The sequence below is a fragment of the Cupressus sempervirens genome, chromosome 9 (assembly GCF_028749045.1).
Source record: "Cupressus sempervirens isolate cs-2001-9-10 chromosome 9, ASM2874904v1, whole genome shotgun sequence".
NCBI lineage: Eukaryota > Viridiplantae > Streptophyta > Pinopsida > Cupressales > Cupressaceae > Cupressus > Cupressus sempervirens.
The window spans coordinates 97,638,761-97,710,849 of NC_143126.1; positions in this window are offsets into that span (position 1 = coordinate 97,638,761).

Sequence of the window (72,089 nt, forward strand, 5' to 3'; positions counted from 1 at the left end):
CGATACCCTTACCCATAGGGGTACTTAAATTTAATGCTTCTAAGCCTTTAAAGGCTTATTAGGATTAATTAAAAGTTAGTAGAATAGTAAGATCAAATTACAACCTTTAAAGAATTACAATATATGATTAGCACAAAATTAACAAGAAATTTAACTTCGTTTCTTCCATTGAGTTATCTTGGCTGATTTTCTTGCACACTCATTGCACACATCAGTAGGTCCAAAAATCATGTGCATAATGTGAATAACATGCTAAAGAAAATTATACATAATTTAAAGCATCCAATTCTTAATAAATAGTTGTTTATCTAATTCTACTCATATTTCTAGCCTTTCGACTTGCATAACCAAATGTGTTAGCTTGCATACATTTTCTTTCATCATTATACATATTTATAACAATTAAATGGAAGAATCAACTAACTGAAGTAAGCATCACACATCGCAAAATAGCATAACAATGCTCAGTGTATCCAATAATGTTCTGACATGTCAGCATGAGTATCAAGATAACAATGTATCATAGGTGCTAGGATGGGTCGGGGTGAGGCCTCACAGAGGGTCTCTTAAATAGACTTTCCTAGAATTCATCAACAGTTGAGATCGATTTCAATCAACAGTCAAGATTAAAGGAGAAGTTCAGTCATAAAAGAAGATTTCCAAATTAAAGAGAGTTAGAAGATTTAATTTGAGTAAAATAAGGAGTTAACTGATTCAATTTGAGTAGAAAAAGGAGTTAACTGATTTAACTCATTCTTGATCAATATTGAACTAGAAATTTCCCTTTTTGAACTGAAGAGAGATTTTGTTGAGATATTTAATTTAATAAAATGAGATATGCTCTCATACTTACTTTTTCTATTTAATTAAATAATCTTTAATTAATTAGAGACACATTTCTTATTTAATTAAATAATTTCATTTAATTAATTAGGAATGGCTTCTCATTTAATTAAATAACTTTGTTTAATTAATTAAAAGTAAGAACTCCATTTAAATAAATAATTTCGTTTAATTATTTCAAAATTCTTTTCGAAACTAGTCAACTCAAGTCAACCGTGGTTAAATCTGGTCAACTTTTGGTCAAACTTGATCTTTGCCTATGTGAATATGAGCAAATGTGAGTATGAATTTCAGCAACAATTCGATGCAAATTCTCATTCAACCTTTCAAAATGAAGAGATGAGGGTCTCTTAAATAGACTTTCTTTGAATTCATCAACGGTTGAGATCGATTTCAATCAACGGTCAGGATTAAAGGTGAAGTTTAATCATAAAGGAAGATTTTCAAATTAAAGGGAGTTAACAGATTTAATTTGAGTAAAATAAGGAGTTAATTGATTCAATTTGAGTAAAAAAGGAGTTAACTGATTTAACCCATTTTTGATCAATAGTGAACTAGAAATTTTCCTTTTTGAACTAAAGAGAGATTTTTTTGAGATATTTAATTTAATAAAATGAGATATACTCTCTTAATTACCTTTTCTATTTAATTAAATAATCTTTAATTAATTAGAGACACTTTTCTTATTTAATTAAATAACTTCATTTAATTAATTAGGAATGGCTTCTCATTTAATTAAATAACTTTGTTTAATTAATTAGAAGTAAGTACTCCATTTAATTACATAATTTTGTTTAATTATTTCAAAAAAAAATTTGAAACTAGTCAACTCAAGTCAACTGTGGTTAAATCTGGTCAACTTTTGGTCAAACATAATCTTTGTGTATATGAATATGAGCAAGTGTGAGTATGAATTCTAGCAACAATTCGATGCAAATTCTCATTCAACCTTTCAAAATGAAGACATGATGGTCTCTTAAATAGACTTTCCTAAAATTCATCAACGGTTGAGATCGATTTCAATCAACGGTTAGGATTAAAGGTGAAGTTCAGTCATAAAGGTAAATTTCCAAATTAAAGAGAGTTAGCAGACTTAATTTGAGTAAAATAAGGAGTTAACTGATTCAATTTGAGTAGAAAAAGGAATTAATTCATTTAACTCATTTTTTATCAATAGTGAACTAGAAATTTTTCTTTTTAAACTGAAGAGAGATTTTGTTGAGATATTTAATATAATAAAATGAGATATGCTCTCATAATTACTTTTTCTATTTAATTAAATAATCTTTAATTAATTAGAGTCATTTTTCTTATTTAATTAAATAACTTCATTTAATTAATTAGGAATGGCTTCTCATTTAATTAAATAACTTTGTTTAATTAATTAAAAGTAAATACTCCATTTAATTAAATAATTTTGTTTAATTATTTAAAAAAAAATTTCGAAACTAGTCAACTCAAGTCAACCGTGGTTAAATTTGGTCAACTTTCTGTCAAACTTGATCTTTGCGTATGTGAATATGAGCAAATGTGAGTATGAATTCCAGCAACAAGTTGATGCAAATTCTCATTCAACTTTTCAAAATGAAGAGATGAGGGGCTCTAAAATAGACTTTCCTAGAATTCATCAACGGTTGGGATCGATTTCAATCAATGGTCAGGATTAAAGGTGAAGTTCAGTCATAAAGGGAGATTTCCAAATTAAAAGGAGTTAACAAATTTAATTTGAGTAAAATAAGGAGTTAACTGATTCAATTTGAGTAGAAAAAGGAGTTAACTAATTTAACTCATTTTTTATCAATAGTGAACTGAAAATTTTCCTTTTTGAACTGAAGAGAGATTTGTTTGAGATATTTAATGTAATAAAATGAGATATGCTCTCGTAATTACTTTTTCTATTTAATTAAATAATCTTCAATTAATTAGAGACACTTTTCATATTTAATTGAATAACTTCATTTAATTAATTAAGAATGGCTTCTTATTTAATTAAATAACTTTGTTTAATTAATTAGAAGTAAGTACTCCATTTAATGAAATAATTTTGTTTAATTATTTCAAAATTCTTTTCGAAACTAGTCAACTCAAGTCGACCGTAGTTAAATCTAGTCAGCTTTTGGTCAAACTTGATCTTTGCATATGTGAATATGAGCAAATGTGAGTATGAATTCTAGCAACAATTCGATGCAAATTCTCCTTCAACCTTTCAAAATGAAGAGATGAGGGTCTCTTAAATAGACTTTCCTCTAATTCATCAACGGTTGAGATCGATTTCAATCAACGGTCAAGATTAAAGGTGAAGTTCAGTCATAAAGGGAGATTTCCAAATTAAAGAGAGTTAACAGATTTAATTTGAGTAAAATAAGGAGTTAACTGATTTAATTTGAGTAGGAAAAGGAGTTAACTGATTTAACTCATTTTTTATCAATAGTGAACTAAAAATTTCCCTTTTTGAACTGAAGAGAGATTTTGTTGAGATATTTAATTTAATAAAGTGAGATATGCACTCATAATTACTTTTTCTATTTAATTAAATAATCTTTAATTAATTAGAGACACTTTTCTTATTTAATTAAATAACTTCATTTAATTAATTAGGAATGGCTTCTCATTTAATTAAATAGCTTTGTTTAATTAATTAGAAGTAAGTACTCCATTTAATTAAATAATTTCATTTAATTATTTTAAATTTTTTTTCAAAACTAGTAAACTCAAGTCAACTGTGGTTAAATCTGGTCAACTTTTGGTCAAACTTGATCTTTGTGTATGTGAATATGAGCAAATGTGAGTATGAATTCCAGCAACAATTCGATGCAAATTCTCATTCAACCTTTCAAAATGAAGAGATGAAGTTCTCTTAAATAGACTTTCCTAGAATTCATCAACGGTTGAGATCGATTTGAATCAACAGTCAGGATTAAAGGTGAAGTTTAGTCATAAAGGGAGATTTTAAAATTAAAGGGAGTTAACAGATTTAATTTGAGTAAAATAAGGAGTTAACTGTGTAATGCCCCACCAAAGGATCCAAAGAATTTCACTAAGTTTGCTAAATAATTTTTTTTTTTTTTAAACATAAAAGAGAAATCATTCATAACATTCGCCGAAGCAATAGAACATCCAACTGAAAGTAAAACATAATATACATAACAGATTACATTCTTTAAAGATCCCTTAATGTTGAATTACATCTAAATCAACCATTCATCTAACATCACATGCTTATGAAATAACAATGATACATCCAATATTCATAAATTACATTTCAATTGCTCAATCATCCACTGTACATGACACATGGTATGAAAAGCCTAAAAGAACATACATCTATGTAAATAAAGAACATCATCATCCAATATTAATCCATGATGCAATAACATAAATGAAACCACATGTCATACATGATACAACATCACAAAAGATGTAAACATCCATCATAAAAGATAACCATATATCACAAACATAAATACTAAGTGCACGGTTCCTCCCAATCGTAAATAGCATCATTAGACCATCATAGATCCTAGCCATCTCTCTGTGCGTAACATTCCAAAGCACCAAAGAGATCATTGGTATTATCATAGTAGGAATGTCACTCTTAAAAACATCCTACTAACATGCAAAGTAAAGCATAGGATACCATCATCTAACATACGCAAATCATCAATATAAGAAACATACCAGTAAATACATCCATCATAGGGTATATCATCTATCATAATGATACAGATAAATACCAACCAAGAATACTCCAACCATGGTGTCTTAGACGAATCTCAAATGATAAGAGTAAAAAATACACTACCACCCGACTGTGTGGAACCTAAGTGGTCCACTCCCACCGTGCTGAGGAGATAATCTCAAGTCCCAAACAGGCTATCAAAATCACAAAGCATAAATCTCTATAAGTCTAGGAATCCTAAAAGTATACTAATTGAAAAGTTTCAATCACACAAAACCGACATCTAATTCTTAGAGACACATAATGACATGTAAGAAACCTATTTTGCAAGTGGGAAAGTGTCATCGCATTTATCACGTACAAGTTACCCTGGCAGTTAGCTAAACTCCACGGGTCCGTACTGATCTCATGCAGCCACTAGTATCCTCTCATACTGACAAGGCATACTATGGAATGCATGGTCGCAACCATGCGTTCTCACTACTCCCATCCTAGCCTGTACAAGCACTCAAGGTATGGGTGAGAACATCAAAAAAATTATCTTTTTAGGTTCATTTAATCCCCATTTAGTGTGTAAATGTTATCACTTATTAACAAAACTTACAATGAGTTACCCTGGCAGCCACTTAGGGCCCCGACCCCCATTGCAAGCCACTTCTTGACACTGCAAGTAGATTACCTACCCTTAGCTCATGAAATCATAAATCACCACAGTCTTGTACAAGCGACTATAAAGAAAATTCAAAAGATAATCCATAAAAAATAATCATCAAATATCCATGATAAAAGCATCAAATATCCATAATAAGAATCATCAAATCTCCAAGATAAGAATCATCAAATCTCCATGAGCATCTGAAAAAGCATCCATTGGTTCTCAACAAGCAACCAAGAATATCTCAAAATCATACTGATTGAAGACTCCAAAATGGTTGAGTCAAACATGTCACAACATGACATCATCAAAAAATAAGCCAACATTTCAGTCCCATCATGGCGACTAGAAAATAATCCAAGGATAACTGATCGATGACTCAAAAATGATTAGCTCAAGTGTCTCAGATACATATACATCTCAGCTTCACACATGAAGACTGATGGACAATAACAATCAGTAAATACAAACATTTCATAGAGCACATGATCACATTACCATGGTTGGGCTTCTAAAGATCGAGACCAAATGAAACCAACATGTCATCATATCTCATAACCCCCGAGCCTCTGGTAACAACTTAAGACTGGTCAGCACTAGTCAACCCAAAAACCCAAAACAAGAAGCATATAGAATACACAATGCAAACACATGTTTTGGTTTACTAAATTCACATAGTTGAATAATGTGTAAGGGTTTTCAGTTTTCTATTTGCAAGTATACTTTCAAGTGTCTTAAGTTTCATCATTTGACCTACAAGTCAACCCAATTGTTCTCCGATAGCATTATCCTTCCATTATTATGAATTATATTCTAAGAATAACTTAAGGATAAATATTCTCTAAACTGATCATCACTGACCTTTAATTAAATTGTCCTCTATATTAACCATGATCCATATCCTAATTGATTAACCTTTCAACTTTTCTAGGATCATTATTCATTATATTATAAGAGGACCAATTATCATTCTTCAAATAAGAGATCCTAACTTTATTAGAATGATCAATTAATATCGGTTCACAATTCTTGACCTTTTATCATCCTAATAATTCTCAATTATATATTACTAAGTCCTCACCATTAAAATATCTAAAGTCGTTATTCAAGTCATCATAATAAGACCTATCAATTTTGATATTAGTATTTCACTAAAAGAATTATATCAATTAAATCTCCATTACATAACTTAATTATTAATTAAATCTAATTAACTCTCATTAATTGATTTAATTAATAATTGCATAACCATAGCAACGTTCCAATTAATATCAGTTGACTAATAACTAACTAGAATTCTGTAAGTTAAAAGTCAACTATAATTCAATACTCAAATGATTATATTAATAATTCAATAATAATAACTTGTTAATATTAATAACAAGCTATATTGGAAATCTTATTAATAGATCACATTCATCATGATAATCGTTTCAAGTTAAAACTCTATCGCATATAATCATATTGTCAACTCAATGGACATTAATTGATTAAAATCAATTATAATTCAAATTTAAAAATTATTATCTTTTACAAATTTTAATTAATAAATAATCTCCACTAGATTACTCTAATCGAATTAATTGATAGCTATTTAAACCATTTATATTATTATTTATTAATAATTTGTTAAACCCAACAAACATTAATAAATAATAAACTCATCAAAACTATAAATAATCAATCTAGAGAACCTTTACATAAACTTCATTAGCTAACTCTTAATACCATTAAGGTATATCAATAATACATAATGTATTAATCATAACAATAATTCAAATCGTAGCTATGTTATAACAAGGAAAAAATGTAACAATGACCCATTGTCTAATATCATTAAAATTTGCGTCTCTTAATAATCATCATTAAACATCATTATAATTATCATCTCTTAACTATTTAATATACATTATAAAAATTCCACTATATAAACTATATTAAAATATCTTTTTAAAAAAAATTTCTCTCATTTAAAAATTCATTTACTTAGATTGACTAATAATTAATTACACTTCTTCTACTATTAACTAATCTTAATTAAATTAAATTTAATTAGATTAGATAATAAACCATATAAAACTAATGCATATTAATAAGATTCTAATAAGGAAAGATTGCAATAATATCTTTAATTCATTCTATGCTTTGATATATTATTTTTGTGAAGTTTAAGCATAAAGAACTCTTGATTATGGGAAATGGAAAAATATCTGTCTTTGAATAAAATAGTCTCAGTACGATGGCCATATCTCCCTAATGAACAGTTAGATTGATTTGAAATTGAAATATGTTGGAGAGGGCCAAGTTGCGCAAATTCTGAGAAGAGTGATCGAATAAATTCGATCATAATAAAAAGTTACGAATGACTAAGTTTGAGTCTATCCAAGGGGCAGCGACAGGGCAGTTTGTGATGAATTAAAAATTTCTTCTAAAAATATATGTTCTCTAAATTTAATAATTAAATAAAAGGGTTTGTTCATACGCATCTAAAAATATATTTTGATAGAAAGATTACATCTAACCATTCGAATTTTTACCATAAAATTTCTATTTTAATTCCAAATCTTGTCTTTCTAAATTAATATAAATTCAAACCCAAACCCGTTTAAGATCTAATTTCTTCCTCAATTGGATCTAGTGTTTTTTATTATTTTCTTTTCAACCAAATAAAAAATCTAGGTTCCAATTTAAATTGCAAATTCATTCATGGAATATAATTAGACACATATAACAAACACGATGAAAACAAGAAGAGAAATAGTGCAAAGAGAATATGCGAATATCACGAGTGCACTTGAACATTAATGCTAATTTTGCCATGCTTCAGAAGTCCATAGAAAATATCTTCCTTCTCCATCATTCACAATTCCTCCAAGATCCAAGCCAAGTGAAAACTTCCAAGTGATTAGAAGTGCTAGAAGGAGCATAGTAGCATGTAGAAACATATGAGCATATGAGCTTCTCCAATGCATGTAAGCTTTGAAGCTTTCAATTTAGCTTGTAGCTTGTAGCTTCCATTAAGCTTGTAGCTTGTAGCTTCTATTTAAGCTTGAAGCTTGTAACTTCCATTAAGCTTGTCCAAACACACTAGGAGAGCTTCTATTTAAAGGTCTCTAAGATGCATCTAGAGTGTTTCTAGAAACAACTAGAAGATAAGCATGACAACCAAGCATGGGTCTTCTCCAACCTTCTAGATGAGTCTTAAGGTTGTAGACACCATGTGCTCAAATAAAATGCTAACTCCTAAGTATAGACAACTAGTGCATTCTTAGAGTGCAAACTTCTGTGTTGTCTACGTGACAACTCTTGAGAATTTGTAAACTCCACAATATTAAAATAATGCACAATCATTAATATAATATTTACTTAACCCTTTCCAGTTTTATTTTTTTATTTATTAAATCTCATGCACTAACTTTAATAATTCCACTTTTCAATCTTAATATATTTATATTTTAATCATATGAAATCTAGAATCTTTTAATAATTTTAAATATATTTTCCACTTTTAAATTTTATCTCCCAAAACTTAATTGCTAAAATATTTATTAGCTTTAATAATAATATTATTTAGTCATTTATTTAAAAATGAACTCCAAATATATTATTATTAAAATAAATATTGTCACATTCCAAATTTAAACTTTAAACTTTTTATTTTCAAATTTAATTATTTTATTTAATTAATTTCTCAATTAATTAAATTAAATAAATATTAAAATGTCATATTAATTTTTTATTTAATTGAACCATTAATTAAATCTTTTAATTAGGCTTAATTAATAGAAAATACATCAAAGACTCATAAGGTAAAAATATGAAAATCCATCACAACTAAAATACATATAAAATCAAACCAAGGGTTTATATCACGAATTAGGTCATGCAACGTATTCGGAGCGTACTCAACTTAGATACTTGTCCTAATTTTTCAATTAGAAAAAATGGCTTAAAGGGTTGGGATTTGGACTAAAAAATTTATCTCTCCTCTCTTATCATTGAGATAATGTGATAGGGTACGTTCATCCTGAAAATTCAGAGAAGTTGATACTCGGTACCTACATCCTGCATAAAAACCATGCATGTACAAATGCAATATATACTAAACTAAATAGGCAATGGCAGGAACTGGTGCATCGTGTAGATCTCGACTAGCAGGTGACTACAACTCCCTTCCTTAACCACATCAGACATGCCAAACAAAAGCAAACACGCACACCATACACATGCAAGTATGGGGTAAGTATCCATAAAAAAACACATATGATAATAAATTATCTTACTAATCATCATTAATAACTGAAAGCAATGTAATAATCATCATCAATAATTGCGAACACTAAAAATAATCATCTTACATATATGAAATGTAGAATCTAAGTAATCTCATCACATAATAAACTGAATCTATAGCACAATATCTGATAATCTTAAAAGAATGCTGCTAACCAACAACATTAAACTAGCTCTAAAATAGTTCAACAATGTTAGCAAAATGCGAACTAGGGGCGGGCACTACAAACTGATTCTATTTGAGTAGAAAAAGGAGTTAACTGATTTAACTCATCTTTGGTCAATAGTGAACTAAAAATTTCCCTTTTTGAACTGAAGAGAAATTTTGCTGAGATATTTAATTTAATAAAATGAGATATGCTCTCATAATTACATTTTCTATTTAATTAAATAATCTTTAATTAATTAGAGACACTTTTCTTATTTAATTAAATAACATCATTTAATTAATTAGGAATGGCTTCTCATTTAATTAAACAACTTTGTTAATTAATTAGAAGTAAGTACTCCATTTAATTAAATAATTTTGTTTAATTATTTTAAAATTATTTTTGAAATTAGTCAACTCAAGTCAACCGTGGTTAAACTGGTCAACATTTGGCCAAACTTGATCTTTGCATATGTGCATATGAGCAAATGTGAGTATGAATTCCAACAACAATTCGATGCAAATTCTCATTCAACCTTTCAAAATGAAGAGATGAGGGTCTCTTAAATAGACTTTCTTAGAATTCATCAATGATTGAGATCGATTTCAATCAACGGTTAGGATTAAAGGTAAAGTTCTGTCAAAAAGGGAGATTTCTAAATTAAAGGGAGTTAACATATTTAATTTGAGTAAAATAAGGAGTTAACTGATTCAATTTGAGTAAAAGAAAGAGTTAACTGATTTAACTCATTTTTTATCAATAGTGAACTGAAAATTTTCCTTTTTGAACTGAAGAGAGATTTTGTTGAGATATTTTATTTAATAAAATGAGATATGCTCTCATAATTACTTTTTCTATTTAATTAAATAATCTTTAATTAATTAGAGACACATTTCTTATTTAATTAAATAACTTCATTTAATTAATTAGGAATGGCTTCTCATTTAATTAAATAACTTTGTTTAATTAATTAGAAGTAAGTACTCCATTTAATTAAATAATTTTGATTAATTATTTCAAAATTGTTTTCGAAACTAGTCAACTCAAGTCAACCGTGGTTAAATCTGGTCAACTTTTGGTAAAACTTGATTTTTGCATATGTGAATATGAGCAAATGTGAGTGTGAATTCCAGCAACAATTCGATGCAAATTTTTATTCAACCTTTCAAAATAAAGAGATTAGGGTCTCTTAAATAGACTTTCTTGGAATTCATCAACGGTTGAGATCGATTTCAATCAACGGTCTCGATTAAAGGTGAAGTTTAGTCATAAAGGGGGATTTACAAATTAAAGGGAGATAACATATTTAATTTGAGTAAAATAATGAGTTAACTGATTCAATTTGATTAGAAAAAGGAGTTAACTGATTTAACTCATTTTTGATGAATACTGAATTGGAAATTTCTCTTTTTGAACTAAAGAGAGATTTTGATGAGATATTTAATTTAATAAAATGAGATATCCTCTCATAATTACTTTTTCTATTTAATTAAATAATCTTTAATTAATTAGAGACACTTTTCTTATTTAATTATATAACTTCATTTTATTAATTAGGAATGGCTTCTCATTTAATTAAGTCTCTTTGCTTAATTAATTAGAAGTAAGTACTCCATTTAATTAAATAATTTTATTTAATTACTTCAAAATTCTTTTCGAAACTAGTCAACTAAAGTCAACCGTAGTTAAATCTCGTCAACTTTTGGTCAAACTCGATCTTTGCGTATGTGAATATGAGCAAATATGAGTATGAATTCCAGCAACAATTCGATGCAAATTCTAATTCAACCTTTCAAAATGAAGAGATGAGGGTCTCTTAAATAGACTTTCTTGGAATTCATCAATGGTTGAGATCGATTTCAATCAACGATCATGATTAAAGGTGAAGTTCAGTCATAAAGGGAGATTTCCAAATTAAAGGTAGTTAACAGATTTAATTTGAGTAAAATAAGGAGTTAATTGATTCAATTTGAGTAGAAAAAGGAGTTAACTGATTTGACTCATTTTTGATCAATAGTGAACTGAAAATGTTTCTTTTTACACTGAAGATAGATTTTGTTGAGATATTTAATTTAATAAAATGAGATATGCTCTAATAATTACTTTTTTTATTTAATTAAATAATCTTTAATTAATTAGAGACAATTTTCTTATTTAATTAAATAACTTCACTTAATTAATTAGGAATGGCTTTTCATTTAATTAAATAACTTTATTTAATTAATTAGAAGTAAGTAGTCCATTTTATTAAATAATTTTGTTTAATTATTTCAAAATTCTTTTCGAAACTAGTCAACTCAAGTCAACTGTGGTTAAATCTAGACAACTTTTGGTGAAACTTGATCTTTGCGTATGTGAATATGAGCAAATAAGATTATGAATACCGGCAACAATTCGATGCAAATTCTCATTCAACCTTTCAAAATGAAGAGATGAGGGTCTCTTAAATAGACTTTCCTGGAATTCATCAATTGTTGAGATCGATTTCAATCAATGGTTAGAATTAAAGGTGAAGTTAAGTCATAAAGAGACATTTCCAAATTAAAGGGAGTTAACAGATTTAATTTGAGTGAAATAAATAGTTAACTGATTCAATTTGAGTAGAAAAAGGAGTTAACTGATTTAACTCATTTTTGATCAATAGTGAAATAGAAATTTCTCTTTTTGAACTGAAAAAAGATTTTGTTGAGATATTTAATTTAATAAAATGATATATGCTCTCATAATTACTTTTTCTATTTAATTAAATAATCTTTAATTAATTAGAGACACATTTCTTATTTAATTAAATAACTTCATTTAATTAGTTAGGAATGGCTTCTCATTTAATTAAATAACTTTGTTTAATTACTTAGAAGTAAGTACTCCATTTAATTAAATAATTTCATTTAATTATTTCAAAATTCTTTTCGAAACTAGTCAACTCAAGTCAACCGTAGTTAAATCTGGTCAACTTTTGTTCAAACTTGATCTTTGCGTATGTGAATATGGGAAAATGTGAGTATGACTTTCAACAATAAGTCGATGCAAATTCTCATTCAATCTTTCAAAATGAATAGATGAGAGTCTATTAAATAGACTTTCTAGGAGTTCATCAACGGTTGAGATCGATTTCAATTAATGGATAGGATTAAAGGTGAAGTTCAGTCATAAAGAGAGATTTCCAAATTAAACGGAGTTAACTGATTTAATTTGAGTAAAATAAGGAGTTAACTGATTCAATTTGAGTTGAAAAAGGAGTTAACTAATTTAAATTATTTTTTATCAATAGTGAACTAAAAATTTTCCATTTAGATCTGAAGAGAGATTTTGTTGAGATATTTAATTTAATAAAATGATATATGCTCTCATAATTAATTTTTCTATTTAATTAAATAATCTTTAATTAATTAGAGACACTTTTCTTATTTAAATAAATAACTTCATTTAATTAATTAAGAATGGCTTCTCATTTAATTAAATAACTTTGTTTAATTAATTAGAAGTAAGTACTCCATTTAATTAAATAATTTCGTTTAATTATTTTAAAATTCTTTTCGAAATTAGTCAACTCAAGTCAACCGTGGTTAAATCTGGTCAACTTTTGGTCAAACTTGATCTTTGCGTATGTGAATATGAGCAAATGTGAGTATGAATTGCAGCAACAATTTGATACAAATTCTCATTCAACCTTTCAAAATGAAAATATGAGGGTCTCTTAAATAGACTTTCTTAGAATTCATCAACGGTTGAGATCGATTTCAATCAACGATCAGGATTAAAGGTGAAGTTCAGTCATAAAGGGAGATTTTCAAATTAAAGGGAGTTAACAGATTTAATTTCAGTAAAATAAGGAGTTAACTGATTCAATTTGAGTAGAAAAAAGAGTTAACTAATTACCTCATTTTTGATCAATAGTGAACTAGAAATTTCCCTTTTTGAACTGAAGAGAGATTTTGTTGAGATATTTAATTTAATAAAATGAGATATGCTCTCAGAATTACTTTTTCTATTTAATTAAATAATCTTTAATTAATTAGAGAGACTTTTCTTATTTAATTAAATAACTTGATTTAATTAGTCAGGAATGGCTTCTCATTTAATTAGATAACTTTGTTTAATTACTTAGAAGTAAGTACTTCATTTAATTAAATAATTTGGTTTAATTATTTCAAAATTCTTTTCGAAACTAGCCAACTCAAGTCAACCGTGGTTAAATCTGGTCAACTTTTGATCAAACTTGATCTTTGCGTATGTGAATATGAGCAAATGTGAGTATGAATTCCAGCAACAATTCGATGCAAATTTTTATTCAACCTTTCAAAATGAAGAGATGAGGGTCTCTTAGATAAAGGTGAAGTTCAGTCATAAAGGGAGATTTCTAAATTAAAGGGAGTTAACAGATTTAATTTGAGTAAAATAGGGAGTTAACTGATTCAATTCGAGTAGAAAAAGGAGTTAGCTGATTTAACTCATTTTTTATCAATAGTAAACTAGAAATTTTCCGTTTTGAACTGAAGAGAGATTTTGTTGAGATATTTAATTTAATAAAATGAGATATGCTCTCATAACTACTTTTTCTATTTAATTAAATAATTTTTAATTAATTAGAGACACTTTTCTTATTTTACTAAATAACTTCATTTAATTAGGTAGGAATGGCTTCTCATTTAATTAAATAAATTTGTTTAATTAATTAGAAGTAAGTACTCCATTTAATTAAATAATTTCATTTAATTATTTCAAAATTATTTTTGAAACTAGTCAACTCAATTCAACCGTGGTTAAATTTGGTCAACTTTTGGTCAAACTTGATTTTTACGTATGTGAATATGAGAAAATGTGAGTATGAATTCCAGCAACAATTCGATGCAAATTCTCATTCAACCTTTCAAAATGAAGAGATGAGGGTCTCTTAAATATACTTTCCTGAAGTTCATCAACGGTTGAGATCGATTTCAATCAACGGTCTCGATTAAAGGTGAAGTTCAGTCATAAAAGGGAGATTTTCAAATTAAAGGGAGTTAATAGATTTAATTTGAGTAAAATAAGGAGTTAACTGATTCAATTTGAGTAGAAAAAGGAGTTAACTGATTTAACTCATTTTTTATCAATAGTGAATTGGAAATTTCCCTTTTTGAACTAAAAATAGATTTTGTTGAGATATATAATTTAATAAAATGAGATATGCTCTCCTAATTACTTTTTCTATTTAGTTAAATAATCTTTAATTAATTGGAGACACTTTTCTTATTTAATTAAATAACTTCATTTAATTAATTAGGAATGGCTTCTCATTTAATTAAATAACTTTGTTTAATTAATTAGAAGTAAGTACTCCATTTAATTAAATAATTTTGTTTAATTATTTAAAAATTCTTTTCGAAACTAGTCAACTCAAGTTAACCGTGGTTAAATCTAGTCAATTTTTGGTCAAACTTGATCTTTGCGTATGTGAATATGAGCAAATGTGAGTATGAATTCCAGCAACAATTCGATGCAAATTCTCATTCAACCTTTGAAAATGAAGAGATGAGGGTCTCTTAAATAGACTTTCTTGGAATTTATCAATAGTTGAGATCGATTTTAATCAACAGTCAGGGTTAAAGGTGAAGTTCAGTCATAAAGAGAGATTTCCAAATTAAATGGAGTTAACAAATTTAATTTGAGTAAAATACAGAGTTAACTGATTTAATTTGAGTAGAAAAATGAGTTAACTGATTTAACTCATTTTTGATCAATAGTGAACTGGAAATTTCCCTTTTTGAACTAAAGAGAGATTTTTTTGAAATATTTAATTTAATAAAATGAGATATGCTCTCATAATTACTTTTTCTATTTAATTAAATAATTTTAAATTAATTAGAGACACTTTTCTTATTTAATTAAATCACTTCATTTAATTAATTAGGAATGACTTCTCATTTAATTAAATAACTTTGTTTAATTAATTAGAAGTAAGTACTCCATTTAATTAAATAATTTCGTTTAATTATTTCAAAATTCTTTTCAAAACTATTCAACTCAAGTCAACCGTGGTTAAATCTGGTCAACTTTTGGTCAAACTTGATCTTTGTGTATGTGAATATGAGAAAATGTGAGTATGAATTTCAGCAACAATTTGATGCAAATTTTCATTCAACCTTTCAAAATGAAGAGATGAGGGTCTGTTAAATAGACTTTCCTGGAATTCATCAACGGTTGAGATCGATTTCAATCAACGGTCAGGATTAAAGGTGAAGTTCAGTCATAAAGGGAGATTTTCAAATTAAAAGGAGTTAACAGATTTAATTTGAGTAAAATAAGGTGTTAACTGATTCAATTTGAGTAGAAAAATGAGTTAACTGATTTAACTCATTTTTTATAAATAGTGAACTGAAAATTTCCCTTTTTGAACTAAAGAGAGATTTTGTTGAGATATTTAATTTAATAAAATGAAATATGTTCTCATCATTACTTTTTCTATTTAATTAAATAATCTATAATTAATTAGAGACACTTTTCTTATTTAATTAAATAACTTCATTTAATTAATTAATAATAGCTTCTCATTTAATTAAATAACTTTGTTTAATTAATTAGAAGTAAGTACTCCATTTATTTAAATAATTTCATTGAATTGTTTCCAAATTCTTTTCAAAACTAGTCAACTCAAGTCAACCGTGGTTAAATCTGGTCAATTTTTTGTCAAACTTGATCTTTGCGTATGTGAATATGAGCAAATGTAAGTATGAATTCCAGCAACAATTCGATGCAAATTCTCATTCAACCTTTCAAAATGAAAAGATGAGGGTCTCTTAAATAGACTTTCCTGGAATTCATCAATGGTTGAGATCGATTTCAATCAACGGTCAAGATTAAAGGTGAAGTTCAGTCATAAGGGGAGATTTCCAAAGTAAAGGGAGTTAATAGATTTCATTTGAGTAAAATAAGGAGTTAACTGATTCAATTTGAGTAGAAAAAGGAGTTAACTGATTTAACTCATTTTTTTATCAATAGTGAACTGGAAATTTCCCTTTTTGAACTGAAGAGAGATTTTGTTGAGATATTTAATTTAATAAAATGAGATATGCTCTCATAATTACTTTTTCTATTTAATTAAATAATCTTTAATTAATTAGAGACACTTTTCTTATTTAATTAAATAACTTCATTTAATTAGTTTTTCCTATTTTGCTAGGTTCTTTTTACACTTTTAATAATTTCGCTTAGGTTAATAAAGCATGTCTTATTAGGTGAATGGTTGTGAGGTGTCACCTTCCTACATGTGAGCATCCATTAGCTATCTTGGGAAGATAATTTTCTATCTTTAGTCTGATAGATGTGTTAGAAAGGTTAATCTTTCCTTGGATATATTTTAATTAGGATATTCCAAGGGTCCCTACATGTAATTTTTCCACTTGTACACATGTGGAGGACATGTCATTATTTGTCCATTATTCCACATGTAAGGACAACTCTTGTTTATTTCTTTATTTAGTTTATCCTCCTTAAGAGGATTGTGACACTTTGCACACACCTATTATGAATGTGGCATTCATAGAAATGGGAGTTACAAATGCAACTCCTCTCTCATCTCTATATAAGAGATGCTCCTCCTTCTTTCTTCACAACTACACACCACTCTAAGCACTTGATGTTATTGTATTGAGCTACCTTTGCTCCAACTCTCTCTCTCTCTCTTCTTTAGACATTTGCCTTCATTCATAATAACTCACAAGGGGTTTTCTTTGCTTTCCCCTTATAAATCCTTGTCTCCATTGTTGAACCATCTTGGTGTATGCTCTTGGAGTTGCTTATCTCATGGTAACATTGTTTCACACTTAACTTACTTGGATTGTTTCTCGTTCCTTGCTCAACATTATTCATTTCTTACATGGTATCAGAGCTTGGTTATCTAATCCTTGTTTTAAGTTTTGTGGTGAAGGTTGCCATTTATTGGAGCACACCTTATTTGGAGACGTTATTGAGAGAAGAAGATTGTGTTGGGATCTTAGCTCGTTTTAACTAATCTTGTGCATGCAAGTTTTTTTTTACTAACCCTCTTTGGAAGGCTTGCCGCCAAAGGGTTTTTCTTGCAAAACTTCATTTTTTTTACTAACCCTCTTTGGACGGCTTGCCGCCAAAGGGTTTTCTTATAAAGCTTCTTATTCTTTTCTAACCCTCTTTGGACGGCTTGCCGCCAAAGAGTTTTCTTAGTAGTTTTTTTTTTGGTTTGTTTTGGACGGCATGCCGCCAAAACAAAACATATTACAATAGTGAAGCTTTTTATCTCTTTATTTTTCCTCTCACTTTATTTATCAAAATTTTTTTAGGAAAAATAATATATTTTACTATTTTAAAAAATATATATATATATTTTACTTCTTTTTGTTTTTTTTCAAAAAAAAAACAACAAAAATATAGTACAAAGTTTTTATATATATAAAAACAAATAAAAAATTTTCTTTTATTTTTTAAGGTGGCTGCGCCACCCGCGCGCCACCTCGTGCCTCAGCCACCCGCCGAAGGCACTGTTTCATATTCGGCCCGAGCTCGATGCAGCATTTTCGGCCGCGCACATCGCGCTGCCGCGCCAACAATCTCGCCGCCGCGCCAACAATCCCACCACCACGCAAACATTTGTGCCGCCGCATGATCATCCTCACCGACGGTTTCATTCCACGCGGCGACCACCGACATTGGCCGCTCCCGCTACGCGGCAACCACCGCCTGCGGCTCGCCGCTCCACACACGCGGCGACCACCGACCGCCGCTTTCTCTTGCCACGCGGCAGCCACCACTCGCTTCCCTCATTTTTTGATTTAAATCCGTTTCCCTCTCTTTTTTTTCATTTTAATTAAACTTAAATTATTTTTAAATTCCACTATCACTATTAATTATAATTAAAATAATTTAAAAAAAATCAAATATTCTTAAAAAAAAAAATAATAATAATAACATAAAATAATAAAATATAAAATAAAAAAAAACACAATTTTTTCAATTCATAAAAATTTTAATTTTTTTTTCCAAATCATTTGATTCTAAAATTAAGGGCATTTTTTTTTTCAAAAAAAGAAGGAAAGAATTTTTTTTAATCATGTCCACATTAATTCCAGAAATCAAACTTAATTATTCAAATTATCATTCTTGGAAAACTCATATCTCATTTATTTTTCGTTTTAAACATCTCTTTGAAATAGCCACTGGCCCTTCTCTTGAGCCTGGTTCAGCAGCTACTCAAGATGAGAAAGATAACTGGAAAGCTAAAAATGAAGAAGCTTTAGGGTTAATTGGTATTTCTATTATTCCAGATTTATATGTCTTAATTGCTCATTGCTCTAAAGCTCATGATGCGTGGTCCATCTTGAAGACCAAGTATGACAGTAGCGATGAATATCGCAAAATACAATTACAAGATCAACTCGAAGATCTCAGGTATGTAGATTTTAAAGGTATGGATGAATTCCTCCTAAAATTTGATTCTCTTAAAAGTCAAATTATGGCTTTAGGTATTCAATTAGAGGATATTCGTTTAATCCATCTTATTCTTAAAAAATGTCTTCCAAGACACTTTCAACAGTTTATAACCAATATTCATGCACAACTTGCTATTCCTACTTTATCTTCTCAGTTAACTTATGTTATTTTCCAAACTTTATTAAGACAGGAAGAAGCTAAGCTAATCCAGTTTGGTACTCTCAAATCAACTGAACATGCCTTTGTCTCTATAAATTCAACTCATAATTCTCGTTCCAATACCCATAATTACAAGCCATCTAATTCAAATAACACTAACAATAAATTTCATCCCAAATATAATAATACCCATCACCCTAATAATACTCGTAATCCTAATCAGAGGAGCCATTCCAATCCCAAACCTCATTGTTCTTATTGTGGCAAAGATGGTCACCTTGTTAATAATTGTTTTAAAAAACAAAATGATAAAAGACCTATGAATCATAGTACCAATCATCAAACCTCAAACCATAGAAAAGGTAATTCAACTAGTTCTAATCCTCGTCATGCTTTTACTTGTAGCTTTAATCTTTGTAAACCTTTAGAATGGATTGTTGATAGTGGTGCATCACAACATGTCACCTCTCATAAAGAAATTTTTGATTCCTTACAACCTGATATTGCTAACATTCCTATTCAGTTAGCTAATAATCAGACTTGTAAAGTTGAAGGACTAGGTGATGTTACTATTCCTAATGGTAAATTGCATAATGTTCTATATGTCCCTGACTTGAAAACTAATCTAATTTTTGTTTCACAGCTATGTCAGAACTATAAAGTTGAATTCTACAAAGATACATGTTATATTATAGATCCTCAAACTCTTAAAGTAATTTCTTATGCTAAAATGGATAATGACAATTTGTTTAAATTCCATGAATTTGCTAGTTCACGATATTCTTTACATACTTCTATTGATTTCAATATATGGCATGAAAGACTTGATCATTTAAATTCTGATTATATTGCTTTCATGCAAAAGCATAATATGGTTGATGGCTTGCCTAACATTATTCCTTCCAAGATTACCTGTACAGGCTGTATGAGTGGTAAGATGCATAGGGAGCCCTTTCCAAGTGGAAAATCATGGCGAGCAACTCATAAGTTGCATCTTGTCCATAGTGATCTTTTGGGTCCCATGGAGAATACCTCCATCCAAGGTTCTCGATATGCACTTACCTTTGTTGATGATTTTTCTAGACGAACTTGGATCTATTTTTTGCATAGCAAGGATCAAGTTCTTGATATATTTATTGAATTTCAGTTATATGTTGAAAGGCAATCTAGGTATAAACTTAAAATTCTTAGAACTGATAATGGGAAAGAATATGTGAATAATGCTTTTCATTCTTATTTGAAATCATGTGGAATTAAGCACGAGCTTACTATTCCTTATACACCACAAAAAAATGGTGTAGCGGAAAGAAAGCATCGGACCATTATTGAAATGGCTCGAAGCATGCTGCATGCTAAGAATTTGCATTATAAATTTTGGGCTGAAGCCATGTTTTGTGCAACTTATATTCTTAATCGGACTCCTACCAAAGCTCTCAAAGCTATCACTCCAGAAGAGGCTTGGTTTGGTAGGAAACCAAATTTACATCATTTACGGATATTTGGTTCTACTGCTTATGTCCATACGCCTAAACAGAAAAGGCATAAATTAGATGCTAAGTCATCTCCTTATATGTTTGTTGGCTATGATGAACACACTAAGGGTTATCGAGTTTATGATTCCACTACTAACAAAGTTCAAGTTGCTAGAGATGTTTGTATTGCAGAAATTGGAGTTCATGACTGCTCTACTACAATGGATGAAGAATTCAGTAGCACTAAAATTGTGCTAGTGGAGGACCAACCTCCCTCTCTTAACCCTACTCTTTCTTTTAATCAAGTACCACAGGTTATTTCTACTCCTCCATCGCATGATACTCAAATAGATCCTAATGATACCATTCTTACTCATGATTCTTCCTCTAGTGATAATTCCATTACAACAAAACGTAAACCTAAATGGGCTCAAAACCTCATCAATGAAGCTGATGATTATATTTCTAAATCTGGTACACCTTGTGTTTGTTTGTACTCGCACTCAGTTATAAAGTGTCATGGGGGGTCATGATGTTTTGCCATTTTGTGCTCATCCACCTTTGTCAAGTGAATTTTTCTTCCACGACATTAGCCCATGCAGTGTGTCAGTGACACAACCCTTTATCCTATGCTTGTACTTCTATTACACTGTTGGTGTTTCTGATTCTTCTTCTTGCAGATGTTTTTGGCATTGCATTTCAGTGTTCCTGTCACCCCTCTCCCTGTTCAGCATTATGGGGGGGTTTACCTGTTGGCTCTTTTGCTTCCTTGGTTCGGTTGAGTGATCTACATATTCAATTTTTGTTCTTATGTACTAGGTGGATGCAGTGGCTAGGCACTTATGCATTTCGGTGAGATGGTTCATCTGCTATATAGACACTCATTCATTCCTACTTTTGGAGGTCACCTCTTCGATTGATCAGCTCTTCAAACTTTGTCTTCTCTACCTGGTCATGCACTATTTTAGTGGGGGTTCTAGCAGTTTCTTCTGACAGTGTTTCCAACTTCATGCTTCGGAGATGCTTCATGCTCTTTTGTGTTCCTCTCTTTGGGACATTTCCTAGATTGGAGGCTTAGTTTCTTTCATTAAGTTCTTTTTCTTGTATTGGGTACCTGATCAGGCCTTGTTGTCAGGACCCATTTTCTTGCTTTCATAGCTTTGCTAGGTTAGCTTCCTCGCAAGCTTCGCTTATGGGGGGGTGTTAGTGTAATTTTTTATTTTTTCTATTTTGCTAAGTTTTTCCTACACTTTTAATAATCTCGCTTAGTTTAATAAAGCATGTCTTATTAGGTGAATGGTTGTGAGGTGTCACCTTCCTACATGTGAGCATCCATTAGCTATCTTGGAAAGATACTTTGCTATCTATAGTCTGATAGATGGTTGCTCCTCATTGGTTGGTGTTGCAAACTCCTCCCTCTTCCTAGCCTATATAAGCATGCTACCTGACTTGTATTTTTATCTCTTGTTTGTGCATCCTCTTGATGCTATTTTTCTTATAGCATTTGCATTACTCTCTTGGAGACTAACTCTGTGTTGCTATTTTAATTTTGTATCATCTGCATTCACAGTTTAGATATTTACTCTTTGCACTAGTTTTTTAGGTTATTAATTTTATCAGATTCTAACAAATATGAGTATGAATTCCAGCAACAATTCGATGCAAATTCTCATTCAACCTTTCAAAATAAAAAGATGAGGGTCTCTTAAATAGACTTTCTTGGAATTCATCAACGGTTGAGATCAATTTCAATCAACGGTCAGGATTAAAGGTGAAGTTTAGTCATAAAGGGAGATTTCCAAATTAAAGGGAGTTAACAGATTTAATTTGAGTAAAATAAGGAGTTAACTGATTCAATTTGAGTAGAAAAAGGAGTTAACTGATTTAACTCATTTTTGATCAATAGTGAACTGGAAATTTTCCTTTTTGAACTGAAGAGAGATTTTGTTGAAATATTTAATTTAATAAAATGAGATATCCTCTCATAATTACTTTTTCTATTTAATTAAATAATCTTTAATTAATTAGAGACACTTTTATTATTTAATTAAATAACTTCATTTAATTAATTAGGAATGGCTTCTCATTTAATTAAATAACTTTGTTTAATTAGTTAGAAGTAAGTACTCCATTTAATTAAATAGTTTCATTTAATTATTTCAAAATTCTTTTCGAAACTAGTCAACTCAAGTCAACAGTGGTTAAATCTGGTCAACTTTTGGTCAAACTTGATCTTTGTGTATGTGAATATGAGCAAATGTGAGTATGAATTCCAGCAACAATTCAATGCAAATTCTCATTCAACCTTTCAAAATGAAGAGATGAGGGTCTCTTAAATAGACTTTCCTGAAATTCACCAATGGTTGAGATCGATTTCAATCAACGGTCAGGATTAAAGGTGAAGTTTAGTCATAAAGGGAGATTTCCAAATTAAAGGGAGTTAACAAATTTAATTTGATTAAAATAAAGAGTTAACTGATTCAATTTGAGTAAAAAAAGGAGTTAACTCATTTAACTCATTTTTTATCAATAGTGAATTGAAAATTTTCCTTTTTGAACTGAAGAGAGATTTTGTTGAGATAATTAATTTAATAAAATGAGATATGCTTTCATAATTACTATTTCTATTTAATTAAATAATCTTTAATTAATTAGAGACACTTTTCTTATTTAATTAAATAACTTCATTTAATTAATTATGAATGAGTTCTCATTTAATTAAATAAATTTATTTAATTAATTAGAAGTATGTACTCTATTTAATTAAATAATTTTGTTTAATTATATCAAAATTCTTTTCAAAACTAGTCAACTCAAGTCAACCATGGTTAAATCTGGTCAACTTTTGGTCAAACTTGATCTTTGCATATGTGAATATGAGCAAATGTGAGTATGAATTCAACAACAGTTGGATGCAAATTCTCATTCAACCTTTCAAATTGAAGAGATGAGGGTCTCTTAAATAGACTTTCCTGGAATTCATCAACGGTTGAGATCGATTTCAATCAACGATCAGGATTAAAGGTGAAGTTCAGTCATAAAAGGAGATTTCCAAATTAAAGGTAGTTAACAGATTTAATTTGAGTAAAATAAGGAGTTAATTGATTCAATTTGAGTAGACAAAGGAGTTAACTGATTTAATCATTTTTTATCAATAGGTTGAATTGGAAATTTCCCTTTTTGAACTCAAGAGAGATTTTGTTCAGATATTTAATTTAATAAAATTAGATATGCTCTCATAATTACTTTTTCTATTTAATTAAATAATCTTTAATTAATTAGAGACACTTTTCTTATTTAATTAAATAAATTCATTTAATTAATAAGGAATGGCTTCTTATTTAATTAAATAACTTTGTTTAATTAGTTAAATGTAAGTACTCCATTTAATTAAATAATTTCATTTAATTCTTTTAAATTTTTTTTCGAAACTACTCAACTCAAGTCAACCGTGGTTAAATTTGGTCAACTTTTGATCAAACTTGATCTTTGCGTATGTGAATATGAGCAAATGTAAGTATGAATTCTAGTAACAATTCGATGCAAATTCTAATTCAACCTTTCAAAATGAAGAGATGAGGGTCTCTTAAATAAACCTTTCTGGAATTCATCAATGGTTGAGATCAATTTCAATCAACGGTCAGGATTAAAGGTGAAGTTCAGTCATAAAGGGAGATTTCCAAGTTAAAGAGAGTTAACAGATTTAATTTGAGTAAAATAAGGAGTTAACTGATTCAATTTGAGTAGAAAAAGAAGTTAACTGATTTAACTCATTTTTTATCAATAGTGAACTGGAAATTTCCCTTTTTCAACTGAAGAGAGATTTTGTTGAGATATTTAATTTAATAAAATGAGATATGCTCTCATAGTTACTTTTTTTATTTAATTAAATAATCTTTAATTAATTAGAGACACTTTTCTTATTTAATCAAATAACTTCATTTAATTAATTAGAAATGGCTTCTTGTTTAATTAAATAACTTTGTTTATTTAATTAGAAGTAAGTACTCCATTTAACTAAATAATTTTGTTTAACTATTTCCAAAAAAATTTGAGACTAGTCAACTCAAGTGAACCGTGGTTAAATCTGGTCAACTTTTCAGCAAACTTGATCTTTGCGTATGTGAATATGAGCAAATATGAGTATCAATTCCTGCAACAATTTTATGCAAATTTTCATTCAACCTTTCAAAATAAAGAGATGAGGGTCTCTTAAATAGACTTTCTTGGAATTCATCAACAGTTGAGATCGATGTCAATCAACGATTAGGATTAAACATGAAGTTCAGTCATAAAGGGACATTTCCAAATTAAAGGGAGTTAACAGATTTAATTTAAGTAAAATAAAGAGTTAACTGATTCAATTTGTGTAGAAAAAGGAGTTAACTGATTTGACTCATTTTTGATCAATAGTGAATTGGAAATTTCCCTTTTTGAACTAAATAGAGATTTTGTTGAGATATTTAATTTAATAAAATGAGATATGCGCTCATAGTTACTTTTTCTATTTAATTAAATAATTTTTAATTAATTAGAGACACTTTTCTTATTTAATTAAATAACTTCATTTAATTAATTAAGAATGGCTTCTTATTTAATTAAATAACTTTGTTTAATTAAGTAGAAGTAAGTACTCCATTTAATTAAATAATTTCATTTTATTATTTCAAATTTTTTTCGAAACTAGTCAACTTAGGTCAACCGTGGTTAAATCTGGTCTACTTTTGGTCAAACTTGATCTTTGCGTATGTAAATATGAGCAAATGTGAGTATGAATTTCAGCAACAATTCGATGCAAATTCTCATTCAACATTTTAAAATGAAGAGATGAGGGTCTCTTAAATAGACTTTCCTAGAATTCATCAACGGTTGAGATCGATTTCAATCAACGATTAGTATTAAAGGTCAAGTTTACTCATAAAGGTAGATTTCCAAATTAAATGGAGTAAACATATTTAATATGAGTAAAATAAAGAGTTAAATGATTCAATTTGAGTAGAAAAAAGAGTTAACTCATTTAACTCATTTTTGATCAATAGTGAACTGGAAATTTCCCTTTTTGAACTAAAGAGAGATTTTGTTGAGATATTTAATTTAATAAAATGAGATATGCTCTCATAATTACTTTTTTCATTTAATTAAATAATCTTTAATTAATTATAGAAAATTTTCTTATTTAATTAAATAACTTCATTTAATTAATTAGGAATGGCTTCTCATTTAATTAAATAACTTTGTTTAAATAATTAGAAGTAAGTACTCCATTTAATTAAATAATTTAGTTTTATTATTTCAAAAAAATTTATAAATTAGTCAACTCAAGTCAACAATGGTTAAATCTAGTCAACTTTTTCTCAAACTTGATCTTTGCGTATGTGAATATGAGCAAATGTGAGTATGAATTCCAGCAACAATTCGATGCAAATTCTCATTCAACCTTTAAAAATGAAGAGATGAAGGTCTCTTAAATAGACTTTCTATGAATTCATCAACGGTTGAGATCAATTTCAATCAACGGTCAGGATTAAAGGTGAAGTTGAGTCATAAAGGGAGATTTCCAAATTAAAAAAAGTTAACAGATTTAATTTGAGTAAAATAAAGAGTTAACTGATTCAATTTGAGTGGAAAAAGGAGTTAACTGATTTAGCTCATTTTTTATCAATAGTGAACTGGAAATTTCCCTTTTTGAACTAAAGAGAGATTTTGTTGAAATATTTAATTTTATAAAATGAGATATGCTCTCATAATTACTTTCTCTATTTAATTAAAGAATTTTTAATTAATTAGAGACACTTTTCTTATTTAATTAAATAACTTCATTTAATTAATTAGGAATCGCTTCACATTTAATTAAATAATTTTGTTTAATTAATTAGAAGTAAGTACTCCATTTAATTAAATAATTTTGTTTAACTATTTCAAAATTCTTTTCGAAACTAGTCAACTCAAGTCAACCGTGGTTAAATCTGGTTAACTTTTGGGCAATCTTGATCTTTGCGTATGTGAATATGAGCAAACGTGAATATGAATTCCAGCAACAATTTGATGCAATTTCTTATTCAACTTTTCAAAATGAAGAGATGAGGGCCTCTTAAATAGACTTTCCTGGAATTCATCAATGGTTGAAACCGATGTCAATCAATGGTCAGGATTAAAGGTGAAGTTCAGTCATAAAGGGACATTTCCAAATTAAAGGGAGTTAACAGATTTAATTTGAGTAAAATAAGGAGTTAACTGATTCAATTTGAGTAGAAAAAAGAGTTAACTGATTTAACTCATTCTTGATCAATAGTGAACTGGAAATTTCCCTTTTTGAACTGAAGAGAGATTTTGTTGAGATATTTAATTTAATAAAATGAAATATGCTATGATAATTACTTTTTCTATTTAATTAAATAATCTTTAATTAATTAATTAGGAATGGCTTCTCATTTAATTAAATAACTTTATTTAATTAACTAGAAGTAATTACTCCATTTAATTAAACAATTTCGTTTAATTATTTCAAAATTCTTTTCGAAACTAGTCAACTAAAGTCAACCATCGTTAAGTTTGGTCAACTTTTGGTCAAACTTGATTTTTTTCGTATGTGAATATAAGCAAATGTGAGTATGAATTCCAGCAAAAATTTGATGCAAATTCTCATTCAACCTTTCAAAATGAAGAGATGAGGGTCTGTTAAATAAACTTTCTTGGAATTCATCAACGGTTGAGATCGATTTCAATCAATGGTTAGGATTAAAGGTGAAGTTCAGTCATAAAGGAATGGCTTCTCATTTAATTAAATAACTTTTTTTAATTAATTAGAAGTAAGTAGTTCATTTAATTAAATAATTTCGTTTAATTATTTCAAAATTCTTTTTGAAACTAGTGAACTCAAGTAAACCGTGGTTAAATTTCGTCAACTTTTGGTCAAACTTGATCTTTGCGTATGTGAATATGAGAAAATGTGAGTATGAATTCCAGCAACAATTCGATGCAAATTCTCATTCATCCTTTCAAAATGAAGAGATGAAGGTTTTTTAAATAGACTTTCTTCGTATTCATCAACGATTGAGATCGATTTCAATCAACGGTCAGGATTAAAGGTGAAGTTCAGTCATAAAGGGAGATTTACAAATTAAAGAGAGTTAATAGATTTAATTCGAGTAAAATAAGGAGTTAACTGATTCAATTTGAGTAGAAAAAGGAGTTAACTGATTTAACTCTTTTTTATCAATATTGAACTGGAAATTTCTCTTTTTGAACTGAAGAGAGATTTTGTTGAGATATTTAATTTAATAAAATGAGATATGCTCTCATAATTACTTTTTCTATTTAATTAAATAATGTTTAATTAATTAGAGACACTTTTCTTATTTAATTAAATAACTTCATTTAATTAATTAGGAATGGCTTCGCATTAAATTAAATAACTTGCTTTAATTAATTAGAAGTAAGTACTTCAGTTAATTAAACAATTTTGTTTAACTATTTCAAAATTCTTTTCGAAACTAGTCAACTGAAGTCAACCGTGGTTAAATCTAGTTAACTTTTGGGCAAACTTAATCTTTGCGTATGTGAATATGAGCAAATGTGAGTATGAATTCCAGCAACAATTCGATGCAAATTCTCATTCAAGCTTTAAAAATGAAGAGATGAGAGTCTCTAAAATAGACTTTCTATGAATTCATCGACAGTTCAGATCGATTTCAATCAACGGTCAGTATTAAAGGTGAAGTTCAGTCATAAACGGAGATTTCCAAATTAAACGGAGTTAACAGATTTAATTTGAGTAAAATAAAGAGTTAACTGATTCAATTTGAGTGGAAAAAGGAGTTAACTGATTTAACTCATTTTTTATCAACAGTGAACTGAAAATTTCGCTTTTTGAACTAAAGAGAGATTTTGTTGAGATATTAAATTTAATAAAATGAGATATGCTCTCATAATTACTTGTTCTATTTAATTTAACAATTTTTAATTAATTAGAGACACTTTTCTTATTTAATTACATAACTTGATTTAATTAATTAAGAATGGCTTTGCATTTAATTAAATAAATTTATTTAATTAATTAGAAGTAAGTACTTCATTTAATTAAATAGTTTTGTTTAACTATTTCAAAATTCGTTTCGAAACTAGTCAACTCAAGTCAACCGTGGTTAAATCTGGTTAACTTTTGGGCAAACTTGATCTTTGCGTATGTGAATATGAGCAAATGTGAATATGAATTCCAGCAACAATTCGATGCAATTTCTTATTCAACCTTTCAAAATGAAGAGATAAGGGCCTCTTAAATAGACTTTCTTGGAATTCATCAATGGTTGAAATCGATGTCAATCAACGGTCAGGATTAAAGGTGAACTTCAGTCATAAAGGGACATTTCCAAATTAAAGGGAGTTAACAGATTTAAGTTGAGTAAAATAAGGAGTTAATTGATTGAATTTGAGTAGAAAAATGAGTTAACTGATTTAACTCATTCTTGATCAATAGTGAACTGAAAATTTCTCTTTTTGAACTGAAGAGAGTTTTTGTTGAGATATTTAATTTAATAAAATGAGATATGCTCTCATAATTAATTTTTCTATTTAATTAAATAATCTTTAATTAATTAGAGACACTTTTCTTATTTAATTAAATAACTTCATTTAATTAATTAGGAATGGCTTCTCATTTAATTAAATAACATTGTTTAATTAATTAGAAGTAAATACTCCATTTAATTAAATAATTTCATCTAATTATTTCAAAATTCTTTTCGAAACTAGTCAACTCAAGTCAACCATGGTTAAATCTGGTCAACTTTTGGTCAAACTTGATCTTTGCGTATTTGAATATGAAAAAATGTGAGTATGAATTCCAGCAACAATTCGATGCAAATTCAAATTCAATATTTCAAAATGAAGAGATTAGGGTCTCTTAAATAGAATTTCCTGGAATTCATCAATGGTTGAGATCGATTTCAATCAACGGTCAGGATTAAAGGTGAAGTTTAGTCATAAAGGGAGATTTCCAAATTAAAGGGAGTTAACAGATTTAATTTGAGTAAAATAAGGAGTTAACCAATTCAATTTGAGTAGAAAAAAGAGTTAACTGATTTAACTCATTTATGATCAATAGTGAACTGGAAATTTTCCTTTTTGAACTGAAGAGAGATTTTGTTGAGATATTTAATATAATAAAATGAGATATGCTCTCATAATTACTTTTTTTATTTAATTAAATAATCTTTAATTAATTAGAGACAATTTTCTTATTTAATTAAATAACTTCATTTAATTAATTAGGAATGGCTTCTCATTTAATTAAATAACTTTGTTTAATTAATTAGAAGTAAGTACTCCATTTAATTAAATAATTTCGTTTAATTATTTCAAAATACTTTTCGAAACTAGTTAACTCAAGTCAACTGTGGTTAAATCTGGTCAACTTTTGGTCAAACTTGATCTTTGCGTATGTGAATATGAGCAAATGTGAGTATGAATTCCAGCAACAATTCGATGCAAATTATCATTCAACCTTTCAAAATGAAGAGATGATGGTCTCTTAAATAGACTTTCCTGGAATTCATCAACGGTTGAGATCGATTTCAATCAACGGTCAGGATTAAAGGTGAAGTTTAGTCATAAAAAGAGATTTCTAAATTAAAGGGAGTTAACAGATTTAATTTTAGTAAAATAAGGAGTTAACTGATTCAATTTGAGTAGAAAAAGGACTTAACTTATTTAACTCATTTTTTATCAATAGTGAACTGAAAATTTCCCTTTTTGAACTAAAGAGAGATTTTGTTGAGATATTTAATTTAATAAAATGAGATATGCTCTCATAATTACTTTTTCCATTTAATTAAATAATCTTTAATTAATTAGAGACATTTTTCTTATTTAATTAAATAACTTCATTTAATTAATTAGGAATGGCTTCTCATTTAAATAAATAACTTTGTTTAATTAATTAGAAGTAAGTACTCCATTTAATTAAATAATTTGGTTTAATTATTTTTAAAAAAAAATTGAAACTAGTCAACTAAAGTCAACTGTGGTTAAATTTGATCAACTTTTGGTCAAACTTGATCTTTGCGTATGTGAATATGAGCAAATGTGAGTATAAAGTTCAGCAACAATTCGATGCAAATTCTCATTCAACCTTTCAAAATGAAGAGATGATGGTCTCTTAAATAGACTTTCCTGTAATTCATCAGCGATTGAGATCGATTTCAATCAACGGTTAGGATTAAAGGTGAAGTTCAGTCATAAAGTGAGATTTTCAAATTAAAGGGAGTTAACAGATTTAATTTGAGTAAAATAAGGAGTTAACTGATTCAATTTGAGTAGAAAAAAGAGTTAACTAATTTAACTCAGTTTTGATCAATAGTGAACTGAATTAACCTAGAATTTCACTAAATTTGGTAACATTTTTTTTTAATAAAAATAACATGAAAGTAAATACCACATATAACTTGTAGTTAATAATGGAAGCAATAGAAATGTCCATCTGAAAGTAAACATAACATACATAACCGATTACATTCTTTAAAGATCCCTTAACATTGAATTACATACATGAATCCATCTAGTACAACATCCAGATGAAATAATAATGATGAGTCCAATGTTTAAATATTACATTTCAAATGCTCATTCATCTTCTGTACATGTCACAGGGTATGACAAGCTCAAAGAATATACATATGTAGAATAAGGCACATCATCCTATTCTAATCCATGATACATCAAAGTAAAGATAATCACATGATACATCATCATAGAAGACATATACATCCATCATAAAGATCAAACAAAATAAACTAAGTGCATGGTTCCTCCCAACCGTTAATAGCATCATTAGACCATCGTGGGCCCTAGCCATCCCTCTGTGCATAACATCCCAAAACACCGAAGAGATCATCGGTATAAACATAATAAGAATGTCACTCCTAACATATACAACATCATATGTAGAAAGTAATCTAACATGCAAATATAAGCATAAGATAACATCATCTAACATATGCTAATCATCAATGAAAGGATACATATCCACCATCACGAAGGACGCATCAGCCACGATGTCTCAATGAATCTCAAATGATAAGAGTGGAAAATACACTACCACCTGACCACGTGGTACCTAAGTGGTCCACTCCCACCGTGCTGGGGAGATAATCTCAAGTCCCAAATAGGCTATCAAAATCACATAGCATAAATCCCTATAATCCAGGAATCCTAAAAGTATACTAACTCAAAGGTTTCAATCACACACAAAAATTGACATCTAATTCTCAGAGGCACATAAAGACATGTAAGAACCTACTATGCAAGCGAAAAAGTGTCATCGCATTTATCTCGTACAAGTTACCCTGGCAGTTAGCTAAACTCCACGGGTCCATACAGATCTCATGCGGCCACTAGTATCCTCTCATATTGACAAGGCATACTATGGAATGCAAGGTCACAACCATGCGTTCTCACTACTCCCATCCTATCCTATACAAGCACTCAAGGCATGGGCGAGAACCAAAACTCTTATATTTTTAGGTTCATTCACTTAGTATTAGGTGTGAATGTTATCACTTATTAATCCAACTTACAATGAGTTACCCTGGTAGCCTCTTAGGGCCCCGGCCCCCATTGCAAGCTACTTTCCAACACTACAAGTAGATTTCCTACCCTAGGCTCATGGAATCATAAATCACCATAGTCCTGTACAAGTGACTGTAAATAAAATCCAAAAGATAATCCATAAAAAGAATCATCAAATAAGCATCAAATATCCATAATAAGAATCATCAAATCTTCAAGATAAGAATTATCAAATCTCCATGAGCATCCGAAAAGCATTCATAGAAAATTATGATCACAACAGTTCTCTATTGGCAACTGAAGGCATCACTGATAATCATAAGTATCCATTGGTTCTCAATAACCAAAATATATCTCTAAATAAATCACCATAATCATTGGTTCTCAACAAGCAACCAAGAATATCTCAAAATTATACTGATCGAAGACTCCAAAATGGCTACGTCAAACATGTCACAACATGACATCATAAAAAATAAATCCACATTTTAGTTCCATCATGGTGACTAGAATGTAATCCAAGGATAACTGATCGATGACTCAAAAATGATTAGCTCAAGTGTCTCATACGCATACATCTCAGCTTCACACATGAAGACTGATGAATAATAACAATCAGTAAATACAAATATTTTATAGAGCATACGATCACATTACCATGGTTGGGCTTATAAAGATTGAGACCAAATAAGATCAACATGCCAACACATCTCATAACTCCCGAACCTCTGGTAACAACCTAAGACTGGTCAACACTAGTCAACTCAAAAACTCAAAATAAGAAGCATAAAAAATACACGATGCAAACACATGTTTTGTTTTTGCTATCTTACATAGTTGAATCAAGTGTAGAGGTTTTCAGTTTTCTGTTTGCAAGTATATTTTCAAGTGTCTCAAGTTTCATCATTTGACCTACAAGTCAATCCGTTTGTTCCCCGATAACATTATCCTTCCATTAATAAGAATTATATTTAAAGAATAACTTAAAGATAAATATTCACTAAACTGATCATCATTGACCTTTAATTAAATTTTTCTCTTATTTAACCATTATCCATATTCTAATTGATTAACCTTTCAACTTTTCTAAGATCATTATTCGTTATATTATAAGAGAACCAATTATCATTCTTCGAATAAGAGATTATAACTTTATTTATCTCAATCCATTAACATAGGTACACCATCCATGATTTATTAACATCTTTTTAATTTTCAATTAGAAACTTAATTAAGTATTACTAAATTTTGAGTCTTTGAATTTAATCGTCACCATCGTTAACAACCATACAATATCTAAAGTCATAATTCAAATCATAAGAATAAGACCTATCAACTTCAATATAGATAATCTACAATCTTGTTAAAAGAATTATATCAAATAAATCACTATTACATATCTTAATTATTAATTAAATCTAATTAACTCTCATTAATTGATTTAATTAATAATTGTATAACCATAGGAACGTTCTAATTAACATCAGTTGACTAATAACTAACTAGAATTTTGTAAGTTAAAATTCAACTATAATTCAATACTCAAATGATCATATTAATAATTCAATAATAATAACTTGTTAATATTTAATGACAAGCTATATTGGGAATCTTATTATTAAATCCTTAATGATCACATACATCACTCTGCAACAATATTCTCATTTATATTTTAATAATAACAAGTTATAATAAATCTTCAATACCAGGTATTATTATCTCAAATAAGTTTTCCTTATGTACGTTGATTCAGTTAACTGATAATCCTCCAAATTATTAACTAATTCAATTTGATTAATATCTTTTACAGTACTTCGATCATTAACTAATCTCTTTTAGAGTAACTCTGTTCGTATTAGTTGATAACTATTTATACTATTTATACTATTATTTATTAATAGTTTGTTAAACCCAACAAACATTAATAAATAATAAACTTATCACAACTATAAATAATCAATCTAGAGAACTTTTACATAGAACTTCATTAGCTAACTCTTAGTACCATTAAGGTATTCAAACATATTAACCAATAACATAATAATTCAATCTTAATCCAATATCGTTTAGAATTTCTAAATTTAAATCAACATAATATAACTTATCATCTTACAATTATTTAATCAATATTAAAATCAACCATTAGATTCCATTTTCTAATTGTTCTAATAATATTTTGTCTATACAAAAGTTGTTTGAAAAAGATCCCTATCACAAACTAATAAGACTCATTGTAGATTTTAACATGAATAATTTTCAAATTTTTAGCATTATCATCTTCATTAAACAACTCTAAAATTGTTTAAAATATATTAAATAGTATTCAATATAAATTATAAAAAGTCCACTATATAAACTATATTAAAATCTCTTTTCTTTTAATCCATTTACTTAGATTGACTAATAATTAACTACACTTCTTCTACTATTAACTAATCTTAATTAAATTTGATTTAATTAGATTAGATAATAGACCATATAAAACTAATGCATATTAATAAGATTCTAATAAGAGAAGATTGCAATAATATTTTTAATTCATTAAATAATTTTAAATAGATTATCTCTAATCAAATTTTTTGATAACTATTTAAACCATTATTTATTAATAGTTTGTTAGACCTAACAAACATTAATAAATAATAAACTCATCAAACTATATTTCCATAAGCCCCATTAGTTATTATTTAACTAACCTTTAAGGCATATCAATAATTCAAATCGTAGCTATGTTATAATAATGTTATAATATAACTATGACTCCTTGTCAATATAATAATTCTTATTTAAATCTAAATCCAATATTATTAAAATTTGAGTCTCTTAATAATCATCATTAAACACTTTTACCACCCCTTAACTATATATTAAATAGTATTTAATATACATTAAATAATTAATATTAAAAGTCATCCATTCTCTATTGAATTCAATATCTATATCCATCAGCTTCATTCACAAACTTTCCATTAAAAATCTTCATTAATTCATTTAGAACATTTTTATTAGTCTTTAGACTAATTAAATAATTATTAAATTCTAATTATATTACTTTGATATATTATTTTTGTGAAGTTTAAGCATAAAGAACTCTTGATTATGGAAAATGAAGAGACATCTATTTTTGAATAAAACAGTCTCAGTACGGCGGCCATATCTCCCTAATGAACCGTTGGATCGGGCTAAAATTTAAATATGTTGGAGAGGACCAAGTTGCGCTGACTCTGATCGGAGCGATCAAACAAATTCGATCCTGATAAAAAGTTATGAATGACTGAATTCAAGTCTATTCAAGAGGCAGCGACAAGACAATTTGTGATGAATTAAGAATTTTCTCTTAAAATAATTGTTCTCTAAATTTAACCATAAAAGGGTTTGTTCATATGCATCTAAAAATATAATTGATAGAAAGATTACATCTAATTATTCGAATTTTCACCATAAAATTTCTATTTTAATTCCAAATCTTGTCTATCTAATTTCACAATATAAATTCAAACCCAAACCGGATTAAGATCTAATTATTTCTCCTTAATTGGATCTAGGATTTTTCTATTATTTTCTTCTCAACCAAGTAAAATATCTTGATTCCAATTTCAAATAGTAGATTCAATCATAGAGAGTATTCAGACACATAAAACAGATATGATGAAGACAGGAAGAAAAAGAGTGCAAAAAAAATATGAGAATATCACGAGTGCACCTAGACACTGATGCTAATTTGTCATGCCTCAGAAGTCCATAAAAAATTCCTTCCTTCTCCATCATTCGCAATTCTTCCAAGAATCCAAGCCGATCGAATCCTCCAAGTGATTAGAAGTGCTAGAAGAAGCATAGAAGCAAGTAGAAAATATATTAGCATATGAATCTTCTGCCATGCATGTAAGCTTTGAAGCTTCTATTTTTTCTTGTAACTCGTGGCTTCCATTAAGCTTTTCTTTTAAGCTTCTATGAATGCCTGAATATCAAGAGCTCTCAAGAAACCTTTGGAATGCTTCTTAAAACCGCTGAAAGGTGTCACCAACTAAGCATGGATCTTTTTCAATTCTTTTTTGATGAGTCGTAGAATTGTAGACACCTTGTGCTTAATTGATGCACTAACCCCCGTGTTGTTGACACATGTTAATTCCCATGCAATCTTATAACTCCAATTTACTTTACTCTTTTCAATTTAATTTATTTATTTATTAAGTCTCATGCACTAACTTTAATATCTCCACTTTTCAATCTTAATATATTTATATTTTAATAATATGAGATTTAGAATCTTTTAATAATTTAAAATATATTTTTCACTTTTAAATTTTATTTTCCAAAACTTTATTGCTAAAATATTTATTAACTTTAATAATATTATTATTTAGTCATCTATTTAAAAATGAGCTCCAAATATATTATTATTAAAATAAATATTGTCATATTACAAATTTAATATTATAACTTTTATCTTTCAATTTAATTATATTATTTAATTAATTTCTCAATTAATTAAATAAAATAAATATCAAAATACCATATTAATTTTCTATTAAATTAAACCATTAACTAAATCTTTTAATTAAGCTTAATTAATAGAAAATACTCCAAAGACTCACAAAGGTAAAAATACGAAAAACTCATCATAGTCAATATACATACAAATCAAACCAATGGGTTTATATCATGAATTACATCATCTGACGCATTCGGAGGGTACTCAACTCAGATACTTGTCCTAATTTTTCAATTAGAACAAATGGCTTAAAGGGTTGGAATTTGGACTTCAGAATTTATCTCCCCTCTCTTATCATTGAGATAATGTGATAGGGTACACTCATCTTGGCAATTCAGAGAAGTCGATACCCGATACTTGCAACCTACATAAAAATTATGCATGTACAAGCACAATATATACTAAACTAAATAGGCAATGGCAGGAAGTGGTGCATCATGTAGATCCTGACTAGCAGGTGACTACGACTCCCTTCCTTAACCACATCACACACACCATACAAAAACAAACACACAAAGCAAACACGCACACCATACACATGCAAGTATGGGGTAAGTATCTATAAGAAAACACATATCATAATAAATCATCTTACTAATCATCATTAATAACTGCAAACACTAAAAATAATCATCATACATACATGAAATGTAGAGTCTAAGTAATCTCATCACATATCAACTGAATTCATAGCACAATATCTGATAATCTCAACATGAAGAGATGAGGGTATCTTAAATAGACTTTCCTAAAATTTATCAACGGTTGAGATCGATTTCAATCAACAGTCAGGATTAAAGGTGAAGTTCAGTCATAAAGAGAGATTTTCAAATTAAAGGGAGTTAACAGATTTAATTTGAGTAAAATAAGGAGTTAACTGATTCAATTTGAGTAGAAAAAAGAGTTAACTGATTTAACTCATTTTTTATCAATAGTGAAATAGAAATTTTGCTTTTTGAACTGAAGAAAGATTTTGTTGAGATATTTAATTTAATAAAATGAGATATGCTCTCATAATTACTTTTTCTATTTAATTAAATAAACTTTAATTAATTAGAGACAATTTTCTTATTTAATTAAATAACTTCATTTAATTAATTAGGAATGGCTTCTCATTTAATTTAATAACTTTGTTTAATTAATTAAAAGTAAGTACTCCATTTAATTAAATAATTTTGTTTAATTATTTCAAAATTCTTTTCGAAGCTAGTCAACTCAAGTCAATCGTGGTTAAATCTGGTCAAATTTTGGTCAAACTTGATCTTTGCGTATGTGAATATGAGCAAATGTGAGTATGAATTTCAGCAACAATTCGATGCAAATTCTTATTCGATCTTTCAACATGAAGAGATGAGGGTCTCTTAAATAGACTTTCTTCGAATTCATCAACAGTTGAGATCGATTTCAATCAATGGTTAGGATTAAAGGTGAAGTTAGGTCATAAAGGGAGATTTCCAAATTAAAAGGAGTTAACAGATTTAATTTGAATAAAATAAGGAGTTAACTGATTCAATTTGAGTAGAAAAAGGAGTTAATCGGTTTAACTCATTTTTGATCAATAGTGAACTGAAAATTTTCCTTTTTGAACTGAAGAGAGATTTTGTTGAGATATTTAATTTAATAAAATGATATATGATCTCATAATTACTTTTTCTATTTAATTAAATAGTCTTTAATTAATTAGACACACTTTTCTTATATAATTAAATAACTTCATTTAATTAATTAGGAATGGCTTCTCATTTTATTAAATAAATTTGTTTAATTAATTAGAAGTAAATACTCTATTTAATTAAATAATTTTATTTAATTATTTAAAAATTCTTTTCGAAACTAATCAACTCAAGTCAACCGTGGTTAAATCTGGTCAACTTTTGGTCAAATTTGATCTTTGCGTATGTGAATATGAGCAAATGTGAGTATGAATTCCAGCAACAATTTGATGCAAATTCTCATTCAACCTTTCAAAATAAAGAGATGAGGGATTCTTAAATAGACTTTGCTAGAAATCATCAACGGTTGAGATCGATTTGAATCAACGGTCAAGATTAAAGGTGAAGTTCAGTCATAAATGGAGATTTCATAATTAAAGGGAGTTAACAGATTTAATTTGAGTAAAATAAGGAGTTAACTGATTCAATTTGAGTAGAAAAAGGAGTTAACTGATTTAACTCATTTTTTATCAATAGTGAACTGGAAATTTCCCTTTTTGTACTGAAGAGAGATTTTGTCGAGATATTTAATTTAATAAAATGAGATATGCTCTCATAATTACTTTTTCTATTTAATTAAATAATCTTTAATTAATTAGAAGTAAGTACTCCATTTAATTAAATAGTTCCACTTAATTATTTTAAAATTCTTTTCGAAACTAGTCAACTCAAGTCAATCGTGGTTAAATTTGGTCAACTTTTGGTCAAACTTGTTCTTTACGTATGTGAATATGAGCAAATGTGAGTATGAATTCCAGTAACAATTTGATGCAAATTCTTATTCGAGCTTTCAAAATGAAGAGATGAGGGTCTCTTTAAAAGACTTTCTTGAAATTCATCAATGGTTGAGATCGATTTCAATCAATGGTCAGAATTAAAGGTGAAGTTAGGTCATAAAGGGAGATTTAAAAATTAAAGGCAGTTAACAGATTTAATTTGAGTAAAATAAGGAGTTAATTGATTCAATTTGAGTAGAAAAAAGAGTTAATTGGTTTAACTCATTTTTGATCAATAGTGAACTAGAAATTTTCCTTTTTGAACTGAAGAGAGATTTTGTTGAGATATTTAATTTAATAAAATGATATATGCTCTCATAACTACTTTTTCGATTTAATTAAATAATCTTTAATTAATCAGACACAATTTTCTTATTTAATTAAATAACTTCATTTAATTAATTAAGAATGGCTTCTCATTTAATTAAATAAATTTGTTTAATTAAATAGAGGTAAGTACTCCATTTAATTAAATAATTTCATTTAATTATTTAAAAATTCTTTTCGAAATTAGTCAACTCAAGTCAACCGTGGTTAAATCTGGTCAACTTTTGTTCAAATTTGATCTTTGCGTATGTGAATATGAGCAAATGTGAGTATGAATTTCAGCAACAATTTGATGCAAATTCTCATTCATCTTTTCAAAATGAAGAGCTGAGGGTCCCTTAAATAGACTTTGCTGGAATTCATCAACAGTTGAGATCGATTTGAATTAACGGTCAGGATTAAAGTTGAAGTTCAGTCATAAAGGGAGATTTCTAAATTAAAGGGAGTTAACAGATTTAATTTGAGTAAAATAAGGAGTTATCTGATTCAATTTGAGTCGAAAAAAGAGTTAACTTATTTAACTCATTTTTTATCAATAGCGAATTGGAAATTTCCTTTTTTGAACTGAAGAGAGATTTTACCGAGATATTTAATTTAATAAAATGAGATATGCTCTCATAGTTAATTTTTCTATTTAAATAAATAATCTTTAATTAATTAGAGACACTTTTCTTATTTAATTAAATAACTTCATTTAATTAATTATGAATGACTTCTCATTTAATTAAATAACTTTGTTTAATTAATTAGAAGTACTCCATTTAATTAAATAATTTCGTTTAATTATTTCAAAATTCTTTTCGAAACTAGTCAACTCAAGTCAACCGTGGTTAAATCTAGACAATTTTTGGTCAAACATGATCTTTGTGTATGTGAATATGAGCAAACGTGAGAATGAATTCCAGCAACAATTCGATACAAATTCTTATTTGACCTTTGAAAATGAAGAGATGAGGGTCTCTTTAAAAGACTTTCTTTGAATTCATCAACGGTTGAGATCGATTTCAATCAACGGTCAGGATTAAAGGTGAAGTTAGGTCATAAAGGGAGATTTCCAAATTAAAGAGAGTTAACAGATTTAATTTGAGTAAAATAAGAAGTTAACTGACTCAATTTGAGTAGAAAAAGGAGTTGACTGGTTTAACTCATTTTTGATCAATAGTGAATTGGAAATTTTCCTTTTTAAACTGAAGAGAGATTTTGTTGAGATATTTAATTTAATAAAATGAGATGTGCTCTCATAATTACTTTTTCTATTTAATTAAATAATCTTTAATTAATTAGACACACTTTTTTTATTTAATTAAATAACTTCATTTAATTAATTAGGAATGGCTTCTCATTTAATTAAATAAATTTGTTTAATTAATTAGAATTAAGTACTCCATTTAATTAAATAATTTTGTTTAATTATTTCAAAATTCTTTTCGAAACTAGTCAACTCAAGTCAACCATGGTTAAATTTGGGCAACTTTTGGTCAGACTTGATCTTTACGTATGTGAATATGGGCATTCGTTGCAAATTCTCATTCAACCTTTCAAAAGGATGAGATGAGGGTCTCTTAAATACACTTTGCTGGAATTCATCAACGGTTGAGATCGATTTCAATCAACGGTCACGATGAAAGGTGAAGTTCAGTCATAAAAGGAGATTTTCAAATTAAAGGGAGTTAACAGATTTAAATTGAGTAAAATAGAGAGTTAATTGATTCAATTTGAGTATTAAAAGGAGTTAACTGATTTAACTCATTTTTATCAATAGTGAACTGAAAATTTCCATTTTTGAACTGAAGAGAGATTTTGTTGAGATATTTAATTTAATAAAATGAGATATGCTGTCATAATTACTTTTTCTATTTAATTAAATAAACTTTAATTAATTAGAGACACTTTTCTTATTTAATTAAATAACTTCATTTAATTAATTAGGAATGACTTCTCATTTAATTAAATAACTTTGTTTAATTAATTAGAAGTAAGTACCCCATTTAATTAAATAATTTTTTTTAATTATTTCAAATTTTTTTCGAAACTAGTCAACTCAAGTCAACCGTGGTTAAATCTGGTCAACTTTTCGTCAAAATAGATCTTTGCGTATGTGAATATGAGCAAATGTGAGTATGAATTTCAACAACAATTCAATGCAAATTTTCATTCAACCTTTCAAAATGAAGAGATGAGGGTCTCTTAAATAGACTTTCGTGGAATTCATCAATAGTTGAGATCGATTTCAATCAACGGTCAGGATTAAAGGTGAAGTTCAGTCATAAAGGGAGATTTGCAAATTAAAGGGAGTTAACAGATTTAATTTGAGTAAAATAAGGAGTTAACTGATTCAATTTGAGTAGAAAAAAGAGTCAATTGGTTTAACTCATTTTTGATCAATAGTGAACTGAAAATTTCCCTTTTTGAACTGAAGAGATATTTTATTGAGATATTTAATTTAATAAAATGAGATATGCTCTCATAATTACTTTTTCTATTTAATTAAATAATTTTTAATTAATTAGAGAGACTTTTCTTATTTAACTAAATAACTTCATTTAATTAATTAAGAATGGCTTATCATTTAATTAAATAACTTAATTTAATTAATTCGAAGTAAGTACTCAATTTAATTAAATAATTTTGTTTAATTATTTCAAAATTCTATTGGAAATTACTCAACTCATGTCAACCGTGATTAAATTTGTGAAACTTTTGGTCAAACTTGATCTTTGCGTATGTGAATATGAGCAAATGTCAGTATGAATTCCAACAACAATTCGATGCAAATTCTCATTCAACCTTTCAAAATGAGGAGATGAGGGTCTCTTAAATAGACTTTCCTGAAATTTATCAACGATTGAGATCGATTTCAATCAATTATTAGGATCAAAGGTGAAGTTCAGTCATAAAAGAAGATTTCCAAATTAAAAGAAGTTAACAGATTTAATTTGAGTAAAATAAAGAGTTAATTGATTCAATTTGAGTAGAAAAAGGAGTTAACTGATTTAACTCATTTTTTATCAATAGTGAACTGGAAATTTCCCTTTTTGAACTGAAGAGAAATTTTTTTGAGATTTTTAATTTAATAAAATGAGATATGCTCTCATTATTACTTTTTCTATTTAATTAAATAATCTTTAATTAATTAGAGACATTTCTCTTATTGAACTAAATAACTTCATTTAATTAATTAAGAATGGTTTCTCATTTAATTAAATAACTTTGTTTAATTAATTAGAAGTAAGTACTCGATTTAATTAAATAATTTTGTTTAATTATTTCAAAATTCTTTTCAAAATTAGTCAACTCAAGTCAACCGTGGTTAAATCTGGTCAACTTTTTGTCAAACTTGATCTTTGCGTATGTGAATATGTGAGCAAATGTGAGTATGAATTCCAGCAACAATTCGATGCAAATTCTCATTCAATCTTTCAAAATGAAGAGATGAGGGTCTCTTAAATATACTTTTCTGGAATGCATCAACGGTTGAGATCGATTTCAATCAACGGTCAGGACTAAAGGTGAAGTTCAGTCATAAAGGGAGATTTCTAAATTAAAGGGAGTTAACATATTTAATTTAAGTAAAATAACGAGTTAACTGATTCAATTTGAGTTTTAAAAAGAGTTAACTGATGTAAGTCATTTTTTATCAAAAGTGAACTAAAAATTTCCCTTTTTGAACTGAAGAGAGATTTTGTTGAGATATTTAATTTAATAAAATGAGATATGCTGTCATAATTACTTTTTCTATTTAATTAAATAATCTTTAATTAATTAGAGACACTTTTTTTATTTAATTAAATAACTTTATTTAATTAATTAGGAATGGCTTCTCATTTAATTAAATAACTTTGTTTAATTAATTAAAAGTAAGTACCCCATTTAATTAAATAATTTTATTTAATTATTTCAAAATTCTTTTCAAAACTAGTCAACTCAAGTCAACCGTGGTTAAATCTGGTCAACTTTTCGTCAAACTTGATCTTTGCGTATGTGAATATGAGCAAATGTGAGTATGAATTTCAACAACAATTCAATGCAAATTCTCATTCAACCTTTCAAAATGAAGAGATGAGGATCTCGTAAATAGACTTTCCTAGAATTCATCAACGGTTGAGATCGATTTCAATCAAGGGTCAGGACTAAAGGTGAAGTTCAGTCATAAAGGGAGATTTCCAAATTAAAGGGAGTTAACAGATTTAATTTGAATAAAATAAGGAGTTAACTGATTCAATTTGAGTAGAAAAAAGAGTCAACTGATTTAACTCATTTTTTATCAATAGTGAACTGAAAATTTCCCTTTTTGAATTGAAGAGATATTTTATTGAGATATTTAATTTAATAAAATGAGATATGCTCTCATAATTACTTTTTCTATTTAATTAAATAATCTTTAATTAATTAGAGAGACTTTTCTTATTTAACTAAATAACTTCATTTAATTGATTAAGAATGGCTTCCCGTTTAATTAAATAACTTAGTTTAATTAATTCGAAGTAAGTACTCGATTTAATTAAATAATTTCGTTTAATTATTTCAAAATTCTATTCAAAATTAGTCAACTCAAGTCAACCGTGATTAAATTTGGTGAACTTTTGGTCAAACTTGATCTTTGCGTATGTGAATATGAGCAAATGTGAGTATGAATTCCAGCAACAATTCGATGCAAATTCTCATTCAACCTTTCAAAATGAGGAGATGAGGGTCTCTTAAATAGACTTTACTGGAATTCATCAACGATTGAGATCGATTTCAATCAATGGTCAGGATCAAAGGTGAAGTTCAGTCATAAAGGCAGATTTCCAAATTGAAAGGAGTTAACATATTTAATTTGAGTAAAATAAAGAGTTAATTGATTCAATTTGAGTAGAAAAAGGAGTTAACTGATTTAACTCATTTTTTATCAATAGTGAACTGGAAATTTCCCTTTTTGAACTGAAGAGATATTTTGTTGAGATATTTAATTTAATAAAATGAGATATGCTCTCATAATTACTTTTTCTATTTAATAAAATAATCTTTAATTAATTAGTGACACTTTTATTATTTAATTAACTAACTTCATTTAATTAATTAGGAATGGCTTCTCATTTAATTAAATAACTTTATTTAATTAATTAGAAGTAACTACTCCATTTAATTAAATAATTTCATTTAATTATTTCAAAATTCCTTTCGAAACTAGTCAACTCAAGTCTACCGTGGTTAAATCTAGTCAACTTTTGGTCAAACTTGATCTTTGCATATGTGATGATGAGATAATGTGAGTATGAATTGCAGCAATAATTCAATGCAAATTCTCATTCAACTTTTCAAAATGAAGAGACGAGGGTCTCTTAGATAGACTTTCCTGAAATTCATCAACCGTTGAGATCGATTTCAATCAACGGTCAGGATTAAAAGTGAAGTTCAGTCATAAAGGGAGATTTCCAAATTAAAAAGAGTTAACAGATTTAATTTGAGTAAAATAAGGAGTTAACTGATTCAATTTGAGTAGAAAAAGGAGTTAACTGATTTAACTCATTTTTTATCAATAGTGAACTGGAAATTTCCCTTTTTGAACTGAAGAGATATTTTGTCGAGATATTTAATTTAATAAAATGAGATATGCTGTCATAATTACTTTTTCTATTTAAATAAATAATATTTAATTAATTAGAGACACTTTTCTTATTTAATTAAATAACTTCATTTAATTAATTAGGAATGGCTTCTCATTGAATTAAATAACTTTTTTTAATTAATTAGAAGTAAGTACTCCATTTAATTAAATAATTTTGTTGAATTATTTCAAAATTTTTTTCGAAACTAGTCAACTCAAGTCAACCGTAGTTAAATCTTGTCAACTTTTGGTCAAACTTGATCTTTGCGTATATGAATATGAGCAAATGTGAGTATGAATTCTAGCAACAATTCGATGCAAATTCTCATTCAACCATTCAAAATTAAGAGATGAGAGTCTCTTAAATAGACTTTCCTGTAATTCATCAACGGTTGAGATCGATTTCATTCAACGGTCAGGATTAAAGGTGAAGTTCAGTCATAAAGGGAGATTTCCAAATTAAAGGGAGTTAACAGATTTAATTTGAGTAAAATAAAGAGTTAACTGATTCAATTTGAGAAGAAAAAGGACTTAACTGATTTAGCTCATTTTTTATCAATAGTGAACTGAAAATTTCCCTTTTTGAACTAAAGAGATATTTTGTCAAGATATTTAATTTAATAAAATGAGATATGCTCTCATAATTACTTTTTCTATTTTAATTAAATAATCTTTAATTAATTAGAGACATTTTTTTTATTTAATTAAATAATTTCATTTAATTAATTAGGAAGGACTTCTCATTTAATTAAATAACTTTGTTTAATTAATTAGAAGTAAGTACTCTATTTAATTAAATAATTTCATTTAATTATTTAAAAATTATTTTCGAAACTAGTCAACTCAAGTCAACCGTGGTTAAATCTGGTCAACTTTTTGTCAAACTTGATCTTTGCGTATGTGAATATGAGCAAACGTGAGTATGAATTTCAGCAACAATTTGATGCAAATTCTCATTCAACCTTTCAAAATGAAGAGATGAGGGTCTCTTAAATAGACTTTTTTGAAATTCATCAACGGTTGAGATCGATTTCAATCAACGGTTAGGATTAAAGGTGAAGTTCAGTCATAAAGGGAGATTTTCAAATTAAAGAGAGTTAACAGATTTAATTTGAGTAAAATAAGGAGTTAACTGATTCAATTTGAGTAAAAAAAGGAGTTAATTGATTTAACTCATTTTTGATCAATAGTGAACTGGAAATTTTTCTTTTTGAACTGAAGAGAGATTTTGTTAAGATTTTTAATGTAATAAAATGAAATATGCTCTCATAATTACTTTTTCTATTTAATTAAATAATCTTTAATTAATTAGAGACACTTTTCTTATTTAATTAAATAACTTCATTTAATTAATTAGGAATGGCTTCTCATTTAATTAAATAACTTTGTTTAATTAATTAGATGTAAGTTCTCTATTTATTTAAATAATTTTGTTTAATTATTTGAAAGAAAAATTCAAAACTAGTCAACTTAAGTCAACCGTGGTTAAATCTAGTCAACTTTTGGTCAAACTTGATCTTTGCGTATGTGAATATGGGAAAATGTGAGTATGAATTCCAGCTACAATTCGATGCAAATACTCATTCAACCTTTCAAAATGAAGAGATGAGGGTCTCTTAAATAGACTTTCCTTGAATTCATCAACGGTTGAGATCGATTTTAATCAACGGTCAGGATTAAAGGTGAAGTTCAGTCATAAAGGGAGATTTCCAAATTAAAAGGAATTAATATATTTAATTTGAGTAAAATAAAGAGTTAACTGATTCAATTTGAGTAGAAATAGAAGTTTACTGATTTAACTCATTTTTTATCAATAGTGAATTGGAAAGTTCTAGTTTTGAACTGAAGAGAGATTTTGTTGAGATATTTAATTTAATAAAATGAGATATGCTCTCATAATTACTTATTCTATTTAATTAAATAATCTTTAATTAATTAGAGACACTTTTCTTATTTAATTAAATAACTTAATTTAATTAATTAGGAATGGCTTCTCATTTAATTAATTAACTTTGTTTAATTAATTAGAAGTAAGTACTCCATTTAATTAAATAATTTCGTTTATTTATTTCAAAATTCTTTTCGAAACTAGTCAACTCAAGTCAATCATGGTTAAATCTGGTCAATTTTTTATCAAACTTGATCTTTGCGTATGTGAATATGACCAAATGTGAGTATGAATTCTAGCAACAATTTGATGCAAATGTAGTGCCTACCCTCGTGCACATCTTTTCTTGACATTGTTATTATTATCAGACTATGATAGACTATTCTTATGTTGATGGATTAGTTGTATTGTTTTAACACTATCAGACATTATGTTATGGATTCAGTGGTTATATGATGAGATCATTTAGATTTTACATTTCATGGATACATGATGATCATTATACTATTTTTAGTTATTATTGATGATTAGATGGATGGTTTATTATCTTATGTGTTTTATTATGGATACTTACCCCATACTTGCATGCGTATGGTGTTTATTGTATGGCGTGTCTGATGTGGTTAAGGAAGGGAGTTGTAGTCACCTGCTTAGTCGGGATCTACATGATGCACCACTTCTTGCCATTCTCTGTTTAGCTTAGTATTATATATATTGTATGTACATGCATAGTTTTTCTGCAGGTTGCACGTACCGGGTATCGACTTTCTTGAATTGCTAGGATGAGTGTACCCTATTATACTATCTCAATGATAAGAGAAGGGAGATAAATTCTCAAGTCCAAATTTCAAACCTTTAAGCCAATTATCCTAGTGAAGTAGGACAAGTATCTGGATATTTTACCCGCCGAATGTGTCGGATGACATAATTCATGATTTTTAACCCTTTAGACTGATTTTGAGTGATTTGCTCTATGATGGGTTTTCATATTTTATCTTTGAAGTCTATGGTGAATTTTCTATTAATTAAGTCTTAATAAATAGATTTAATTAATAAATTAATTATTTGAGAAAATTAATATAAAATATCATGTTATTTGATATTTTGATTATAATTAATTAAATGTGAATTATTGAAGAAAAATGAATTAAATAAAAGAAAATTAGAAATTAAAATTAATAATAATAATAAAATAATAATAAAGTAATAAATACTTAATAATAATAAAAGTTATAAAAGTTAAAATGAAAGTTATAAATATTTAAATAGAAATTATATAAGAAGGGAATTGGAGTTATAAGCTTGCATGGGAGTTAGCACACTTTTCTATTTCTCAAGTGTCAACAACACGAGGGTTAGTGTATCAATTAAGCGTATGGTGTCTACAACCCTATGGCTTATCTTGAAAGTTGGAAAAGACCCATGCTTAGTTGGTGACACCTTCCAGTTGTTTCTAGAAGCATTCTAGATGTTTCCTGAAAGCTCTTTATATTCAGGCATTCATAGAAGCTTAGACATGACGTTGGGAGAGCAATTGGAGCATTACAGGACTCAAGAATTCTGAAGAAGGGAGGAGCTTGCTCTGCAGATTTTTTGAGGAAGAGCGGTTTAGCATCAAAATCTGGGTAGATTCTCGTGATTTTATTTATGCTATTTTCGCATCATGCATTCCCTGTCTTCTTCGTGTCTTCCATATGTCTTCTGAGAAATTTCATATTTATATGCATTCTCAATATGGGTAGATTAAATTTATTTGAGAATCTTATATGCATTCTATAATGCAAATATTTTATTCTTAATTGTAGATATAATCTTTGTGGAAAAAAAAAAGAGACATACATGGTTATATGTTTAGATCTACATACATATACATATATATATTTATATATATGCATATGTATACATTTATAATGAATAAATTATAAAATTTGAATTTATATATATATACTGATACATACATACATACATACATATATATATATAATGAACCGAATTGAGCGATTGATAAAATTACAGTGGAAAATTTATTAAATCGCATGGCGATTCATATCGCATGAAACAAGTGTATATATTATATGTCGTGGGCACGATTCGTACCCCGCGCTGGTGGAAGGCAGAGACCAGCCCTCGCAGGTCTGCGGCGACAGGGGTACTACGTACCCACTGTTGGTGCAGTGCCTGCCACCATAGGTACTGCATACCGCAGCAAGTGTTTTGGGGGTTATTATTGTTAATGTGACGCAAGGAAAATATGTTTATGTTAAAACATTTATAAACAATCAATTTCTCATTGCTATATAATATGAAGTCAATCAAAATTGTTAAATCGATTTTATTAAAACGTATTAATATATTTACATATGTATATATATATATATATATATATATATATATATATATGTAATATGTAAATATGTTATTTATAAATTTAAGTTATTTTTATTTGATAAATGATTTATATTGAAGGTTTATTTTCATAAGGTGACTCTTTAATAACTTTCAACTATTTAATAATTTAAATGTTTTAAACTATTAAATAAGGAATTGATAGTTGGGTGGGGGATGTATCAAACAAATGTTATTAATTGGAAAATGGATATTTAATTCTAATAAGGAAAGCTTTTATTTATCCAAAAACAATATATGTGTTCCTCCATTCATTCTTCAGACTTGAAAACTCAAACTAAGATCTCTACATTTAAACTCAAGTTGTAAAACCAAAACATGTGTTTGCATTGTGTATTCTTTATGCTATTGTTTTGGGTTTTGGGTTGACTACTGTTGACCGGTATAGGACGTCTACCAGAGGCTTGGGGGTTATGTGATTGTGAAGACATGGTGATGTTTTAATCTCGATCTTTATAAACCCAACCATGGTTATGTGATGGAATGCTCTATGTATTGGTTGTGATTACTGATTGTTATAGTTGAGATTCTTATGTATGAGATACTTGACTTAACCATTATTTTTGGTCATCGATCAGTTATCCTTGGTTTATTTTCTAGTCGCCATGATGGGACTGAAATGTGCATTTATTTTTGATGTGACATGTTTGACTCAACCATTTTTGGAGTCTTCGATCAGTATGATATATATATATATATATATATATATATATATATATATATATATATATATATTGGTTATTAAGAACCATTGGATATTTGATTATCAGTGATACTTTAGTTGTCAATAGAGAGCTGTTGTGTTCATGATTTTCTATGGATGTTAGCTCATGGAGATTTGATGCTTTTATGCGTATTTGATGATTTTATGGATTATCTTTTGTGATTTTGATATTTATGATTCCATGAGCATTAGGGTAGGATATCTGCATGTAGTGACAAGAAGTGGCTTGCAATGGGGGCTGGGGCCCTCAGAGGCTACCAGGGTAACTCATTGTAAGTTTGATTAATAAGCGATAACATTCACACCTAACACTAACTGAATGAACCTAAAAAGATAAGTGTTTTGTTCTTGCCCATGCCTTGAGTGCTTGTACAGACTAGGATGGGAGTAGTGAGATGTATGATTGTGACCTTGCATTTTGTAGTATGCCTCGTCAGTATGAGAGGATACTAGTGGCCAGATGAAATCAGTATGGACCCATGGAGTTTAACTAACTGCCAGGGTAACTTGTACATGATAATTGTGATGACACTTTCCCGCTTGCATAGTAGATTCCTACATGTCATTGTGTGCCTCTGGGATTAGATGTCAGATTTTGTGTTTGGAACCTTTGAGTTAGTATACTTTTAGGATTCCTGAACTTATAGAGATATGTGCTATGTGATTTTGATAGCCTGTTTGGGACTTGAGATTATCTCCTTAGCACGGTGGGAGTGGACCACTTAGGTACCACGCGATCGGGTGGTAGTGTATTTTCCACTCTTATCATTTTGAGATTCATTGAGACATCGTGGCTGATGCATCCTTCATAATGGTGGATATGTATCCTTTTTCATTGATGATTGGCATATGTTAGATGATGTTATCTTATTCTTTTATTTGAATGTTAGATTACTTCTATATATGATGTTGTATTTATTAGGAGTGACATTCCTACTATGTAACTATGTAATACCGATGATCTCTTCGGTGATTTAGAATGTTATGCACAGAGGGATGGTTAGGATCCACGATGGTCTAATGATGCTATTGACGGTTGGGAGACACCGTGCACTTAGTTTATTATGTTTTATTTTTATGATGGATGTATATGTTTTCTATGATGTTGTATCATGTGTATCATGTGATTATCTCTACTTTGATGTATCATGGATTAGAATAGGATGATGTACCTTATTCTATGTATGTATATTCTTTTGAGCTTGTCATACCCTGTGACATGTATAGTGGATGATTAAGTGTTTGAAATGTAATGTATAAACATTGGACTTATCATTATTATTTCATGTGGATGTTTTACTAGATGGATTCATGTATGTAATTCAATGTTAAGGGTTCTTAAAGAATGTAATATGTTATTTATGTTATGTTTAATTTTCAGATAGACATTGCTATTGCTTTCGTTATTGTGCATAAGTTATATGTGGTGTTTACTTGCATAAAAAAAAATGCTACTAATCTTAGTGAAATTCTATGTTAATTCTTTGGATCCCTTGGTGGGGCATTACATTTGGTATCAGAGCCAGGTTCCTACATTGGGAGCTCTGAGTATTTTGGAACAACTAGGACTATGAACTATTAAGTGTAACTTTCCAAACTTGATCTAGGTGAATTGAAATAGGACTCAAACTGTTACTTGAATATTTTTCATACTTCAACACTTAGTTTCAAAACTGAGAATTTTACTTAAACCTAGACATAGAACTGAACTTAGCACCTTGTACTATTGTAGGATGGTATATGGGACTAGGTCTTCTGTTAGAGGCCGTGGTAGAGGCCGTAGATGTGGCAGAACTATCAGTGTCCATGGGTCTTCCCATGAGGGATCAGCTCATGTAGAGAGCAGGGAAGAGCACTCTAGTAGGAAAGAGGAAGAGAGCCGCAGAGAGGACCAAGCTGAGTCTGAAGAGGTCAGTTTGAGGCAAATGATGCAGATTATTCTAGAACGTCTACCTCCTGTTCAAGAATAGCCTAAAGTGCATCAGACAGAACAAGAGCACAGACCCAGATCTAGAAGTCCTTGGAAGGAACGTCAGAGGTCCATTGTGTCCACTCAGATGAAGGATCTTTCAAGATCCAAGGTTAAGCCTTTCAATGGGAAAGGTTCTAGTTATGTGGCCGAACAATGGCTTATTTCTCTTGGCAGGATTTTTTCCATGCAGGAGTTTGACAACAATGTTAACGCAAGGTTTGCAATCACTAATCTAGAAAATTTTGGGGCCACTTGGTGGACGATAGAGGAGAATAAGTTGGGAATTGATATGAGCAGTGTCACATGGGAGTTATTCCTAGAGAGTTTTCGTGAACGATTCCTACCAGAGGAATGAAAAAAACAAGGGCTAATGAATTTCATAATCTCAGATAGTACACTTTGTCAATGACCAAGTATGAGCGTAATTTTTATGAGCTTATGCCTTTTTCAGGGTTCGCTGAAAATTCAGCTTAGTTGACACAACATTTTATTAGGGGTTTGAATAACCGTATTATTGGGGGAGTTAAGGTATTTGAACCAAAAACTCTCAAGGATGCGGTGCATCGAGATATCCTTGTTGAGCAAAGTGTCAACCTTAGTCAAGGTGGTTTTGTAGGAGCACCAACGGCATCAGGATCTAAAAGCAACTACAACTCAAGTGGTAACAAGAAGTTTTCTTTCTCTAAGGGGAAACAGTATCAGCAGCAGTCTCAATAGACACAGCAATAGAAGGGCTTGAATTCTCAAGCTCAAGGTGGTGGCAAAGGTTCTAACACCAAGAACAACCACAATAAAATGAATCAGACCAATCAGCCAGCTCAGAGTAGCCAGTCTTTTGTGAGTAGGAACAGTCGTCAGCAATCAAATGTACCACCTATGGGAAGAGGTTCTGGCAGAAATACGAAATTCTTTTCATGTGGTTAGATTGGAAATTATGTAGCTTAGTGTCCTCAGTGAGCACCTCAGTTTTTAGGACCTAGACCTATCGTTTCAAAGCCTACAGTTGGTGATGCTGGTAGAGCTCATAGAATTGTTACAGTAGTTGATATCAGGTAGATCATCAAGGAACAGTGGTTGAGACCACAGGTGCTATTAGAGATATATCTCTTTTAGTATTGTTGATTTAGGAGCTACAGATTCATTTATTTCACCATCTATAGTTTCTAAGTGTAAGTTGGATGCGAGGAAGCAAGATCGTGGTTGGAAAGTGGAACTAGCCTCAGGCATTAAGGTCTTCACAGATTCTATAGTTCATAAGTGTGGGCTTAGGTTAGGAAGCTTCGATACGGTAGTGGATCTTTGATTCATACCCCTTGGTTCCTATGATGTGGTTTTAGGCATGGACTGGCTTAGATCTCATAGAGCTAGTATAGATTATAGGAAGAAGATTATTAGGTGCCAAGATGACCGAGGGAATGATGTGCAGATAGTTGGGATACCGAGGCCTATATCTCTGCGAATGATTTCTGCTATGCAATTGAAGCGAAGTTTCCGTAAGGGATGTCAGATATTTGCTGTTATGGTAAATGATCTTGATGAGGAAGATTCCATGAGGGAGACTTTAGATCACCTAATTTTGTAGGAGTATGTAGATGTTTTTCCAAGAGAGATTCAAGGCATGCCTCCAAAGAGGGAGATTGATTTTAGTATTGATCTGATTCCTAGAGTGGAGCCTATCTCTAAAGCTCCTTATCGCATGACTACTTAGGAATTGGGTGAGCTATGTCTTCAGCTAGAGGAACTTTTGGCCAAAGGGAGCATTCAACCTAGTGTATCACCATGGGGAGCTCCAGTGCTCTTTGTGAAGAAGAAAGACGGTTCTTTGCACCTTTGTATTGACTATAGACAGTTGAATAAGGTGACTATTAAGAACAGGTATCCTTTGCCTAGGATTGATGACTTATTCAATCAGATCAAGGGAGCTATATTATTCTCCAAGATTGATCTTAAGTCAGGATACCACCAGCTTCACATTAAGGAAGCAGATATTCACAAGACTACTTTTCGAACTCGTTATGGGCATTATGAGTTCATAGTGGTACCTTTTGGATTGACTAATGCTCCATCAATTTTCATGAGTTTGATGAATGGTGTGTTCCGATCTTATCTGGATAGGTTTGTACTCGTGTTTCTTGATGACATATTGATATATTCTAAGACTCAGAAGGAGCATGAGGAACACTTGCGGTTGGTATTGCAGTGTTTAAGGGACAATCAAGTTTATGCTAATGTGGCTAAGTGTGAATTCTTCAAAATAGAGATTCAGTATTTAGGGCATGTTATTTCAGGTGATGGTATTTCAGTGGATCCTACAAAGATTCAAGGGATAATAGATTGGCTAACATCGACTAATGTGTCAGAGATTCGTAGTTTCATGGGTTTAGCTGGTTATTATCAAAGATTTGTCCATAACTTCTCTAGGATAGCACATCCTATCACTTCTCTTCAAAGGAAAGGAAAGAAGTTTGTATGGACAGAGAAATGTGAGGAAGCTTTTCAGAAGCTCAAGGAGCTATTGACCAGGGCACTGATTCTAGCTGTACTTGATCAAAAAGGTGATTTCATGGTATGTACAGATGCTTCTCTTGAAGGGATTGGGGCAGTGTTAATGCAGAATGGACGGGTGATTGCGTATGAATCACACAAGCTCAAGGATAATGAGTTAAATTATCCTACCCATGATCTTGAGTTAGCAGCAGTAGTTCATGCTTTGACAAGGTGGAGACATTTCTTGTTGGGGCACAGATTTGAGCTACATAGCGATCATCGTAGTCTTCAGTACATTTTTACTCAGCCTAATTTGGATGCTCGCTAGAGGCAATGGATGGAGTTTCTATGCGAGTATGATTTTGAGGTTAAGTACATTTAGGGTAAGGAGAATGTGGTGGCGGATGCTTTGAGTCGCAGGAGACATGTGTTATCATCGATGACTCTTAGTGTGGATTTGAGGAGTCAGATTTTTTAGGCACTTACTATGGATTCCTGGTATCAATAAGTGTGTAGAGAGATTGATTCAGGAAGATCTTTGGAAGGTAAGTTTGCAGGTTACGTTCGAGAGTCAGATGGTCTTTTGAGACATTTGGGGAGGATTTATGTGCCATTTTCAGATGAGCTTCGCACCTTGATACTAGTAGAAGCCCATCGTACACCTTACTCAGCACATCCAAGTGTCAAGAAGATGCATGTTGATTTGAGACGTTTGTTCTTTTGGTCTGGGATGAAGCGAGATATTGCTGATTTTGTGGCTAGGTGCCTTGAGTGTCAAAAAGTTAAGGCAGAACATCAGCACCCGGCTGGACTTTTGCAGCCAAATCTCATTCCTTCTTGGAAGTGGGATATCATCTCCATGGATTTTATTGTGGGATTACCTATGTCCCCTCGACGTCATGATGCTATCATGGTCACCGTTGATCGGTTGACTAAGGTGGCACATTTTTCACCGATTAGGTCTTCCTACATAGCAGCTTCTGTAGCTAATGTCTTTATGCGTGATATTGTGAGGTTACATGGTATTCTTAGAAAGATCATTTTTGATAGGGATCCTGTATTCACATTTGCATTCTGGACATCGCTGCAGCATGAGCTTGGAGCGTAGTTAAATTTTAGTTTGGCATATCATCCAGAGACTGATGGTGAGACAGAGAGGGTGAATCAAGTTTTGGAGGATATGTTACGGATGTATGTTATAGATAGGTAGACACATTGGGAGGACTATCTCTACTTAGTGGAGTTTTCTTACAACAACGGGTATCATAGTTCTATTGGTATGGCACCATTTCAGGCATTATATGGACGTCCTTGTCATACACCATTGAGTTGGGACAACCTTGAGGATCGCATCCTATTGGGTCTTCAGATGCTTTGTGATATGGAGCAACAGGTAGTGTGTATCCATGAGCATTTGACTACGGCACAGGATAGGCAGAAGAAGTATGTCGATGCTCATAGGATTGATAAGCAGTTTGTTGTGGGTGATAAGGTTTTGTTGAGAGTGCGACCGCGAAAGAGTCTGATTCCATATGGAAAGGGTTCTAAGCTAGCACCTCGCTTTGTGGGACCATTTGAGATTTTGGAAAGGATTGGCTTGGTTGCTTACCATCTTGCTCTACCGCCCAGCCTAGTTGGCATTCATAATGTTTTCCATGTTTCAGTGCTTTGGTAGTATATTCCATATATTGTACATGTCCTTGATTGGAATGCATTGCAGGTAGAGGATGGGCAGTTGGCTTTGGAGCTGGTTCGTATTCTGGAGCAGCGAGAATTAACCCTCAGGGGTTGAACCATCGAGCAGGTAAGGGTCCAATGGGACCCTACTGATGATTCTTCAACTACTTGGGAGGATGCAGCTAGATTGAGAGAGTTATATCCCTTCTTGTTTGTACGCTTCCAGGAGTAAGTCTAACCCAAGGGGGGGTGGATGTAGTGCCTACCCTCGTCCACATCTTTTCTGGACATTGTTATTATTATAAGACTATGATAGACTAGTCTTATGTTGATGGATTAGTGGTATTGTTTTGACACTATCAGACGTTATGTTATGGATTCAGTGGTTATATGATGAGATCATTTAGATTTTACATTTCATGCATACATGATGATCATTATACTATTTTCAGTTATTATTGATGATTAGATGGATGGTTTATTATCTTATGTGTTTTATTATGGATACTTACTCCATACTTGCATGTGTATGGTGTGCGTGTTTTCTTATTGTATGGCATGTCTGATGTGGTTAAGGAAGGGAGTTGTAGTCACCTGCTTAGTCGGGATCTACACGATGCACCACTTCCTGCTATTGTCTATTTAGCTTAGCATTATATATATTGTATGTACATGCATGGTTTTTCTGCAAGTTGTAGGTATCGGGTATCGACTTCTCAGAATTGCCAGGATGAGCGTACCCTATTATACTATCTCAATGATAAGAGAAGGAAGATAAATTCTCAAGTCCAAATCCCAAACCTTTAAGCCAATTGTGCTAGTGAGGTAGGACAAGTATCTAGATATTTTACCTGTCGAATGTGTTGGATGACATAATTCATGATTTTTAACCCTTTAGACTAATTTTGAGTGATTTGCTCTATGATGGGTTTTCATATTTTATCTTGGAAGTCTATGGTGAATTTTCTATTAATTAAGTCTTAATAAATAGATTTAATTAATAAATTAATTATTTGAGAAAATTAATATAAAATATCATGTTATTTGATATTTTGATTGTAATTAATTAAATGTGAATTATTGAGGAAAAATGAATTAAATAAAAGAAAATTAGAAATTAAAATTAATAATAATAATAAAATAATAGTAAAGTAATAAATAAATAATAATAATAAAAGTTATAAAAGTTAAAATGAAAGTTATAAATATTTAAATAGAAATTATGTAAAAATTGAATTAGAGTTATAAGCTTGCATGGGAGTTAGCGCACTTCTCTATTTTTCAAGTGTCAACAACATGGGGGTTAGTGCATCAATTAAGCACATGGTGTCTACAACCCTATGGCTTATCTTGAAGGTTAGAAAAGACCCATGCTTAGTTGGTGACACCTTCCAGCTATTTCTAGAAGCATTCTAGATGTTTCCTAAAAGCTCTTTATATTCAAGCATTCATAGAAGCTTAGACATGGCCTTGGGAGAGCAATTGGAGCATTGGAGGACTCGAGAATTATGAAGAAGGGAGGAGCTTGCTCTGTGGATTTTCTGAGGAAGAGCGATTTAGAATTAGAATTCGGGTAGATTCTTGTGATTTTATTTATGTTATTTTCGCATCATGCATTCCCTGTCTTCTTCGTGTCTTCCATATGTCTTCTGAGAAGTTTCATATTTATATGCATTCTCAATATGGGTAGATTAATTTTATTGGAGAATCTTATATGCATTCTATAATGCAAATATTTTATTCTTAATTGTAGATATAATCTTAGTGGAAAAAAAATAGAGACATACATAGTTATATGTTCAGATCTGCATACATATACATACATATATATATATATATATATATATATATATATATATATATATATATATATATATATATATATATATATATATATATATATATATATATATATATGCATATGTATACATTTATTATGAATCAATTATAAAATTTTAATTTATATATACATACATACATATACATACATACATACATACATACATATATATATATACCTATTGTATATAATGCACCGAATTGAGCGATTGATAAAATCGCAGTGAAAAATTTATTAAATTGCATCACGATTCATATCGCATGAAACAAGTATATATATTATATGCCGTGGGTACAATTCGTACCCCGTGCCAACGGAAGGCAAAGACCTACCCTTACAGGTCTGCGGCGATAGGTGTACTACGTACTCGCTGTCGACAAAGTGCCTACGACTGCAAGTACTGCATACCGCAACAAGAGTTTTGGGGGTTATTAGTGTTAATGTGATGCAAGAAATTTTTTTATGTTAAAATGTTTATAAACAATAGATTTCTCATCGCTATATAATATGAAGTCAATCGAAATTGTTAAATCGATTTTATGAAAACATATTAATATATTTACATATGTATATATATATATATATATATATATATATATATATATATATATATATATATATATATATATATATATATATATATATATACACATATACATATGTAATATGTAAATATGTTATTTATAAATTTAAGTTATTTTTATTTGATAAATGATTTATATTGAAGGTTTATTTTCATAAGGTGACTCTTTAATAACTTTCAACTATTTAATAATTTAAATGTTTTAAATTATTAAATAAGGAATTGATAGTTGGGTGGGGTATGCATCAAACAAATGTTATTAATTGAAAAATGGATTTTTAGTTCTAATAAGGAAAACTTTTATTTATCCAAAAACAATATATGTGTTCCTCCATTCATTCTTCAGACTTGAAAACTTAAACTGAGATCTCTACATTTAAACTCAAGTTGTAAAATCAAAACATGTGTTTGCATTGTGCATTCTTTATGCTATTGTTTTGAGTTTTGTGTTGACTAGTGTTGACCAATATAGGACGTCTACCAGAGGTTTGGGGGTTATGTGATTGTGGAGACATGGTGATGTTTTAATCTCGATCTTTATAAACCCAACTATGGTTATGTGATGGAATGCTCTATGTATTGGTTGTGATTACTGATTGTTATAGTTGATATTCTTATGTATGAGACACTTAACTTAACCATTATTTTTGGTCATTGATCAGTTATCCTTGGTTTATTTTCTAGTCGCCATGATGAGACTGAAATGTGGATTTATTTTTGATGATATCATGTTGTGACATGTTTGACTCAACCATTTTTGGAGTCTTCGATCAGTATGATTGATATATATATATATATATATATATATATATATATATATATATATATATATATATATATATATATATATATATATATATAGATAGGTTATTGAGAACCATTGGATATTTGATTATCAGTGACACTTTAGTTGCCAATAGAGAGCTATTGTGTTCATGATTTTCTATGGATGTTAGCTCATAGAGATTTGATGCTTTTATGCATATTTGATGATTTTATGGATTATCTTTTGTGATTTTGATATTTATAATTCCATGAGCATTAGGGTAGGATATCTGCATGTAGTGATGGGAAGTGGCTTGCAATGGGGGCCGGGGCCCTAAGAGGCTGCCAGGGTAACTCATTGTAAGTTGGATTAATAAGCGATAACATTCACACCTAATACTAACTGAATGAACCTAAAAAGATAAGTGTTTTGTTCTAGCCCATGACTTGAGTGCTTGTACAGACTAGGATGGGAGTAGTGAGATGCATGGTTGCAACTTTGCATTTCGTAGTATGCCTCGTCAGTATGAGAGGATACTAGTGGCCGCATGGAATTAGTATGGACCCGTAGAGTTTAGCTAACTACCAGGATAACTTGTACATGATAATTGCGATGACACTTTCTCGCTTGCATAGTAGGTTCCTACATGTCATTGTGTGCCTCTGGGATTAGATGTCAAATTTTGTGTTTGGAACCTTTGAGTTAGTATACTTTTAAGATTCCTGGACTTATAGAGATATGTGCTATGTGATTTTGATAGCCTATTTGGGACTTGAGATTATCTCCTTAGCACGGTGGGAGTGGACCACTTAGGTACCACGCGGTCAAGTGGTAGTGTATTTTCAACTCTTATCATTTTTAGATTCATTGAGACATCGTGGCTGATGCATCCTTGATAATGGTGGATATGTATCCTTTTTCATTGATGATTGGCATCTGTTAGATGATGTTATCTTATGCTTTTATTTCCATGTTAGATTACTTCTATATATGATGTTGTATTGATTAGGAGTGACATTACTACTATGTAATACCGATGATCTTTTCGGTGATTTGAAATGTTACGCACGGAGGGATGGCTAGGATCCACGATGGTTTAATGATGCTATTGATGGTTGAGAAGAACCGTGCACTTAGTTTATTATGTTTGATCTTTATGATGGATGTATATGTTTTCTATGATGTTGTATCATGTGTATCATGTGATTATCTCTACTTTGATGTATCATGGATTAGAATAGGATGATGTACCTTATTCTATGTATTTATATTCTTTTGAGATTGTCATACCCTGTGACATGTATAGTGGATGATTAAGTATTTGAAATATAATGTATAAAAATTGGACTTATCATTATTATTTCATGTGGATGTTGTACTAGATGGATTCATGTATGTAATTCAACGTTAAGGGATTTTAAAGAATGTAATCTGTTATTTATATTATGTTTCATTTTCAAATGGACATTGCTATTGCTTCCGTTATCGTGCATAAGTTATATGTGGTGTTTACTTGCATAAAAAAAAAAGGCTACTAATCTTAATGAAATTCTAGGTTAATTCTTTGGATCCCTTGGCAGTGCATCACAACAAATTCTCATTCAACCTTTCAAAATGAAGAGATGAGGGTCTCTTAAATAGACTTTCCTAGAATTCATCAACGATTGAGATCGATTTCAATCAACGGTCAGGATTAAAGGTGAAGTTCAGTCATAAAGGGAGATTTCTAAATTAAAGGGAGTTAATAGATTTAATTTAGGTAAAATAAGGAGTTAACTGATTCAATTTGAGTAGAAAAAGGAGTTAACTGATTTAACTCATTTTTGATCAATAGTGAACTGGAAATTTCTCTTTTTGAACTGAAGAGAGATTTTGTTGAGATATTTAATTTAATAAAATGAGATATGCTCTTATAATTACTTTTTCTATTTAATTAAATAATCTTTAATTAATTAGAGACACTTTTGTTATTTAATTAAATAACTTTATTCAATTAATTAGGAATGGTTTCTCATTTAATTAAATAACTTTGTTTAATTAATTAGAAGTAAGTACTCAATTTAATTAAATAATTTCATTTAATTATTTCAAGATTCTTTTCGAAACTAGTCAACTCAAGTCAACCATGATTAAATTTGGTCAACTTTTGGTCAAACGTGATCTTTGCGTATGTGAATATGAGCAAATGTGAGTATGAATTCCAACAACAATTCAATGCAAATTCTCATTCAACCTTTCAAAATGAAGAGATGAGGGTCTCTTAAATAGACTTTCCTGGAATTCATCAATGGTTGAGATCGATTTCAATCAACGGTCAGGATTAAAGGTGAAGTTCAGTCATAAAAGGAGATTTTCAAATTAAAGAGAGTTAACAAATTTAATTTGAGTAAAATAAAGAGTTAACTGATTCAATTTGAGTAGAAAAAGGAGTTAACTGATTTAACTCATTTTTCATCAATAATGAACTGGAAATTTCCCCTTTTGAATTGAAGAGAGATTTTGTTGAGATATTTAATTTTATAAAATGAGATATGCTCTCCTAATTATTTTTTCTATTTAATTAAATAATCTTTAATTAATTGGAGACACTTTTCTTATTTAATTAAATAACTTCATTTAATTAATTAGGAATGGCTTCTCATTTAATTAAATAACTTTGTTTAATTAATTAGAAGTAAGTACTCCATTTAGCTAAATAATTTCGTTTAAATATTTTAAAATTCTTTTCGAAACTAGGCAACTCAAGTCAACCGTGGTTAAATCTGGTCAACTTTTGGTCAAACTTGATCTTTGCGTATGTGAATATGAGCAAATGTGAGTATGAAATCCAGCAACAATTCGATGCAAATTCTCATTCAACCTTTCAAAATGAAGAGATGAGGGTCTCTTAAATAGACTTTCCTAGAATTCATCAACGATTGAGATCAATTTCAATCGACGGTCAGGATTAAAGGTGAAGTTAAGTCATAAAGGGAGATTTCCAAATTAAAGGGAGTTAACAGATTTAATTTGAGTAAAATAAGGAGATAACTGATTCAATTTGAGTAGAAGAAGGAGTTAATTGATTTAACTCATTTTTGATCACCTGTGAACTGGAAATTTCCCTTTTTGAACTGAAGAGAGATTCTGTTGAGATATTTAATTTAATAAAATGAGATATGCTCTCATAATTACTTTCTCTATTTAATTAAATAATTTTTAATTAATTATAGACATTTTTCTTGTTTAATTAAATAACTTTATTTAATTAATTAGGAATGGCTTCTCATTTAATTAAATAACTTTGTTTAATTAATTAGAGCTAAGTACTGCATTTAATTGAATTATTTTGTTAAATTATTTCAAAATTCTTTTCAAAACTAGTCAACTCAAGTCAATCATGGTTAAATTTGGTCAACTTTTGGTCAAACTTGATCTTTGCGTATGTGAATATGAGCAAATGTGAGTATGAATTTCAGCAACAATTCGATGCAAGTTCTCATTCAACCTTTCAAAATGAGGAGATGAGGGTCTCTTAAATAGACTTTCTTGGAATTCATCAACAGTTGAGATCAATTTCAATCAACGGTCAGGATTAAAGGTGGAGTTCAGTCATAAAGGGAGATTTCCAAATTAAAGGGAGTTAACAAATTTAATTTGAGTAAAATAAGGAGTTAACTGATTCAATTTGAGTAGAAAAAGGTGTTAACTGATTTAACTCATTTTTGATCAATAGTGAACTGGAAATTTCCCTTTTTGAACTGAAGAGAGATTTTGTTGAGATATTTAATTTAATAAAATGAGATATGCTCTCATAATTACTTTTTCTATTTAATTAATTAGAGACAGTTTTCTTATTTAATTAAATAACTTCATTTAATTAATTAGGAATGGCTTCTCATTTAATTAAATAACTTTTTTTAATTAATTAGAAGTAAGTACTCTATTTAATTAAATAATTTCATTTAATTATTTCAAAATTCTTTTAGAAACTAATCAACTCAAGTCAACCGTGGTTAAATCTCATCAACTTTTGGTCAAACTTGATCTTTGCATATGTGAATATAAGCAAATGTGAGTATGAATTCCAGTAACAATTCGATGCAAATTCTCATTCAACCTTTGAAAATGAAGAGATGAGGGTCTGTTAAATAGACTTTCTTGGAATTCATCAATGGTTGAGATCGATTTCAATCAATGGTCAGGATTAAAGGTGAAGTTTAGTCATAAAGGGAGATTTCCAAATTAAAGGGAGTTAACAGATTTAATTTGAGTAAAATAAGGAGTGAACTAATTCAACTTGAGTAGAAAAAGGAGTTAACTGATTTAACTCTTTTTTGATCAATAGTGAATTGGGAATTTTCTTTTTTGAACTGAAGAGAATCAAGAAGAAAACTTGGCTTCATTGTCAATTACAATAAGGTTTAAAATACAATTTACAATAGGATCTCAATCCCAAATTTCAACAATTAAATCAAATTTTCTTCATGACCCTATTCAAGGGATTTATAATGTTTTTTGCAACTCATTTCCAGAACCATGGAGGGAACAGAATCTGATCAGGTGACCAAAAGCATGAACAAGAACAATTCAAAACATGCATATTTATACAAGGTTTGCACAACAAGATCTACAATAAATCAACACTAGGGAAAGGTGGATTCTTCCAACTAGGAGAAGTCGAGCACAACACCAAATCAGATGCCCAATCGGGGCTATTAACCAAGAACTTCCGTTCTTCCATTTAAAAATTCCATACTCATACAAGGTTTGTGCTAACGGGTAGGGGCTCATAACACCCTACCCTTTCTCACTCTTCTCATCCTGAGAAGAGACTCTGCACTGGTTGGAGTCCAACTAAATAGACCTTTCCCAAAATTGGTCACTTCTGCCCTCTCCAAAGGTGAGTAATACCAATACACCCATGCAAGAAAAATCTCAAAATTGCAAACATAAACAAGAAAGGAAAACATCCACAATAACAAGGTTTTCAAATCTTTCCAACATACCCACAAACATACAAACATTGAAACAAAAATAAAGTAGCAAAAGCATGAAACAAACATGAAAACTGAATAAGGGAGATGAGAATTTCCTACCTTCACAAAGAGGTAATGGCAAAGAACAAGTTTGAGTAGAGTTTCCACTTCCTTCCTTAAATCTTCAAAACTCCTCTCTAAATGTAGAGATTGGGTAACAACCTCCACAAGACTAAGAAGGGCCTCTAAATAGGCCTCCAACTCAACCACCCAAGGGCTCAATAACTACCCCACGCACTTGCAATTCTAGAAACTCCTAACTCAACCTACACTATGATTAAACCCTAATTGGAGATGAGGTGAAGTAGCTCAAGATAACCATGGTCAATTTTCGCACAAAGGCAAAAAGAGACTTTTTGAGTGACCTCAAAAGTCAATAAAAGGGGCTTAGGGGTTGGAAAAGACCCCTAACCCATACCCATACCCTTTGGGTATAATTATATCAAGTTTTAAGCCTTAGGGAAGAGGTTTAGAGCCATATAAAATCTAAGAATAAAATAGGATCATCTAACTACTCTAACTTTGCAGATTAAACACTAATTCGGATTAAGGGATGACTAACCTTGATTAAGAACCCAATAGTAAACTGACACCAACTAAACCAACTTGGGTCCAATGGTTAAAAAAATAACCCTAAACAACACACTAAAGCACATAAACATTTTACAAGTGTCAAGCGACACTAAAAGAACATAATTAGGAACATTAACATTCACTAAACAAAGAAGATACATACATATATCTCACAAGACAATACGTGAATTATGAACAACAAGGTCTCCAAAATTAGCACAAGGAGATCAGTTCTATTCCTCCGTAGGATTTCTCGGCTAAATATCTACACACTCATTGCACAAATCAGTAGTCCCATAAAATCACATGTACATAATGTATACGTATTAGAAATTCACATAAATTAAAACATACATCAATAAGGGTTTCTTCATCCTGCTTAATTCTTAATTATTTAAAATCTCTTAAATCAAAGTCTCAATCTTACATTTACTGATTTCATCAACATACATATACATGAAACATTAAATGACAGTCATCAAATATATCTGAAAGTAACATCACACAACATGAAATAATAAAGTATGTTCTAAGCATCAGATAATGTCTCGACATCTCGAGTCGTGTATATCAAAATAATAGAAATGTATCACTATGCTATGATGGGTCGGGGCAAGGCCTCACATCCTCCCCCACTAGGCATGAACTTCCTCCTGGAGTTCATCAAAAAGATACGGGTACTGAGATCGCATCTGCGCTACATCCTCCCATGAAGCCGTGACCTCATCGTAACAATCCCATTGGACCCTAACCTAGTCCAGCTCTCGGCCTTGAAGTGTTAGGGTCCGTCGGGAAATAATGCGGATAGGCTCCAGTGCTAGCTATCCGTCTGACTCCACCTATAAAGCATCCCAATCTATAATATGAGACTCATCATAAATGTATCCTTTAAGTACTAAAATATGAAACACATCGTAGATGCGTGACAAGCTAGGTGGCAAAGATAAATGGTATGCAACAGGTCCTATCCTCTCAAGGATCTCGAACAACCCAACAAAACAGGGTGCCAACTTAGAGCCCTTTCCAAATCGAATCGGACTCTTATGTGGTCGCACCCTCAAGAACACTCTATCACCAACCTGATACTCTTGATCTGTCCTCTTCGCATCAGCATACTTCTTTTGCCTATCCTGTGCCTCTCTTAGGCGCTGTCTAATCAGGGTCACCTACTACTCCATCTCCTTTACTAACTAGGGACCAATAGATACTCGATCCTCTATCCTGTCCCAACTCAAGGGTGTCCTACACGGTCTCTCGTACAAGGCCTCATAAGGCAGCATTCCTATGGAAGAATGATGCCCATTGTGATAGGCAAACTCGACAAGATGTAGGTATTCTTCCCATTTGACCTGATGATCCATCACATACATACGTAGCATGTCCTCCAAAACCTGATTCACTCACTCCATCTGGCCATCGGTCTGAGGATGGTACGCTATACTAAAATTGAGCCTAGTGCCCAAAGCCGACTGCAACTCTCTCCAAAATGAAGAAGTGAACAATGAGTCTCTATCGGAGATGATCTTACGAGGAACACCATGAAGTCTAACAATGTCCCACAAGAACACCTAGGCTATATCTCATGCTGTGAATGTAGTACGTACGGGTGAGAAATGGGCAACCTTGGTCAATGTGTCAACTATCACCAAGATGGCATCATGGCAACGAGATGACATAGGAAGACCAACAATAAAATACATAGATATAGTGTCCCATTTCCACACTGCAATCTCATGCGGCTGGAGAAGCCCACCAGGGTGATGATGCTCTGCCTTCACCCTCTGGCACTCAAGGCATCTTGCAACTATGCTAGCAATCTGCACTCTCATGCGTAGCCAATGATACAACTCCCTCATATCTGCATGTAACTTCTTAACACTGGGGTGCGCTGCATAAGGTGCTCTGTGAGCCTCCAGTACAATGAGCTCGCGCAAACCCCTAATGGAAGGTACATACATACGTCCCCTATGACACAAAAGTCCATCAGACTCCAAGGAATACTCTGCAAACTTCCCTTCCAAGGGTCTTTGAGAAAGTACTACCTGACTAACTTCTGCATAAAGCTCATCAGTTGGTAAGTGCTGTAAGATCCTCTCTCTCAAGTCAATGCAAGTAGTCACAAATAAAATCTCATGGTGCCTTCTGCTTAAGGCATCTGCAACCACATTCTCCTTTCCTTTGATGTAATGAACATCAAAATCATACTCACACAGGAACTCCATCCACCTTCTTTGCCTAGCATTAAGGTTCGGCTGAGAAAATATGTACTGCAAGCTTTGGTGATCAGAATGAAGCTCGAATCTATGACCCAGAAGGAAATGTCGCCATCTCACCAAGGAATGAACCACTGCCGCTAGTTCTAGGTCATGAGTAGGATAATTGAGTTCATGAGTCTTCAACTTCCTAGACTCAAAGGAAATAGGTCATCCTTCCTGCATAAAGACTGCCCCTAAACCATCTAAAGATGCATCGGTGCACACCACAAAATCTGCAACAAGATCTGGTATTGCAAGAATCGGTGCACTCGTGAGGGCTCTCTTGAGCTCTTGAAAAGCTCTATCACACTTTTCTATCCACTCATACTTCTTCCCCTTTTTATGAAGAAATGTGATGGGGTGTGCCAATCTAGAGAATCCTGAAATGAAGCGTCGGTAATATCCTGCTAGCCCCATAAACCTCCTCACTTCAGTAACACTGGTGGGTGCTGGCCAATCCATGATAGCCCTAATCTTTGATGGGTCTACTGAGACACCATCACCTAATATAATATGACCCAAATAATGTATCTTGGATCTAAAGAATGCACACTTCGACAAGCTACCAAACAACTGATTCTCTCTCAACCTCTGCAATACCTGTCTCAAGTGCTCTTCATGCTCTCTCTCATTATGAGAATAAATAAGAATGGCATCAAGAAACACAACCACAAACTTATCCAAAAAGGTACAAAATACTCCATTCATGAGGCTCATGAATATAGCTGGAGCATTCGTAAAGCCGAAAGGTACCACAATGAACTCGTAGTGGCCATACCTAGTACGAAAAGTTGTTTTGGGGATATCACTATCCACAATCCTCAACTAATGGTAACCCAACTTCAGATCAATCTTTGAAAATACTCGATCACCCTGCAACTGATCAAAGAGATCATCGATTCTGGGAAGAGGATATCGGTTATTGATGTTCACTTTGTTTAGTTGCCGATAATCAATACACAACCTAAGTGATCCATCCTTCTTCTTGACGTAGATCACCGGTGCACCCCAAGGTGGCACACTAGGTCGAATATGCCCCTTCTCTAGGAGTTCCTCCAACTGAGCCTTTAGCTCACTAAGCTCATGAGTAGTCATCCTGTATGGTGCTCTCGAAACTAGCTCGGCTCTTGGTACTAGGTATATTCGTAAGGTCGAAAGGTACCACAGTGAACTCGTAGTGGCCATACCTAGTACGAAAAGCTATCTTGGGGATATCACTATCCACAATCCTCAACTGATGGTAACCCAACTTTAGGTCAATCTTTGAAAATACTCGGGCACCCTGCAACTGATCAAAGAGGTCATTGATTCTGGGAAGAGGATATCGGTTCTTGATGGTCACTTTGTTCAATTGTCGATAATCGATACACAATCTAAGTGATCCATCCTTCTTCTTGATGAAGATCACTGGTGCACCCCAAGGTGACACACTAGATTGAATATGCCCCTTCTCTAAGAGTTCCTCCAACTAAGCTTTTAGCTCATTAAGCTCATGAGTAGTCATCCTGTACAGTGCTCTCGAAATTGGCTCGGCTCCTAGTACTAGGTCTATATGAAAATCCACTGCTCGAGGTGGAGGCATACCAAGAAGCTCTAAAGGAAACACATCTGCAAACTCCTGAAGGATTGGAAAATCATCAAGGGATGGCTCCCTCTCTGAATCTTCCTCTCTGTCATTAACAGTGATAGCAAACAACTAACAACCCTTTCGCATGCACTGTCTAAGCTGCATAGCAGAAATCATACGAAGGGACACTGGCCTCTTCACTCCGAAGATCTCCCTAAAGATACCATCATCATCCACACATTCCACCCTCTTCTGTCGATAATCCATCTTGGCGTTGTGGGCATAAAGCCAATCCATGCCAAGAACAACATCATAAGAACCTAGAGGGGTAATGTGTAGATTAGTCCTAGTGGACATGTCTCCAATCTGCATCTGACAACTCCACACCAAGGAACTAACTGACACTCTGGCTCTTGAGGCTAACTCTACCTCCCAACTAACATCCTGTCTAACTACCACTAGCCTGCAATGCTCCACCACAAATGAAGATATAAAAGAGTTAGTAGCCTCGAAATCAAATAAAATTGCAACCATACAGCCCTGTATAATACCTTTAGCTTCGATAACTATGGCCTGATGCTCAGCCTGGCGGTTGTCAACCGCTGCAAAAACTCTATGGGATCTACCCATGTCACCAACTATCGGCTCTAAAAAAGCCCTGCTCTGACCACTAGATGCCTGTCCTTGTGGACACTCCCTAGCTATATGACCCATGCCACCACAAGTGTAGTATGGTTCACGAGTATAAGATCGTGTACCCTATGACCAAGACTATTGTGGGCCTCCTGACCTACTAGATCCATTGTATCCACCCCTAGAAGACTGTTGAGTCTTCACTGACTGTGACTGTGGGGCCTGTACTTTCTGATTCTACCTAGGTCCCTGTGACTACCACTACTTGGGCTTGGAGCCCTGATAACCCTGAGAAGGTTTCTACTACTGTTGCTACTAGGGTTTTGGCTGCTGAGACTGCTGGCCCTTAGAGGACCCTACTTTATAGTTCTGATTCCCTTTCCAAAGGTGTTTCTACTGGGAGGAGTTTTGGTTCTAAGACCGATCCCGTGACTCCTGCCTACCTTGAGTATCCTTAGCAACTAGTGCTATCTCCACTACCTATCTAAAGGTGGTAGGGAAGGCCATCTGAACTGGTCCCTGAAGAGAGAAATTTAGCCCCATGATAAAGTGATGCAGCCATAGTTTCTCGTCTTTCATGTATTCCACATAAGGAAGGAGCTCAAGAAACCTGCTCTCGTACTGTGCCACTGTAAGGCCTCTTTGATAAAGAGAATGGAACTCCTCAATTTGTTTCTGTCAAAAATGCTCTGACAAGTACCTCTCTTAGAATCTTTCTAGGAAAGATTCTCATGTGAGGGTGTCCATCCTCACTCCACCTATGATCTCCTCCTGATGCCACACGTTGGAGGCATCCCCTCTCAACTGATGAACTACTAAGCATGCTTTTAGATTACTCCTATAAGGGCGTAACCCAAAGCATCGATGTAGGCTCTGCAACCATGCCTCTGCTACTGTTCCCTCAGTAGAACTGGTAAATAATGGTGGCCCAAGTTGAATCAATTCCCTGATATCATCTCTCACATATCTAGGAGGTTTGTCAAATGGGGGTCCTCTCTGGTGTATGGACTCTTCCTCGTGTTCACCTTGACCCTCTAACTACCTCGGTGGGGGACTCCTAGTCCTCTCTCTAACTCTGGGCCCACCTCCTCCGGGACCCTCTGCTTCAACTACTGAAATCTGTTGAATTGGCTGAACTATAGGTACTACTCTGCTGAAATACACCGATCAAAGTCTGAAGTGCATCTATAATGTCCTGGTTAAGGTTTGGTGGTGGTGGAGGTGGTCAATCCTCCTGTCCCGCTCTACCACCCCTAGCCCTACGACCTCTATCTCGCTGGCTACGAGTAACAGGCGATATCTATAAAATTAAAGCTTTGAGTTCAGTTTAGGAAGCACAATGGCTTAAGGTTCCTAGTGTTGAAAACTAGGCTCTGAAAGTATGTGAATATGAGCAAATGTGAGTATGAATTCCAGCAACAATTTGATGCAAATTCTCATTCAACCTTTCAAAATGAAGAGATGAGGGTCTCTTAAATCGACTTTCCTAGAATTCATCAATGGTTGAGATCGATTTTAATCAACGGTCAGGATTAAAGGTGAAGTTCAGTCATAAAGGGAGATTTCCAAATTAAAGGGAGTTAACAGATTTAATTTGAGTAAATTAAGGAGTTAACTGATTCAATTATAGTAGAAAAAGGAGTTAACTAATTTAACTCATTTTTTATCAATAGTGAACTGGAAATTTCCCTTTTTGAACTAAAGAGAGATTTTGTTGAGATATTTAATTTAATAAAATGAGATATGCTCTCATAATTACTTTTTCTATTTAATTAAATAATCTTTAATTAATTAGAGACACTTTTCTTATTTAATTAAATAACTTCATTTAATTAATTAGGAATGGCTTCTCATTTAAGTAAATAACTTTGTTTAATTAATTAGAAGTAAGTATTCGATTTAATTAAATAATTCCGTTTAATTATTTTAAAATTCTTTTCGAAACTAGTCAACTCAAGTCAACTATGGTTAAATCTGGTCAACTTTTGGTAAAACTTGATCTTTCAGTATGTGAATATGAGCAAATGTGAGTATGAATTCCAGCAAAAATTCGATGCAAATTCTCATTCAAACTTTCAAAATGAAGAGATGAGGGTCTCCTAAACAGACTTTCCTAGAATTCATCAACGGTTGAGATGGATTTCAATCAACGGTCAGGATTTAAAGTTGAAGTTCAGTCATAAAGAGAGATTTCCAATTTAAAAGGAGTTAGCAGATTTAATTTGAGTAAAATAAGGAGTTAACTGATTCAATTTGAGTAGAAAAAAGAGGTAACTGATTTAACTCATTTTTTATCAATAGTGAACCAAAAATTTTCCTTTTTGAACTGAAGAGAGATTTTGTTGAGATATTTAATTTAATAAAATGAGATATGCTCTCATAATTACATTTTCTATTTAATTAAATAATCTTTAATTAATTAGAGACACTTTTCTTATTTAATTAAATAACTTCATTTAACTAATTAGGAATGGCTTCTCATTTAATTAAATAACTTTTTTTAATTAATTAGAAGTAAGTACTCCATTTAATTAAATAATTTCATTT